The sequence below is a fragment of the Mercenaria mercenaria genome, chromosome 17 (assembly GCF_021730395.1).
Source record: "Mercenaria mercenaria strain notata chromosome 17, MADL_Memer_1, whole genome shotgun sequence".
NCBI classification, from domain to species: domain Eukaryota; kingdom Metazoa; phylum Mollusca; class Bivalvia; order Venerida; family Veneridae; genus Mercenaria; species Mercenaria mercenaria.
Genome location: NC_069377.1, coordinates 63,838,694 through 63,910,782, shown reverse-complemented (window position 1 = coordinate 63,910,782; position 72,089 = coordinate 63,838,694). Strand labels below are relative to the sequence as shown.

General features: G+C 34.7%; 4 non-coding genes across 4 annotated transcripts; 2 read left to right on the top strand and 2 right to left on the bottom strand.

Annotated features, from left to right (window-relative positions):
- The first annotated feature begins 711 nt into the window (after positions 1–711).
- Trnal-uaa (transfer RNA leucine (anticodon UAA)) lies at positions 712–794 on the top strand. The gene has a single exon. It is a non-coding gene; the product is annotated as a tRNA-Leu (tRNA).
- Positions 795–2,449: 1,655 nt separating this feature from the next.
- On the bottom strand, positions 2,450–2,532 carry Trnal-uaa (transfer RNA leucine (anticodon UAA)). The gene has a single exon. It is a non-coding gene; the product is annotated as a tRNA-Leu (tRNA).
- A 47,898-nt stretch (positions 2,533–50,430) lies between these two features.
- Positions 50,431–50,513, top strand: Trnal-uaa (transfer RNA leucine (anticodon UAA)). The gene has a single exon. It is a non-coding gene; the product is annotated as a tRNA-Leu (tRNA).
- A 2,344-nt stretch (positions 50,514–52,857) lies between these two features.
- On the bottom strand, positions 52,858–52,940 carry Trnal-uaa (transfer RNA leucine (anticodon UAA)). Its single transcript has one exon. It is a non-coding gene; the product is annotated as a tRNA-Leu (tRNA).
- Positions 52,941–72,089: the final 19,149 nt, after the last annotated feature.

Genomic DNA, 72,089 nt, shown 5'->3' with positions numbered 1-72,089 from the left:
AGTAATAGCAGACTCGGTTTGATTCTGTCCATGAGAGGTAGTGAAAAGTGCAACACTTCTAACGCCCCATAGCACCAGCTTAAGCGGAACTTCATTACCAATGAACATTGATTGTATTCCATGATCCCAAAGGACCAGAAAATATAACAACACTGAATCCAAGTACGGGGAGACTTTTACAGCACGGCATTGAAAGATTGCTGTTGTGATAGTTAATAAAATATGATTTATCTGACATATCAATAGCCAAATTTGTTATCGACTTTTTTGTGACTTTTACGATGGGTCTAATTTTCCCATTTGTTGTGTCATATGACTTTTCAAAAACATGATTTCTAAGAATAGAAATATAATGATTTTCTAAACGCTAATTTTATTTTAAATGGGTTATCACTTTATTGTCCTTTATTACGTTTATTTTAACTGTTGTTGTGATTATATTTCACATCTTGACTAAACCATCTAAAACACATTTTTTTTACTTGAAAACATTCTAATAAAATCATTTTTGTTTGAGGAAAAGTCTTATTTCATGTGGCCTTTGAACCCACGAGGATTTGCCCATTGAAAGTTAAATCCAAACAAAAGCCTTAACCACTCGACCACCGTACTTAGAATATATTGATTAAACAATCGACATGTTATATCAAGTGCCTATACACAAAACGAAACACCTGAGATCAATGTAAATGTTACTTTATACTATTACCTAGTACGGTGGCCGAGTGGTTAAGGCGTTGGACTTAAGTTCCAATGGACAAATGTCCGCGTGGGTTCGAACCCCACCCGTACTAATCATAAAGTTTTCGTTTTCGTTTTGATATGTTTCATATATGACGCGTATATGAAGAGGTAATCCTCTTAGGCTGGTCCCGCGTTTACTTTCACATTTTTTTTAGCAGTCACATTATGTTTGTAATGCTATATAATATTAATTAAAAAAACACTCGTACTTTCACATTTTTTTTCAGCAGTCACATGTTTGTAATGCTATATCAATCCAATAACTCATAGATAGCTTGTAAGATTGTTTGGCTGATCAAAAAATATACTATAAGACAAAATATTTCATACGTAAAATATGTATTTCCGTAGAAAACACACATCTGTTTGTATTACAATTAGTTTATTGCTTATATAAATAAATACAAAACTCCGAAATAACAATTACAATTACCATAAAAGCAGCCAGAACATTCTCCGGATTATAAACGTCTTTAAGATATTGCAACAACTACAATTCATTAAGCATGTTTATGCTTATTTTTTTTTCTTTAGAATATAAGATGAACCTCATTATACTAACAGAAACTGGAAAAAATAATGCACCATTTTACAGAATTAGGTACTGCATTTTAACTGACAAAACTGTTCTTTTATCAAGACCGATAATGTGACATTAGCGCTTAAGATATATATATAAGTTAAAAAAAATGAAACTCGAATAACTTTTGAAACTGATAATATTTCACATTGTTGAAAATCAGATCGGTATCGGTATAATTCAAACTGGTAAGTACTTAAGTACATGATTTCGATTATTTTGAAAAATCTGGCAAAATGCAGAACATTACAGTTCAAATTATTTATTTATGTATTTATTTGGGTTTTACGGCGCACGAACACAGTTCAAATTAAATTCAATAAAATAATTACATTTAGCATGACTTTGTTTTACAATTAAGTAATATGCATATTTATATATAAAGATAATCATCTCTTTATTTAAACAAACATTATGTCTGTATATTCATGTACTTTATTACTCTATAAAATAGTAACATAACTATGATTAGCTAGCTGTAACGTAAGAAAGATATGTTTCTTTCGCTTATCCATAGTGCCATCCCTAAAAGAAAGCATTGACCTTTTCATACGTCCCATGTGGATACATTTACTTTTAAGATACAGCAGTTTCTATGACATCTCTATAAAATGATTTATTAGTTTGTTGGTCGACATATCTGCTTCTTAATTCAGTTTAAGTAAATATATACAGGACAGTTTGCTGATTACACTTCCACCTTTGAGCTTCTTATTACCGACTGTCAACTTTTATTTCTTTGGAATAACTACTGATACTGCTTCTGGCATAGCAGATGCTGTAATTGTCAGAAAGAGGAGCTGTTTGGTGTGAATATTTTAACCGAACTGGTTTTATTTTCCCGCTAGCACATTCCAGAAGTTCTTTTGCGAACTAAAGAAATATTAAACTGTTTATTTATAGATATTTGAGTGAATCGTTGCTACTCGTAAGGAAAAACTGTCCGATTATCGATAAAGAAAAACATGACCTATATCAAACACATACAATAAAACACTTTACTGACTGATATATTCACGATAATCATAAACCTAAACTAAACTGTAACCATATTTTGAAATGTAAACTCAATGGTGACGTTTGGCTTTGTTAGCATTTGTCAATCTGGCAGATGCTGTAAAAATTTAGTACGGGTGGGGTTCGAACCCACGCGGACATTTGTCCATTGGAACTTAAGTCCAACGCCTTAACCACTCGGCCACCGTACTTGTGTACTATCATTTGATGTTTTATCGTAATTATATCAACAATGAATCTTATACTTGCATGCATAAATATAATCAAGCTGTAGATTTGCTATTTAATTAAGGGGAACAACACTGAATTGACCAATTAACTGAAGCCAACATAAAAACAGTTCTCAAAAGTGAATATTTGACCTACGTTTGTTTAAAAATCTTTATTCGATATACAACACGGATTGTAAACGCGCAATCCAATTCCCGTTGAAAATACGATTAAAATGGGTTGCTTGACGTCCGGTATGTGCTAGTGTTGCGCAAAAAAGAGAAGAAACTGAGGTAGGTGAAGTTGTTTTTGCTCAGTATGATACAATTATAAGTGTTCTCAAAAAAGTAAAATGCTTTTTGTAAAACATCATTCGAATGAAATATCTGGTTTGTAATTTATGATTCTGCCCTATCATCACATATACACATCACATTATACTCTGGTAACAGGAAAAGTTGAAAAACTATGATACCAACACAAATGCCAGTTTCAGACCTCATGTGCCTTGTTTAAGGATATCTGTTGCTTCTAATGATGAACTAATTGTAATAAGTAGTAAATATCACATTTGTTTGCTTCCAATCTTGTTTATGGAGACATAATTGATAAAAAATCGTGGGAATCATTGGGAATGGGGTTGCAAACCAGAATGGAGATGCTCGTATACATTATAGTAAAACTTTCCAGTCACGTATATGACTACAAAACCAGTTTGCGCCTACTTAGGTACTTATAACCGTATTATTTCAAAAGATATAATCGGAAAGAACGGGGTCATAATTTGAACACAATCAAAGATTATGAAATATCGGTAATGTATCATTGTGGACCTGAGAAATGCTATAGCATTTATAGTCTAGTAGAACAACAGAGTATAGACTGAACATTGCAGTAGAGTATATACAAAGTTCTATTACAGTTCTGCAGTAGGGTATACAAGGTTTTATACAAGGTTATATTGCAGTTTTCTTTCAGTTGGGGTAAACTGCTGGATGACATTTGTCATCTTTGGGGATTTTTTTTAATCAGCGTATGTTTAACCCCATGTAAAAGTACTAATTTTCAATAAAGAAATACAACAACGAACACCTTCTTTATCTTATCCTGTGTACATATTTAGAGGTTCTTGTTATTCGCTCACTTCATTTTTATTCCATTTAATCACAGAATGATTTTTCCATTCCGTAAATTCCTCGTGCTCTGAGGCAGCAACTTGTTAATTCACAAGGCAACAGAAGACGAAATCTTAGCCATAAAAATAGTTGCATCTTAGCATCGTGCACTTTAACAGTTCTAGAAATTGAATCCTAGAAATTCATCAGCTTCTTGTTATTAAATATTATCCATGCTGATTTCTGATGTCTACAATTCTTCTAAGTTGTGTATTAATGCACAATATATATGTATACACCTTTTCAGACTTTATGGTTAGCAAATAACAAGAACCCCTAAATAGAATAAATATAATGTCACAGTACAATTTAGTAACATGATATTACCGTTATGTATGTAACATTTTAAAGCACGTGCCGCATTATTAGTATCGCTTTGAAATCCTCTTCAAACTAAGTAATGATCTTTGTATCTTTTTCAGTAGCTTAACTCTACTTTTTATTAAGCATACATAACTGTCATCACGTTTTAATTAATAAACGTTCGTTTCCAAACTAAATAAGGAAAAGAAACGGTAATTAAAAATGCTTGTTTAGATCATAATATGTACACAGGATAAGATAAAGAAGGTGTTTATTGTTGTATTTCTTTATTGAAAATTAGTACTTTTACAAGGGTGTAACATATGCTGATTAAAACAATCCCCCAAAATGACAAATGTCATCCAGAAGTTTAACTTAACTGAAAGAAAACTGCAATATAACCTTGTATAAAACCAATTTAGTAATTTAGTCTTCTCTTGCATTGTGAAGTAACAAGTTGCTGCCTCAGAGCACGAGGAATGTGTGATGCCGTCAATTCTGGGATGTCAGGTGTATGTAGAACGAACGTTTCTATGCAATTGTACTATTTTTATTTTATCCACAATAGTTCTAATTAACAAAAAGGTATACATTTATAACAAAATAAGTAGTCAGCTTTTGAACACTGGTTATCCAGTTAATATAATTAGATAAGAAATTTAGTGTCACTTTCAACGTCGGTTAACCGAACTAGCAAGAAATTAAACATCAAAGAATAACACGCTTGTTCTGTGGATGTCCACTAACTAACTGTCTTTTTACCTGGAAGCTGCATTATTTCTTATCTTTTCAATTTAGGATCTTCAACCAATGAAATCACAGATTAATATCTTGACAACCAGTATATTCGAATTATGTAAATTATTCTTATACAGTCTTCTTTAGATCTTATCACATTTATGATAGTGATCGAAGGAAGTGGCAAACAATGGAACAAAGACCTTGTTAGAAATCATCTACACTTCGCACTCTTGCATTGCATAACAAATAATCAGCTTAATTGTCTACAAATATTACAGAACCTAGCAACTTAAAAGTTTACAGCAGGACAAATGTACGGAATAGAAAAATCATTGTGATGAAATGGAATAAATAGGTGAAAGGTAACTTCGATATCCTTAAAGATGAAAGCTCAAGCTAAGATTTACACATGTATTCTTAAATTACAGGAGTTCTGTTTTAGTCTGAATTGAACAATTATGGTGATTATACGTTATGAAAGCTAAGTTTTCAATCCAGTTACAAATTTAATGTTTGACAAAAACATATTTTATTTACCAACATTATCCCCATGCAATACTATATGATACAAAATATCAAATGACTGCAAATTAAAGAAAAAGACAACTGTTGCTCTATTACTGTCACAACATCGATTAATCTTTCCAGGTTTTTTTCTCTCAGTATTTTGGGAACATGACCCATACACTTGGGATTGGGAATTTTCGCAGCGTTTTGCTCAAAATTGGGAAAAATGTATGATTACAATTTTGCAATGACTGAATGAACACAACCAACAACTGAACATGATGGAAATATTGATTCAGTACCCCAAACACTAAATTTCACCAAGTGACCAGTCAACTACAATACAAGATCTCTCGTTTTCATATTTTGAACTGTGAATAATGTCATTTAACTGTGCAGCTGACTGATTTGCTTGCTTATGAACACAAATCCTCATCAAAGAATCCAGAGATGTGTGGCTCATTCTGCTACGAGATGCAGTACATAATCGGTTCATTAGACTCAAAGTCCTCTCAACACTAGCTGTGCTGCATGGTATTATCCTACCAAGACCAACTAAGAAGAACATGACTGAGTAGGCATTACGGAGTATGTCATCTTCGTCCATTCTACAGATAGAGGAGCAACTCCAATTTAAACATGTCGGCACAGTTCAACGTTTTATACTTTTTGGTATTATCATTATTTTGCTTTCCAAATGAAGAAGGCTTGTTTTAAACTGTCTAAAATCGCACTGAAATGTCCACTAGAGATAACTTATTTTCGAAATCAGACGTTTAACACATGCACATGAGATCAAAAATCTATGTCGGCGATCTAGGGTTAGATTGAATTGCATGGTACTGAAATTTAAATATCGGGACAATTAATAAACTGTTATGCTCAAATGATTAGTTAATGATATATATCTTGAACAAAACATTGCCTTTTTCAATAGGTGTCAATTATTTGTATATTGACCGCATACCTTTTGTGTCGGCAATTTGGACAACAGAATGATACGTTACAACATCTATTCACTTCAAATACTCAAGTGCGTAATGCATGTTCCGGAACGACTATTGACAGTTTGAATGTTTAATGATATTATTATCAAAATAATATTTATTTATTAACGAAATAAACATATTGTAGAAAATAAATTAAGATGATGTTCAACTGTCACCGTGTTTCATTTTGTTTTTAACAGATACGTTACGAAGTGTTTCATTCAGCATACATTTATATTGCATTTATCTAGAAATGTTATTGGACAGTGTAAAAAAAACACGTGTTTAACTTTGTATCCGAGTTTAAGTATTTAACTTTTAGTCCAGATTTCATACTTTTTCCCTTGAGAAAACATATTAAATACAGATACGTTACAAACAACAGATACGTTATACGACTGTGCTATAAATGGGTAAAAATGTTTGTATTGTTTGAATAATCATCACCTTAACTTAAAGTTGATAATGGTTTTATTATTGATATCTGAAGTTAATAAGACATCATAAATATGGAATAAAACAGATACGTTACAATTTCTATTTTTTATGTTAGATATTCAAATTAAAGTTTTTCAATACAAAACAAAAACATTTTGTGTTATATTTCTTTATTTTCAAATAGAAACATATTAAAATGTATGAAATATAAAGCAAATGTAACGCCAATTAATCAATTTAAAAATGCGACAGATACGTTTATACGAAATGGGTAGACTATTTTCACCAAAAAGACTGTAATTTTCGGATATATCTCAGAACCAACAGTTATATTGTTCATATAGTATGTTTCCCTCATTAATTCAAGTACGTTTATCTACATGGTGATATAGATCTTATTTCATAATCCAATATGAAGTGCGTTTTATGACAACTGATATTTGTGTAAATTACGTTATTTTTCCATACAATTTGATTTATTTTATCAATCATAATATATAAATAACTTCATTTCTTATTGAACTATAAAGAGTACTTAGTCTGAACATGAATATAACTGACACAAATATTGTTATGTGTTATATTAAAATATTGTTTTGAATGAAAATTCGCAGTGTAACGTATATGTCGCTGATTTACAGCTATCTTTGCAAAATCAATGAAATAACGAAAAATTGTCGATAGTTAACTAAAATATTCAATTTATGTACTCCAAAGGCATGAAACAACTAAATGAAAACAAATCTGATTATATTTGGGAACATCAGATGTGGGGACATTTTTCCTGTCCAAGTTGCTCCTCTATCTGTAGAATGGACGTCTTATAGGTCTGGGGCCGTATTCACGAAGCATCTTATAAGTTTTCTTAGATTTCACAAAGAAATTTCTTAACTTAAATATTTTGACTTAGTAAAGAAATTTTCTTTAATTTGTATTCACGAAACGTCTAAGAAAATTTCTTAGCGAAGAAAAATCTTAATATTCTTTTCTCTAAGCTTTTTACTTATCTTCGTTGCTTGGGGAACCGGAAGTAATCTTTCCTGCGTGCGCATATGACAGACTAAACAAAGATGGCGGCCGCTGAAATGTCCGTGTCAGTACCTCGCCGATAAATTTTTAGTTTTCTGTAGGTTATCATAATATACAGCATATATTATGGTAGTAATTACTTTCTTACAATATTAAACAAATTATACCGGAATGATTGATGATATTTTCAACCCAGTGAACCTGCGGAACCATAATTTCCGATCACCATGCTGGACTGGAGCCGGAAATGAGAAATTCTGAAAAGAATTGGACGATGATTGAGGTTCGACACTTCTGGTATGGATTGAAACAGTACTAGTTTATCAGTGCTTCTGTTTCATTGTTATACCATATTTGTCGGCCTCTTGCACATCAGTATCTGTTTATACTTGTCAATTACACGGGCGGGTCCCAGTTCCTCGACATGGGATTTGGAGTGATGCCAATTTATCAACTGGAAAACCGAAACAGGAAGTGTGCAGCAGAAGTATAACAACAAACATGGAAGTAAGCAAGGAATCTAAATCTTCCAGGCCCAGGAGGCCAAATTCCAGTGAGCAAGACTGTATACTTCTTGCAAATATTATAGGGGAGCCCCATGGGACTCTTGCCCCTTTGACCTACCACCAGGTAGATAAACACCGGTTTACTAATGGTAAGTAAGGTTTCTTATGAAGAGTTGGGAGCCATAGTAAAGGTAGAGGTAAGCTTTTTGTAAAGTTGCACGTATTCAACCTTTATATAATATGAGCGACGTCTACCTTTTGTTGAACTAGATATATAGTTACACATGAATACTGACCCGTGCTGATTCTTAGCAACAATCCTTATCAGGCCTGAGTGAGTGAGTGAGTGAGTGAGTTGGGTTTTACGGCGAATCGACACAAAATGGTCATATATCGCCGAGAAGAAGTCATATTGCAAACGCCAACTGTAAAGCCTAAACACTGATGTAAAAATGTAAAGCATACCTAAAAACATCCATGTAAAAGTGTAAAGAACACTATGAATAATGTAAAACATATCTAAAAGCATCCATGTAAAAATGTAAAGCATATCTAAAAGCATCCATGTAAAAATGTAAAGCATATCTAAAAACAGTAATGTAAAAATGTATGTACGTGTGTGTTAAAATATCAGCTGCAAACATAATAATATTGCAAGATGTAAATAAAAATAAGAAGTGTTGGATCTTTTGATATATTCCTATCTGCTTTAAAAACGATAAAATATTTCCGACTGAAACGTTGTCAAATAATTTTCTCAAAGATTGAACGTCATAATATGTACTGCGTTGTGTAGCAAAGTACACACAGTCGATTAAAATGTGTTTAATAGTTAGCGGTGTTTGACATGGTACACATTCGGGTTGATCTTCTTTATTCAAAAGGTAAAAGTGAGTCAAACGGGTATGACCTATTCGACAGCGAGAAAGAACAATTTCCTCCCTGCGAACTGGGTCCAGAACAAAGACGTGAGGCGCATTTGGAGTGGTATGTACAGGAAGGGTTAGTGACGTCACGGAGTTATAATTTTTGAAATACAGGTATTAAATGGTCTCCCCTGGTGCATTTACTCGGTACTTTAACTTACCTCATTTTAGATGGATCTGGAGGCCCTCCCCCTGAAAGTTTACAGGTATACAGCATTACACTTACAGCCAAAACAGGTATGAAATGGTAACCCCTTTTAGAAATGGGGATATGGGGCTCTCCCCCTGGAAAATTTTGAACTGTATAGGTATGTTATGGTGGTCTTTGGTGTATTCCTGGGTCTAAAGATTGATAGAATATTAGTCTTTTGCCAAAATATTTGGGTAATTTAGTACAGATAACTTCTCAGTCAACTGAGAAGGGAAGGCACAACAAGCCCCCCCACCCCCTACACACCTACCCTATGATGATGATACAAGAAATTAGTTTAAAAAGTAAAACTAAAAGTTTGCGTGGATGACATTTATTCGTCCTTTTAAGTAGAAAGCATTTTAGCAGTCCTATGAAACTAAGGCTGATGCATGACAAATTGATGTTTATGGGTTTAAGGTTCAGTCATCAAAACAGTCGAGTGTGATTTAACTCTTATACTCTGATATGTCTTGATAAAAAAAAAATTCCGAACAAACTCAAATTTTAACGAAGAGAGACTGTGCAAACGTACATGTACAGGGTAACAGTTGTACATCAGTGTAGATTATAACAACACTTTCTGATGATTCGGTATTTTTTAAACAGTTCCTGTCAAAAATGGCAATATACTGACGATTCATGGAAGATTGAATTTCAGTATGTGAATTTAGAGGATGACACACCTTTTGAACAACCATTTGTTTAATTGCAATGGCACTTTAAACACGCACAGAATACACCAATAATTGGATTTTTACATAAGTAACGAAGATTAATGTCACTTGAAAACTGCAAATGATTTCGGATAGTTAATATGAGGTCTGTTATAATACCATGTCATAGTTGCCAGAAGTAACTTGGTAAGTTTTATTATTTTGATCAACCCATATGACTTTGAATATATGATACTGAGTCTCAATACTTTCAGTTTGCAATGAAATATCACTTATGATTTACTATTGTAACAGACTAAAAATACCTCAGACCTGACAGGGAATCAAACCTGGTACCCTACTACATACATCCCTCCAGGAGTTTGAACCTCTGTGGGATGTTCCAAGCTATTCATTAATATCTACCCACTAGCGGATGGTTTTTGTGTTGGGGGGGGGGGGGGGGGCGCATCCGGAGCGCGCCTCCGTAAAATCGCCGGAGCATAGGTAATTTGTGTTATGATCTGGGTAAAATAATTTGGACAGACACTGCCGCAGTAGTTGGCATTGGAGCTGGTCTGGATACTACTTTTAATTTAATGAAAAGGTAACATAATCTGTTATTTTGGCTTCTTAGAACTTTTTTCAAATATTAAAGATGCTGGTAATCAATATTTCTGTGGTTGATTTATGCATAGATACAAGAAAGAAGAAACTTTCAGATCTACTTTTTAAATAATAATGAGAGCTATTATATCAAATATTATATTGTTCTCACAGACTCTTTTATTAATGTCTAGCATGTAAGGTTATTTCAAGGTATTGAACTGAAACTTAACACATGGCTCCTTTGTAATAAAGAATGCTAAAATAACTAAGTTAGATAACTTTTGGATGAATGTTATACAATTTATGTTCTTTTTTTCAATCTTTCGCTCAAGAGCAATTCTTTATAACGGATGTACAATTCATGCAATGTGCTCCTTTCATCAGGCATACAACCATAACAAAAAAGTTTTAAACGATTTGCAAGCATTCAAATGAAGCTATGAAGTTAGAAATTACAAAAAAATGTTTGCTTAAAATTTTGTTGGAAGTTTACATGAAACTTACTGTATCTTAACAAAACTTCACGTAATGCATCTTTATAATCTGGTTCACTGAGAAAAAAACATATTTACTGCATATAACTTTTGCCTTCATTAACATTATATGCATAAAAAATTAAGTGATTTTTTTTTATCAATTCACACCGCAGTAACAGCTTAATATAGGCCTGACTATAGTAAAGGAACCACCATTGGAGCCATCTGGACTAGTCGTATAATGGCTGCCAGGAATTTCAATAGCACAAGTAGAGGTAGCCTAACATTATTCTTTTTTCATCTTCTGATGAAACGGAACATGTAAAAAACGAGCGAAGGAGATTTTAGAGATGGGCTTTTTTGTGTCGTAGACGTAGGCTCATTCTTCAATTTTTCTCTATATATAAATGCAGGCAAGCAGCATGGAGTCCCGTGAAAATGAAAAAAAGAGGGGAAGAAGTGAGGTCAGCAGCGTAAGTGATTTGGATTCGAGTACATGTACTCCACCCTTTAAAAAGCAAAATAATAAGAACAAACAAAATGTTGACGAGTCAAAGGAAATAGAAGGTATAAGAACTGAATTGGTTCAAATAAATAAAAAAACTGTCAAAGGTAATGACTAAAGATGATGGAAATCTGAGACAAATGATTCAGGAAACGCTTCAACAAATGAAAGATGAGCTACTCAGGTCGGTAGAAAAGAAAATAGAAATATTAGAAGGGAAATTATTTGACAAGGAGAGTGAAAACGACAAACTGAAGGTTGAAATAAAGAGTCTTAACAAAAAGTTAGACAAGCAAAAAGAAGAAAGCGAAAAATTAAAAAGCAATATAGATAGAAATAGTGAACTAGATTCTGAATACATGAATGAAATAGAGCAATACAGTAGGTCGAATAACATTCGGATTAGTGGTCTGCAAGAGACAGAAAAAGAGAATGCACATCAGACTACACAAAAGGTAATAAACAAATTAAACACACACATTCCTGAATTAGGCTTGACAAATTATGACATTGATATAGCTCACAGACTGGGCAATAAAAAGCCAAATAAACATAGGCAAGTGATAGTCAAGTTTTTGTCACGGTTCTCCAAAAACATGGTTATGAACAACCTAAAAAGATTTAAAGGAAGCAAAATATTCATTACTGAAGATTTGACGAACATAAATCAGCAGGCCTTCATAAGCGTGAAAACGAAGATGCCGGATGATATAAACTCTGTATGGACCAGGGGTGGAAAAATCTATTACGCAAACAAAACGGGAAACGTTCATCATGTAAGATACAAGGAGTATCAGAATTGGTTTGATCTACCGTTGCCAAAGAGAGAAGACCATATCCAACAACGGGAAAGTGGTAAACCACAAGAATTGATGGCGCAATCAAAAATGACCGACATAGGAGAAATAAAATTTTGACTTGAACGCTTTTAGCGGAAGTTGAAAAAATGAAACCATGTGAACTGTTCTTCTTTCTTATTATTATTATTATTATTATTATCATTTTATTATCATCTTACTTTTGTGAACAAAGGTTTTCACATTTGGTTAAATTGTAATGTACAAATGTATGATGGGCTTTTTTTGTAATTTTGTTATTTTTGACATGTGTCGGTTCCTATATACGAAGCATTTCTTATAATTAAATTAAAAAAGCTTTTTTTACAGGTAAAACCAGCTCATCAGGTGATGTTCAATAAAAAAACAACACCATTAGTTTTTTGTTTTTAATCTTATTTGAAATAAAAAAAAGCAAGCTTTGAAAGTGATGAGTACCGGAACATATGATATAGTTAAAAGAAATAGTTCAGTAAGTAGTGCTTGACTAAACACACAGTATTATAACTTTTGTGAACTTTTTTTTTCATAACTGGTTTAATCATATTTTTGACATTTTATTTTGGTGTCAACATTTGAAACTTCCTCACATTAAAAAATCATAGTTTAGTAGCTTAGTGCTGAACTAATACATATTACAATTGTTTAAGATGATAGCCTTATACATACATATAAAAATTGAAATTTGAGATCAATACTGTTGAAGTACTTATACAGGTATAAAATGTATTTTGCAATTTGTGTTTTTTGAGTGAAAACTTGTTTTTCAGTGTTATTTTCTTTTGATGTTTCTGTGGTTTGCATTTTTCTTTTTATAAATACATAAAAGGACCAAACGATGTGTATTAAAATGTACATATTCAGTAATACCTCACGTCTTGGTTAAAAGATTGTGTGTTGCTGTAGATAAAAACATTACAAGGTACTTATGTACGGTGCTAAAAATATGCTACAAATAGCATACTGTGAACACTGAGTGTAAACATATATTATGATTTATTATAGGGCATCTAAAGTCAATAGTGCTGCGCACGGCATAAAAGAAGACTTTGACATTTCGACATGTATTAAAAATGTACATATTCAGTAATACCTCACGTCTTGGTTAAAAGATTGTGTTGCTGTAGATAAAAACATTACAAGGTCCTTATGTACGGTGCTAAAAATATGCTACAAATAGCATACTGTGAACACTGAGTGTAAACATATATTATGATTTATTATAGGGTATCTAAAGTCAATAGTGCTGCGCACGGCATAAAAGAAGACTTTGCCATTTCGACATGTTACTTTCTAGTTTTATACACTGCTAAAAATTTCATAATCTGTAGTTTTTAGTTGAAAGTAGCATAATAAAACTGTGAAAACATAGATGTTATAAAGAATATTTTTGGACATTTGAAGTCAAAATTCTAGCGTATTGTTTTTGAAAAAAAAAGAGAAAAATATTTACCTGAAAGGCTTCAAAAATAACCAACACTATAGCGAAATTTTGCTGCTATTAATTTTAGGGTAGTATGTCTAAACAAAAAAAAATCAAATAGTAAAAGAGTAATGCCATGCATGTAAATGTGCATGATCCTTTCTTTTCATCAAAGCTAAATTGAGACATGATGATTCAGGTTTTTTCTTTTTTTCCTTTTTAATTTTTTTCGATTTTTCTATGAGACATAACATTATGTATATGCACATGGTATAAAACCTGTATGAATCGATGTATTACAGATGAATATACCGATACAGGTATAATATGCACTAACTGAGAAAGACGGGATTATATTTTATAATTTATGTATTATAAACATAGATTTTATTAGATAGGAAAGCTGTGAAATCATTTCGGCATGTAAATATCAATTTTTTTATATTTCTTTTTATAGTCTGCAGGATGGAATGAAGTGTGATCTTTAAAAAGCGTGATGTTGTTTATCAATTTAGTACATAACAAATAAAACAGCTATTTTTCGGAAATATTTGAATGTTCTGTACTTTGAAATATTCGGTATGATAAGAGATTATTCGTGCCGGCTGCTGTTTTTCGTTTTGTATACATTATTTTGGTTTAAAACATCTTAGTAAAATACATCATTCTGCTGTCATTTTTTAAACTGATCCGTTGGTAATTTGTCACACAAAAACGCATAGCCATATCTGTCAACGAACAAAAAAGCTTTTAGTTAGAGTTCCACTCCACGGGGTTATAAAACAGGTGGTACAAATTGACTGAAGCAAAATATATTGATACACGATTATAATAGATGTGGGACCAACAATAGCAAAATAGAAATTCTCTTTTTATGAAATTGAAATTATACAAATGTAAATCTGGACGAATTTGTCGTTTTTGACTATTAGAATGATGCCACCAAACCCAAATGATTTCACAGTATTACACAATTTTTTATAAAAAGTATTACATGTATTATAAGTGTTACAACGTACATGCATAGATCTACATTTATACATAATTATAGGAAGTGTTGGAAGATACAATTTAATTTTTTGAAATGATAGTGTGGAATGTAAATGATAAGTTTTGGTGTAGCAGTTTATGTTTTTTCTTTCATATATAAGTCTTAAATGTCTTATATAAATGCTGACTGTATTTTTGAGGATATAGTAATTTAAAGAAAAAAGCTAAATTACATGATAATTGAGATAGTGAAGCCCAACTAAAATTTCTTTTACTTTAAACATACTTAGAATGAAAGACAACAGTGAAGATTTTGTCGTCTCCAGTTTCACAATTACAGAATGTCTAATCTATGGAATTATGTAATATATCATGGATAGTATATCAATATGCTCTCTCAATGTTAGAGGTATAGGCAACTTTAAAAAAAGGAGACACGTTTTTCAGTGGTTAATAGAGAAAAAGTGTGCAATATGTTTGTTACAAGAAACCCATTCTACACCTGATTTGGCAAATGTATGGAAAACAGAATGGAATGGGAAAGCATTCTTTAGTGGAAATAAGAGCAATAGGGCAGGAGTAGCAATTCTTGTAAACTCTGAACTGACAAACGTCAATATGGCCTTTAAAGAATTAATTACAGGAAGATTAGTTTCTATTGAATTTTCAATGAATGAAAAAGATTTTACTGTATTAAATATCTATGGACCCAATGAAAATAATTCTTCTATATTTTGTTGTTTGGAAACAGAAGTATTAAAAAAGTATGACACAAATATCATTGTAGGTGGAGATTTTAACACAGTAATAAATATAAAACTAGACAAAAAAATGGAACGGATGATACACACTCAGTATGCAGGAAAAAAATTAATGAAATCATAGAAGCCGGAAACCTTGTAGACATTTGGAGATACAAAAACCCTGAACTTTTACAATACACTTGGCACTCGAATACTAAACCAAGTATTTTCAGTAGGCTAGATTATTTTTTAATATCGGATTGCTTAACGGATTTCACCCAAAAATGTAGAATAAAACCAGGGTATAAAACTGATCATTCAATTATTGAACTGAACATAGATCTTATTAATGCAAAAAGGGGACCAGGGTACTTTAAAATGAATAATAGTTTATTGATTGAAGAAGAGTATAAACAGCAAATTATATTGTGTATAAATTAAACAGTAGAAATAAACAAAGAAGCCAATCCAAATACGTTGTGGGAGGTCATCAAAGGTGCCATAAGAAATACTACGATTAAATATGCTTCTCAAAGAAAAAAAGAAATGTTTCAAAAAAGAGGAAAAGTTAATAAATGAAATAGAAAAACTAGAAATTAAGATAACATTGTCCGACTATGAGCAAGATGCACAAAATTTGCTGGATATAAAAAAGCAAGAATTAGATAGAATATATGATTTAAAAATGAATGGAATATTAATTAGATGTAAAGCAGAAAGCATAGAGGGTAATGAAAAAAATAGTAAGTACTTTGCAAATCTAGAAAAAAGAAATGCTGAAAAGAAAAGTATATTTAAATTAAGAGTAAATGAAAATGAGATCACAAATCAAGATGAAATCCTAAAGGAAGAAAAAAATTCTATGAAAAATTATACTCTAAAAAGATTGAAAGAGAATCAGAATATGATTTCTTCGACCAAAATATGAACAAATTGGGAAATGATCAAAAGAATTTATGTGAAGGGCTGTTAACAGAATATGAGTGTCTGCAATCATTAAATGAAATGAAAAATCAAAAAAGTCCTGGCTCAGACGGCATTACCTGTGAGTTCTATAAAACTTTCTGGGAAAACATTAAAGACTATTATATAAAATCTATAAATTTTTCATACAGTACAAAAAACTTAACTACTCTTCAGAAACAGGGGATAACCTCACTTCTCCCAAAAACTGGAAAAGATCAAATGATACTATCAAATTGGCGTCCCATCAGTTTGCTAAATGTAGACTATAAAATAGCAACAAAAGTCATATCAAATCGCCTGAAAAAAGTTATTAACTCTGTAATAAGTCAGTCACAATCAGGTTTTTTGAAAAACAGATATATAGGAGAAAATGTTCGATTATTATTTGAAACGATAGAATATTTAAACACACGCAATGAACCTGGTATTTTAATGTTTGCAGATTTCGAAAAAGCATTTGATAGTTTGAACCATGATTTTGTTTTTCGTTGTCTAAAACACTTAAACTTTGGGGACTCATTTATTGATTGGGTAAGGCTCTTTTACAATGATATATGCAGTGTAGTAATTAACAATGGCCATTTATCTGAAAATTTCCCAATACAACGTGGTTTGCGGCAAGGATGCCCCCTGTCCTCTCTGCTCTTCATAATATGTATTGAATTTTTATCAAATTATATTGAAAAAGATGAACATATAAAAGGAATAAAGATAAATGAAAAGCAACTAAAACAAACATTATTCGCTGATGACGCAACTTTTTTAAATAATGGAGAACCAGGATCTTTCGAAAAACTAGTTCATGTAATTTCGGATTTTGAAAACACGTCTGGATTGAAACTAAACAATCAAAAAACAACAATTCTGAGGGTAGGTTCTTTAGCTAATACAAACATTAGACTGTGTCAGGAGAAAAGTTTTTCCTGGACATCAGAGTCAGCTAGTACACTTGGTATGACATTTACAAACAATGCAGAAGTGAACCTTAATATTAATCTAGAGCCGAAGCTCAACAGCTTTAAAAACTGTCTTAAACAGTGGGAACACAGGAAACTAACACTCCTTGGAAAAGTTACAGTAATTAAGACTTTTGCATTGCCAAAACTTATTTACCCTTTTACAGTTCTCCAAAATCCAAAAATAGAAACAAAGAAATTATAAAAGCCATGTATAATTTTATATGGGATAGAAAACCAGAAAAAATAAAAAGGGAAATATTGCAACTGGACTATGACAAAGGAGGGATCAAAATGGTTGATTTAAACAGTTTTCTTAATGCCATCAAATCTTGTTGGGTGAGAAGATTTAATGAAAATCAAACAAGCAAATTATGGGAAGTTTTTTATAAAAAATATCTGGAAAAAGTAGGAGGAAAACTAGTTTTTGAAAGTAATATAAATGAAAATGACATACAGCAAATTGGTAAAACACATGATTTCCTATCAGATATCATTATTGCATGGCATAGAGTAATGGGAACAAAATGGTCAAAAGGAATTAGCAAACAAGTTTATGGAACAATTCAAAGATAAAAAATGGAAACAAATCTTTATTTTTCAAAAACTGGTATGATAAAGGTATCAAATATGTGAAAGATTTATTTGATTACAGAACCAATAACTTTTATTCTTTTGAAAACTTTAAATATATATATGATGTAGAAAATAAAGATTTTTTAAAGTATCATCAACTTATAAACAGTATTCCTTCACATTTCAAAGAACAACTTAAAACCGAAGATATGAACCCTCCTAGGGAAAACCTTATAGAAAAACTTTGTACATCAAAAACGCCAAATAAATTCCTGTATGAGAGGCAGATTAAAGATAAACCAAAACCGAGAATAAAGTCTGAAGAAAAGTGGGAAAACTTTTTGAACAGAAGCAATATTGAGTGGAAAAAAGTATATACTCAACCTTTCAAAGCTACAATAGATACAAAAATCAGAAATTTTCAATATAAATACATTAAGAAAATCTTGCCAACAAATACAAGATTATTTAAAATGGATATATCCCCTACAAACCTTTGTGATTTTTGTAATATGCAGCCTGAAAACTTAGAGCATTTATTCTGGGAATGTTGCCATGTACAAGTTTTGTGGAACAATTTAACTCAATTTCTTAAACAAAAGAATGTTGAAGTAAAGTTTGATATAGAAAGTGTAAGTTTTGGTTTTTTGCAAAATAATGTGAAAAATAGTGTATTAAACTTTATCATTTATTTGGTGAAGTATTATATATTTCAAATGAAAAATAGAAAAAAAGTTCCATATTTTGAGTCATTTATGCATTATTTGAAAATAAGAATCAATATAGAAAGAGAAATAGCCTTCATGTGTGGTAAAATGAACTATCATGAAAGAAAATGGTCCATGTTTATGGTAACAGCAGATGAAAAATCATATTTAAAGGCAAAAAAAAAAAAAAAAAAAAAAATTGGACAACAAAACAAAACAAAACAATAAAAAAAATTCCCTTTTTTTTTATTTATTTCAAGTTTTTTTGTTTTTTTTTTGTTATTATAAATTATTATTATTACAGAAAATTATCTTTTTTTTTTCTGTTGCAAACTAAAAAAAAAAAATCATCACATATAGAAAACGATATTTTTGAGAACTTAAAAAAAGAAATTTGTTATTATTCTTCTGTAGTATTTAGCTAGATATGTATTAATATGTATCATGTGATGATTATATTAAAAATAAATTATAAAAAAAAAAGGAATTTGAATACTAATTTTTCACATGGCATGGCCAGGGAGGTCTAAATTAAAGCTGGTTTCTGTTTAAATTTCATTGTGGGTGTATTTTTGACATTTTGGTAGAAAAAAAAATTGGAGAGGAGGTTGCATTTTGTGAAGTGAAACTCATTTTTAGTATGAGTGGTATACCCAGGTCAGATCAGTGTGATTTTGTTGTGACTTTACAGTAATCAAATGTGACCAGAGAAATCTCTCTTAAAAAATTCATGCCCCCTACTTTCGTCTTTAGTTTATGTCAGTTTTATCATAACTCTTTAAAATGAAGTAAGGATTTGTTCTCTAAAATGGGTCTAGCTAAGTTTGGTACTCATCAAAATTCCCTATTTATGCTATTGTGACCTGTAATGGATTAAAGCTTCAAACTTTTCTGCTAAATCATTAAACATACCGAAAGAACAAAATTATGTAACTTTTGTGTTTAGATTTAATATTTATATGTCTGAATTGATAGACAGATCTAAATGTTACAGTGATGTCTTAAACTAAACTTTCAGTGTATGGTTAATTTGGTCAACATGGAATGCATGCATTTATGTACATTTGGTGTAAAATATCACAGTATTTACCGGTATTATGTTTAACTACCTGTTTATTCTTGGCATTTTTTTTATTATATTTCAATGCCTGTCTATGTTTTCAGTCAGACAGTACGGACAACTCAACCATTACCCATTACATGCACAGACAAGTCAGACAATAGGTACTGAGGGATTTTCATTAAACAAATTCTTTTTCATGTTTGACATTGTGGAAGTAAGATAACATATTTACTAGTCTGTATTTAACTTTTGCCTTCATTAACATTTTAGTTAAGTTAATTTTTTTAATTCACACATTAGTAAAAGCTTAATATAATGGAACAAAGCATCAACTTTACTGCTAAATTATGTAACTTTTGTGTTTAATCTTTGTATGTCTGAACTGATAGACCGATCTAAATGTTACGGTAATGTCTTAAACTAAACTTTCAGTGTATGGTTAATTTGGTCAACATGGAATGCATGCATTTGTTTACATTTGGTGTAAAACATCACAGTATTTATTATGTTTAACTACCTGTTTATTCTTGACATGTTTTATTATATTTTGATAGAAAGCACTATGTTCAATGCCTCTCTTCAGGCAAACAGTATGGACCACTCAACCATTACCTATTACATGTACAGACAAGTCAGACAACAGGTACATGTTATCTTAGTTACTGATAGACTTGCATTAAAAAAAATCTTTTTTTATGTTTGACGTTCTTAAAGCTAAATCCATCACATAAATCTGTTAATACCGGTATACTGGTCATTGTTGAATGATCAAAACTAATGTACCAATATTGTCTGGGACAACTTTTAAACAGTTGCCTGAAGGCTTTTAGCTGTACTGTATGAAGTATTGACAGCTGTCCTACATGAAACTGCGTCGTGGTCCTTCCGCTCTCGCAATTTGGTTAAAGTTTTGATGCCTTCTCTCTACTAATTTAATGTTTTGATAACTTTCTTTTTCTCTTATTATGCCACTACCCAACCCATTCAAAGAATGCAGGATATATTGTTTTGCAGATGTTGATTGGTATGTAGACCAATCTGTTTCCGGATAATAACTCAAGAATGCTTGGCCTAGGATCATGGAAGTTGGTAGGGAGGTTGGTCATAATCGACAGGATCTGTAGGTCAAGGTCACAGTGACCGGGAACAGTTAAATGGTTTCCGGATGATAACTCAAAATACTTGAGACTAAGATTATGAAAACTGACAGGGAGATTGGTCATGACCAGTAAATAATATATTTAGTTCCTTCGCATCTGAACTCTTAACAATGATTTATTCAGCAACAAATCACTAAATGGGATACATTTTCTATGACAGACAAAGAATATGCTGGGTATAGTAGAATTTAAATATTCGGTCTGTGAAACACAATTTGCATAGGAGGACATTTCTTGTACACTATGGATAGAGAAGTGAATGTTTGAAAAATCTATAATGAAGCACAACATCAGTGTAAAATAAATTTGTAAATATATATCGATTCTTAATGTAGTCAATGCTGGCTCAGCTGCTCGATGGTGGCAATCAAAGCTGAGTACGTTTGTGTTGTTTCATTGTTTAGATTTATCAATTGATTTTAAAAGAATAATTGCTTTCATTAAGAATGTGTTATGAATTAAGACATGATGAAAATAATGAATATACAACAAGTCACAGTTAATTCACAGCATTATAGATTAATTGCTTTCTATACATGCCTTTCTGGAAGAGGTGCACCTGCACCTGTCATTCTGAAATTCAGAGACTGAAAGTAAAGAAACTGAAGCTACAGATAAAACTAATGGAAGTTCAACTTAAACAGCATGAAGAGGAATAAGAAATATGGCTGCATCCTCTCGGACATTTATTAATTAAATTTGCTTATGGTCAACGTCAAATCTCTATTACTTTAGTATATTATCATTTTTTTTCTCACAATTGTCTTTAAATTGACAACATCTTTACTTATAAACTCTGTTCAAAACATGTTTAAACGCATTGTCGCACACCGCTCCAAACATCAGATATTCACAAGAAGTTATTTCCCTTTAAAATAGAATTCCATTTGTAAAGAAATAAAAACAACCAATTTTCAAAATTTCTAGAAAAGATGATCAATCTTATTATTCGAAATTCCAGTACTTGTACATTGTTGCAAATGCATCAAAACGAAGATGTTCAACATTTCTTTGAAAATTGTTAGGTTTTAATTAAAGGCTCTGAACTGTCCAGAAGTGAGGCCCCTTATTGTGGTCCCTTTTCGGGAATTCCAGCATTTATCATTAAATTAACACTGGAATTTTAGAATAATGTACTTAATTAATAAGCTGTGCAATTTTCATGTAAAACAACTTTTTCTTTCTATGATTTTATGATGTTCCAATTTCAAGACGTCAACTACTCATCGCATCCTTAACTGTATAAACTGGATCGATGGATAAATGGATTTTAATACTAACTACATCTCATGTATTTTATTTTATGCATATATAATTTCTCCTTTGCTTTCTGTTTAATATTTGTTACTATGATCACAATACTGTTCATTGTAGTCGGTCATTCTCGTCGTAAGAGGGCCCCATGGAAGATTAGCTTTGCTAAATGGGTTACCCTCTATAAATAAAGAATATACTTACTTACTTAGCCCGCCCGCTTAACTCAGTAGGTAAGAGCGTTTGTCTACGGATCACGGGGTCGTGAGTTCAATCCTAGGGCGGGGCGTATGTTCTCCGTGACTATTTGATAAACGACATTGTGTCTGCAGTCATTAGTCCTCCACCTCTGATTCATGTGGGGAAGTTGGCAGTTACTTGCGGAGAACAGGTTTGTACTGGTACAGAATCCAGGAACGGAACACTGATTAGGTTAACTGCCCACCGTTACATGACTGAAATACTGTTGAAAAACGGCGTTAAACCCAAAACAAACAAACAAAACTTACTTACATCACTCATTAAAGTCCGTTCATCTGGTGGAGGGCAAAACAATGTTTTTATGGGATGGGAATTTTAAATTTTAACAACTTTTTCACATTAAAACAGTTTTTAAATACTTACAATTTTCATATTTTAGTATTCAAATATCTTTTTAAATGAATAACTGTTTTAAATGACATTTAATTTCAATAGCGGCAGTGTGATGTTCAAACACTTTTAGAAAAACAGTAGTTACGCGTTCATAATTTAACCCATTTTAATTAAAGATTGCTTGTTTTATAAGCTTTACATTCATCAAAAATATTTATATATAAATTTATTTTAAGAATTAAAGTTTAGGCCGTTAGAAAACATCGCTTTCTACAAAATAACATGGACTTTTGGCGATCAATGTTTTATCATTTCTAAAAATAGAATATCAATACGATTTCATTTGTTCTATCAACTGAAAAAATCAGTAAAGTATTATATTTGGTATGTATTCACACAATACTTTGTTTACTGGTAAGTATTGATAACTTATATTTTTCAGCATAGATGCCTCTGGCACCACAGGTCATATTTGTCATTTAGTTAATGATGGTGATAAATCAAAGGCTAATTCAGTCACGAAGCTAGAAGTGTTTAAAAACAAACCAAGATTATGCCTATTTGCCCAAAAAGACATCTTTCCAGGCAAAGAAATTTTATATGATTATGGAGACCAGGAGAACCTATGGTGGAGGAAGAAATTAATAATTACAGATTCCTAATAGTTTCCATCTCTAGACTATATAAGATTAAAAGCAAAACATGGCAGCTGCTGTCAGATGTCAGTGTTGTGTCAGCATCAACATAGATTTATATTTGTTAGATTTTATATTAAATCTTTTTGTCTTTAAATGCACTGGCCAATAGTGAATGAGACTTGTCCGAACTTTTCTTAATGTCAATTCGAAAACACCTAGGACAAGACCAGTTATTTGTTAACTCTACATTTTGTTTTGTATTGCCTCTTGGATATTCCCTCATTTTGCTTATTCAGTTTGAAGCAAAGTACAGGTCCATGAAACTTTATAAGTCTTTGTTAGCTTGTATTTGCTGAGGCGTAAAAATATTGATTGTTCCTGCTTTCCCGACCTACCATATTTTTTTTGCCCGACAGTACATATTTTATGGCCTTGGAGAAATGATTTATTCATCCTTTTAACAGGAAGTAGCTGAAATCCATAAATGGGTAACATGGGTGACTCCATGATTTTTTGGTATCATTTGAAAAAGGTACGTCTGCTGAAAAAGAATTAGTAACTAAAATGACCAAAGAAATATGCACCAATCACTAGTCTGCGAAATGATAGACTTTACACAGTAAATACTGGATATTCTATTGAGGTATCACTGATAATTTTAAATAAGAAAATAAGTTTTATAACATTTTTTGACATGTAATTTCTATATATTCATTTTCAGTGGACAATACACTTTCAAATGATACCAAATTTGTATAGGTTTACCAGGCATCAATATTTTATATATTTTCATATCACTGTTATATAGACCTAGCTCATATGTGGATCGGATTCCTTAAACATGGTTAGTGATATTAGAAATCAACTAATGTTCTAAAGTAATCGAAGGTCTTTGACGGTGATAACTTTCCATTACATTTCATTTAAAATGGTCAATGTCAGTATATAAAAGACGATATTTAGTTACGATATCGAAGACGAAACCCCCTTACTTGTATTCATTTTGACGCAAAAATAATTTGTGAAAAGTCCCACTAAATACAAAAATTTCCTAAAAAATAATTTACCTACCTACCCTGTTTTTTTACCATGAAACCAGAAACGAACAATATTTTTTTATTCGCCTGATGCTTTTATGTCTCCACTGATTAATATTTTAAAAATCACTTATCACAGAACTTTCAAACTAGAGGGGATTAGTAGGTTTAAGGAATAATTAATCCTTTATGTGTTAGGTCACTTGGTCCAAGGTCAAATCTTCATTGGCCTAAACTTTGAAAACTTTTTCAACTAAATAATTATAGAACCACATAAACCAGAACCTTCAAAAAGATTATTTGTGTATATGTTTGAAGGTCAATGTCACATGGACCTGTACATTAATTGGGTTTCTAGACAATATTTTGAGAAATAAAAACAGACTCTGAACCAACACCTTTGATTTATTTATGAGGCTTATGGTATAGATAATCCCTTTTTCCACTTTATTTGGTCAGTATGACAAGTTTAAAACCATATGACAAAGAACTTAAGTCAAATAATGACTTGGCTGACAAAGTAGTTGAGTCGTTTGTTTTAATTTCCACATTTACTCCATTGTTAGCTTTATTAACAGGAATTTATAATTATTATCCACTCATTTCGAGCTCTGTTTGTGTTGTTTCTTATAGAAGTTGGAAGAGTCTGACGCTTACTGTTATAGTAATTGTACTGCAGTTTGTTGGAATATCGTGTTTTAGCTTGTTGATGACGTTCTTTGTTTCGTTTCTTTTTTTCTGAATTTTGAAATTTGATTTTTCGTTTTTTAGCTTGACTGTTCGTGGTTCGAATTATTCTTGTCACCCAGGCGTCGGTGTCACATTTTGGTTAAAGTTTTGCGTGCAAGTGCATATACCCATATAGAGAAAAGATATCATTTTGGAATAGGATATCGACAATCGGACTTAGTAGTCTGACCTATATATGAACAAAGAATTGTCTTGGAAATATCTTGTTGATTAGTGCTTCGATGAAAATTCTACATGCTTATTGACCTAAACATCGCCCAACAGAATAAAAAAAACTGTACATGAAAACTTAATGTTATTTTCTTGCTTGCTTACCTGTCCACAAAGGTGAACATCATATATTACATTATCTTATTTAAATACAGAGGAAAACCATGGTTAAAGTAGGTCAAAATAGGCCATGTGCTCCAGTTGTAACGAAGCATGTACTGTAATGATTCTAAGCTAATTGTTGATCGATATTCGATTTTCAATGTCAGAACAAGATTAGATATTATTGGTACCAAACAAACCAATTACAAATGTAACTAGAAGATGTATTTGTAGAAAAGCGCGTGTCTCACCCAATGCATAGTCATATGACAAGAAGTCAATAGGGGACAGGAGCGAAAGTCAAAGAGACACTGATGCTTGGCTGCAATAGGGATAATCTACTTGGCATGTCCAATCATCCCACAAAGCTCCGACATTTAGGCATAGTGGTTCTTAAGTTAAAATCAGTAGGGGTCATCTCTTCTGCATGTCCAAACATCCTAATAAATTTCAACATTCTGGATCAAGTGGTTCTTAAGTTATTGATTGAAAGTGTTTTCTATATTCAGCCCCTTGTGACCTTTGATGGAGTAACCCCAATGAAGTTTGAATATTCTTGGTCAAATGGTTGTCAAGTTATTGACCGGAAATGGATTTCCATGTTCTGTCCGCTGTGCCATTGACCTTTAATAGAGTGACCCCAAAATCAATAGGGGTCATCTACTCTGCATGTCTAATCATTCTTTGAAGTTTCAACATTCTGGGTTAAGCGGTTCTTATGTTATTGATCAGAAATGGTTTTCCATGTTCAGGCCCCTGTGACATTGACCTTTAACAGAGTGAGTCCACTGGCCCCAAAATCAAAAGGGGTCATCTACTCTCATGTCTAATCATACTATTAGGTTTCAACATTCTGAGTAAAGTGGTTCTCAAGTTATTGATTGGAAAGTTTTCTATGTTCAGCCCCTGTGACTTTGACCTTTAACAGAGAGACCCCAAAACAATAGGGGTCATCTGCAATGAGCAGTAATCTACATCATTTCTGTTCACAATGTCATTGTAAAATTACTTAAATTCCACTTTTATGAAGTTACTGCTTGTTTGTTTATCTATCCGAAATTGGTTATGTAAACACCGGTTAAAATTCGGACAACTTCCGGTTTCGTTTTCGTACAGGGGTACCTCCAAAATAGTGACGTGCGCAATAATGCGCAGCCCCGTTTTGAAATAATCTCGGTTTTGGCGGTTTTATAAAAGATTCAAATTCATAAAAATCTGGTGACTTTGACTGAGGGAAACTTATTTCATGGCAAAATACCTATTTTTTCCACCAACAGTTAATTCATGTGAGCGTGCAAATGGGAAAAATTTGGGTTAAATGGCAACATTTTGCAACCAAAAGGTGCGCGGATACTCTGACGCCTTGATCACGTGATAGATCTCCAACAGTCTCGCACAGTACCGCGAGAATAGTTGATTTTCCAGATACACTCCACAAACAATATGGCTTCCGAAAACCCGGAAGTCAATCCAAAGTGCGGTAAACTTTGCTCTACTAGACAAAAGTAGTACTATGCAAAGTCAAAATACGACTTCAGAAGTATAAATAAATATTTCGTTTATCGATAGGTATAAAGAAAATGTGATTTACTTACCATTTAGGGAAGATTATAGCATTTAAATCCAGCCACTATTTACATTGCGGTAGAAGGCAGATACAAAATGGCCGCTTCGGTTGCGGTACAGAGGAATCAGGTGGAAGATGATACCGAAACGTGCCCCTTGGTTCAGTGACGAAAACAACGAAAAAGAAAGTGCTGGGACGTTCCTATGGCACATACCTAACGTTATAAACTGTAATTACGGCCATCGAGGCGATGAGTAACGACAGACCGTTGACATATGTAACTTCCGGTACATTAATTTAGATGAACCGGAAATACTTACACCGTCACACTTACTTTTCGGCAGAGGAATCACCAAACGTCATCAGACGACAGGCAGAAATGACCAGACGATAATGGTCCACGATGATGTTTCCCGTTTGCTATGGAAACTTGCCATGGTAGAAGAACTAGTTCCTGAAAAAGATGGACTTATTCGAAGTGCTAAAATTTGGACTTTAAAATGGACTTACAAATCGCGCAATTGTGAAATTGTAGCCTCTACTTGAAGTGTAATAATTTTCATAGTGACTGAACATTTAAAGGAAAATTGATAAATGAATCAGAGACTGTGTTTCATGTAAAGATGTGTTTACTAAAAGGTAACATATTTAACATTCTTTTTTCAAATGCTGGGCACGTTTTCTTTTTAAAAGACAAAATGCTGGAATTCTTGGAGAAATCAAACACCATGAATGGATTGCTTCATAGTGTTTTAAGTGACCTAAAGGTTCCATTTTTCCTTGCAGGGTGTAAGGCTCTTGACCTCATATCGAAATTCATTACCACACCATTATGGCGCGTTATTGAGTCTAAAGACATATCAATATCTGTTACGAATGAAAAATACTTTATGCTGCTTCAGTATTTGAGCAATGCACTCATAAAGCTTAAGGGTTTTATTAAAGGGGAAATTATACTGTTTCAAGATGTTGCCATTAACAAGGACATAATTTATGATGCGCTTGTTGCACCATCACAATATGACACACATGTCATTCTCTTATTGTCGGTGATTTTACCAGCTTTGTCCAAACTAATACAGAAACAGTATGGCGATCACCTTCCTGGGGAGAGGCAGGAGTTCATCAACCAATCTGAAACGGCTAGTGTTGACAAACATAACAAGTTTCCAGAACGTGTTTTCTCGTATGTCGACCACATACTTGCATCTAAGCCGAACATTAAAACCCTTGCTCTTGAATAACACATTGCATTTTGTTTAAACAAAACGAGCGAGTGGTTAAGAAATCAAGAAAATATAACTAAAATAATCACTGAATGCAGATCCGAAGTGAAAACAGAAAAGTTATGATTTAAAGACAGAGAACATGTAATATTACCTAAGCGAAGAGAAAAACAAGAAGAATTTCAAAGAAAACAACAACAGGAAAGGCGACGCATTGAAAAATTAGAACAAGAGACAACATATATGCTTTTTATGGCCTATGGCAAAGTGTTCATGAAGTAGAATTAGAATTAGAAAAAATGTTTTTCAAAGAAATGTGATCGTCTAAATGGTTATTCATTTAGTAAACAAGTTAATGGAAAACGAGTCCCGCTTAATTTTGAAGAACTTAAGAATGCCTATGATACTCCCCAACCAGACCAAGTCCATATGCTTGTAGGTAAAAACATTGAGCACAAATGGCTTGAAAATGAGCAACCAATATGGTATAATGGCAGAGTAATATCGCAGGTAATTCTGTGAAGTATATTCTCATTCAAATAAGCACAGTTCTTAAAAGTTCCATGAGAAAAAATATATAGTCTTAGACTAAGCATTTATCTGTCTTATGTTTATCATTTCAGGTACCAGGATTTCCAGAGTGGTTTAATGTTGTTTATGAGAATGAGGCCGTTTACAGTTCCAAACTAGGCGAAGACTATAGTGTTGAGGACCTGATCATAAAAGCATAATATAAAGGTTCGTCTTAGTGTTTGCAGTTAGGTTAGTTTAGTGGTAGAAGGAAGATTCAGAATGTCATGAATAAAATTAAATTGAAATACATGATTCGAAGGTAAAAGTTGCCAACTTCCTACTAATCACACAGAAAGTAAGTAACCTTCACATACCATTACATGCAGATATATCTTTATATCTGCATTGATATTGAGATTGCCCTTTGTCCGTCAATTTTTGAATGAAGTCCTTTCACCATAATATTCATAATAGTCAATAAATAAATAAATAAAAAGTAAGTAAATAAATAAAATTATTACATGCAGATACATTTTTTATACCTACATTTATATTGGGATTGCACTTTGTCCGTCATATTTTTGAGTGATGTCCTTTACCCGTTATATTTCTTAATAGTCAATAGATAAATAATAAATAAATAAATAAATAAAATCATTACATGCAGATTTATCTTTATATCTACATTTATTTTGGGATTGTCTTTTGTCCGTTATATTTTTGAGTGTCGCCCTTTACCCACTATATTCATAACAGTCAGTAGGTAATAAATAAATAAGTAAATAAACCAATGAATCATCAATCAATACATACATAGAATGTTCAGTTTGATTTGAGTTTTACGGCGCACCAACGCAGTATAGGTTATATGGAGCCAAACAGGATTACAAATTTTGGTTTCACATCTTATTTACATCGAAATAAAAACATGAGGTATAGAATCACCAAAACCAAGTGATAAGACCCTGTAAGTCGCCTCTTACGATCATGCAAGGGTAAGGCAGTGGTTTCAAGTCTTTTCATACACAGATTGTCCCAGAACCACATGGGGCAGAATGTTCAGGGATAACTCCTTCAGCATCTTTAGTATGGAAAAGATATAGGCTATATTTTCGGCAGAAATTAAACCAATTCCTTAAAGATTCAAAGGGCCATAACTCTTACTAGTATAGTCTGATTGTCAATTTTCTTGTCATTATTAAATGATCTCATCAAGACTTTAACGATGATGTATCACACTCCCATGTTTTATCAAAAACTATTCAGAAAGTCTTGGTCATGGTCAAATTTCCGAAACTGGCAGAAAAAAGGGAGTTATCTAAATTTTCAAAGGGGCGTAACTTTTGCTAGCCTTGTCCAATTTTCCATTTTTTTCCATTTTTGTACTAGTCATCATACCCTTTAAAATGATATATCACTAATGTGTATATGGAACAAAAAAAAATTGGTCTGTGGTCGCTAGGCTGAGTGTCGTTGAATTCTTCTCTGTGATGGACTTGAACAAATCTTGTAGTCTGGATGCTGACTTATGGTGCGCACCCAACCTCACTCTTACCCCAACCATGTTCCAAAGACACGGGACAGTGTAAATAAAGTAATCTCCTCTAGGTGAATCTCTAAAATAGAGAAAAGGGGAAACTTCACAGGTCGCTCAACACGAACAAAAACGAAAATGTTGCAGGCTCGGTTTTATTGAGCCTGTTCATGGACGGTAGTGGAAATGCATGCTACCGTCCACGCCCTCTAGCCCTGGGTTTAGCAGAACTCAACATTTACACATGCTAAAAGTATAAAAGGCAATTTAGAGACATCCGCACAAGTATTCAAACGGCGGTGAACATGGAACCTTCAATGATACACGTGTTGAGGCGTGTAATTCCATGAAGAGCGGCGTTTGGTCCCCAGATAAAGTAAAGGGTTCTCGAATGAGAACGCTTTGTCCTAATATCATGACAACTGATAGGAATAAAATCTGGAAAGTAGATCCCTCGGAAGCACCGAGAACAAAGCAAACAGTGAAAATTGCAGACTCGGTTTTATTGAGTCTGTTCATGAGCAGTAATGGAAAATGCAACACTGCCCACGCCCCCTAGCACCGGCTTAAGCAGAATTCAATCCTCAAATCTAAATGAGTTGAAATCGATGATCCCGAAGGACCAGAAAATATAACAATAAAATCTGGAAAGTAGATCCCTCGGAAGCACCTAGAACAATGCAAACAGTGAAAATTGCAGACTCGGTTTGATTGAGTCTGTTCATGAGCAGTAATGGAAAATGCAACACTGCCCACACCCCCTAGCACCGGCTTAAGCAGTATTCAATCTTCAAATCTAAATGAGTTGAAATCAATGATCCCGAAGGACCAGAAAATATAACACTGAGATGAAGTCGGGGCGACTTTTTACGGCCGCCACACAGCACTTAACACCCGCTGTTGTGAAGTAAATAAAATCTGGAAAGTAGATCCCTCGGAAGCACCGAGAACAAAGCAAACAGTGAAAATTGCAGACTCGGTTTTATCGAGTCTGTTCATGAGCAGTAATAGAAAATGCAACACTGCCCACGTCCCCTAGCAAGCACCGGCTTAAGCAGAGTTCAATCCTCAAATCTAAATGGGTTGAAATCGATGATCCCGAAGGACCAAAAAATATGACAACACTGAGATGAAGTCGGGATTACAACCAGCAGAGCTCTACTGATTTTTAGGTTAGTATGTCACAGTGACCCGTAACACAGAAAATGACATGTGCCATGGTATAAGTAAAAAGAAACAGTACTTGACCGTTCAACTTTAATCAAACTGCATACAAATGCAAAGCAATTAATGCAGAAGATGTAATTCACATAGAACTAAAAAGGAATGGGTGTCTACAAATTATTACAAACCATTTGAAAACTACATTATTACATATGGGTGGTTTTCAAAATAATGAAGAAAAAAAGTGACAAGTGGGTTCAAACATCTCAGCTATTCTATCATAAAATTTCAATGAAATAGCATTTGGCAAGTGTTGAAAAATACCAATCAAGAAATACATTAACCTTTCGGAAGTTCGGTGAATTGCCAGTCAGATGGGTGTTAAATGCTGTAGTGTTTTATGACAAAGAAAAATGTATAACATTTTTTTTTAACAAACATGATATGTATATGGTTTGAAACTTCGAAAACTAATAATTTGGATATTTCTTGACATTATTTATATAGTTTATGACGTCACAATAGTGCCAGTACTATGTGACGTCACTTTAGTGCACGCTATCTTAGACAAGGTTTTTCCTATGAAAAACAGTAATATCTATCCCCGGCGCGTGCTCGGACAAGTGTACACTCCCCGCTAGTAGGCAAGTGTGTGTGTTCGGGTTTAACGTCTTTTTCAACAATGTTTTCATCATATAAACGACGGTTTCTACTTGTAGCAGTGAGCACAATGCCCAACTTTATAGTGCTGCCTCACTGGAATATCACGCCGTAGACACGTGGCATGATACCCCACCCAGTCACATTATACTGACACCGGGCTGACCAGTCCTAGCACTATCCTCTTAATGCTGAGCGCCAAGCGAGGAAGCTTCTAGTACCATATTTAACGTCTTTGGTATGACGCGGCCAGGGATCGAACCCACGGCCTCCCGCACTCGAAGCGGACGCTCTACCACTAGGCTAACGAGGCAAAAAAGTTGTCTACATAGTGGGACTTTTTTTTGGAGGTTTGTTTGTTTGTGTTGGGTTTAACGCCGATTTTTCAACAGTATTTCAGTCATGTAACGGCGGGCAGTTAACCTAACCGGTGTTCCTGGATTCTGTACCAGTACAAACCTGTTCTTCTCAAGTAACTGCCAACTTCCCCACATGAATCAGAGGTGTAGGACGAATGATTTCAGTCACAGTGTCGTTTATCAAATCGTCACGGAGAACATACGCCCGAGAATCGGATGAGAAAAGGAATTGAAACAATGAAATAACATAAAATAATGCAAAATGAATGGAAAAATAGCTGAGAAAGAGATCGACAGGAATGATAGGTTTTGTCCCCTTAATGCCTTAAAATTCTGACAGTGATTGTGTCTGACGGAAGTGGGGGAAAACTCTCCTGTGATAAGCAGTTTTTAAATCGCACCTGGACTGAACTGTTTTGATTTCTGTCTTCTGGTCCGTTTCGTCGGGCCCTTAACGTTGTTTCTCTCGATGCTCTGTCTTCTACAGAGTCTATATGAACTGAGGAGGGTCTATATAAAGTCAACTAGAATGTGTCTGTAGGACACAGGGTGAGCCCCCCCCCCCCCCCACTGGTACATTTGTCATAAATGAGGGCCAATAATTTAAATGTTTGCAGTCTTATTTTTTTTATATCCTCAACAATCATTTTATGAAAAGGATTCATTATTCTAGGCCCTTTACTTTCGAGCTATTAGCATCACAAACAAAAAATCCACCATTTTTGTTATTTCACGGGCCATATCTCTGTAATAAGAGCTAAGATTCTCAAGAGGAATGCCAAGTGTGCAAGTTCACATCACGATAAAGACTCCAGCAAGGTTTCCTGAATTTACATCTGAGCTAGGCACATAATTAGGTGACAAAGTGCATTTTTTTTACTATTTCAGGGGCCATAACTTTAAAAATAAGGGGTGGAGCCAGCCAAAAAATTAGAGGTGTGCAAGTTTATATCATGATAAAGACTTATATAAGTTTTCAACTATTTATATTAAATACTTTTTGCGCTAGGTGCATCACAAGGTGAAAATGTGTACTTTTGACTATTTCAGGGGCCATAACTCTAAAAATAGTGGGCGGACCCAAATGAAAATTAGAAGGTGCGCAAGTTCATATCACGATTAAGACGATTAAGATTCATGTAATTTTTTCATGAATTTATATCAAATACTTTTTTAGCTAGGCATGTCACAAGGTGAAAATGTGCATTTTTGACTATTTCAGGGGCCATAGCTATGAAAATAGGGGGCCGACCCAAATGAAAAATAGGAGGTGCGCAAGTTCATATCATGATTAAGACTCATGCAAGGTTTCGTGAATCTATATCAAACACTTTTTGAGCGAGGCGTGTCACAGGGTGAAAATGCGCATTTTTTACTATTTCAGGAGCTATAACTCTGAAAATAGGGGGCAAAGCCAGATAAAAAATAGGAGGTGCGCAAGTTCATATCATAATCAAGACTCATGCAAGGTTTCATGTATCTATATCAAATACTTCTGAGCTAGGCGTGTCACAAGATGAAAATGTGCATTTTTGACTATTTCAGGGGCTATAACTCTAAAAATAGGGTGCGGAGCCAGATGAAAAATAAGAGGTGCGCAAGTTCATATCATGATTAAGACTCATGCAAGGTTTCATTTATTTATTTTGAATACTTTTTGAGCTAGGCGTGTCACAAGATGAAAATGTGCATTTTTGACTATTTCAGGGGCCATAACTCTGAAAATAGGGGGCCGAGCCAGACGAAAAATAGGAGGTGCGCAAGTTCATATCATGCTTAAGACCCGTGCAAGTTTTTCGTGAATCTGTATCAAACACTTTTTGAGCTAGGCATGTCACAAGGTGAAAATGTGCATTTTTGACTATTTCAGGGGCCATAACTCTGAAAAAAGGGGGCCGACCCAAATGAAAAATAGGAGGTGCGCAAGTTCATATCATGATTAAGACTCATGCAAGGTTTCATGAATCTATATCAAACACTTTTGAGCTAGGCGTGTCACAAGGTGAAAATGCGCATTTTTTACTATTTCAGGAGCTATAACTCTGAAAATAGGGGACAAAGCCAGATGAAAAATAGGAGGTGCGCAAGTTCATATCATAATCAAGACTCATGCAAGGTTTCATGTATCTATATCAAATACTTTTTGAGCTAGGCGTGTCACAAGATGAAAATGTGCATTTTTGACTATTTCAGGGGCTAGAACTCTAAAAATAGGGTGCGGAGCCAGATGAAAAATAAGAGGTGCGCAAGTTCATATCATGATTAAGACTCATGCAAGGTTTCATCTATTTATATCGAATACTTTTTGAGCTAGGCGTGTCACAAGGTGAAAATGTGCATTTTTGACTATTTAAGGGGACATAACTCTGAAAATAGGGGGCGGAGTCAGACGAAAAATAGGAGGTGCGCAAGTTCATATCATGATAAACACTCAGGCAAGGTTTCATCAATTTGTATCAAATACTTCTTGAGCTAGGCGCGTCACGAACTTCGGATGGACGGACACACGGATCTTCATATGCTCCCACCACTCATGGGGAGGGGGGCTCAAAAAGGACCAACCAAATATTAAAATACTTTTTTACAAAAAATATTTAGTGAGTGAGTGAGTTGGGTTTTACGGCGAATCGACACAAAAATGGTCATACATTGCCGAGAAGAAGTCATATTGCAAACGCCAACCGTAAAGCATAAACATTGATGTAAAAATGTAAAGCATACCTAAAACATCCATGTAAAAATGTAAAGAACACTATGAATAATGTAAAACATATCTAAAAACATCCATGTAAAAATGTAAAGCATATCTAAAATCAGTTATAAGTATGTAAAATGTATGTACGTGTGTGTTAACATCAGCTGCAAACATAATAATATTGCAGGATGTAAATAAAAATAAGAAATGTTAGATATTTTGATATATTCCTATCTGCTTTAAAAACGATAAAATATTTCCGACTGAAACGTTGTCAAATAACTATTTCAAAGATTGAACGTCATAATATGCACTGCGTTGTGTAGCAAAGTCCACACAGTCGATTAAAATATGTTTAATAGTTAGCGGTGTTTGACATGGTACACATTCGGGTTGATCTTTATTCAAAAGATAAGAATGAGTCAAGCGGGTATGATCTGTTCGACAGCGAGAAAGGACAACTTGCGAACAGATCTGTTACCTTGGTGCCATTCCCTTAAGAGTAGGTTTGATATCATGAAGTTTATTGAATGAAGCATTATTCCATGACGATTGCCATTTAGATAAAATGTATTTGTTTATATTGGGCCTAAAATCGGTATGTGGTAATTTCAAATTAGATTGTGATAATGAAAGGGATTTCCTTGCTGCAATATCAGCATCCTCATTTGCATGAATACCAACATGACTGGGAATCCAACAAAATATGATAGACTTTTTTAAAGATAGTTCATGAACCCTGAGAAGAATATTTTGAATGAATGGATTTTCATATCTCGGTTATGAATTGACTGTAAAACATAAAGCGAGTCGGCAAAGATAATAAATTTTTCTTCACCATTTTTTTATATAAAATTTAGAGCTAAATCAATTAGTTTGGCCTCGGCTGAAAATATTGTTGCATTTTTTGGCAAACGTAAATTTGATTGATGAAGGAGGCTGACAGCAGCACAGCCAACCTTTGATTCATCTTTTAAACCGTCTGTGTAAATTTTAAAATAGTCCTTGTAAGTTGATTTGATTTCATGATATTTGGACTTGAATAGTTCAGGGTTTGTTTCAGACTTTCTAAAGGCAGTTTTCAAATCGAGAAGAACTGTGGGGGGTATGAAGGGTCCATGGTGGGTGTATCTGGAATTGAATTTTCTTAATACCATCGAATTTCAATGTCAGTTCTTCATAGAAGATTTTATCCCAAAATTCAAACGGTTTGATTTGTTTGGTTTTTTCCTCATATGAATCGGAGTACTTTGGTTTAAAAATAATTTCATGAGCAGGATTGGATTTGTTGGCAGCCACTCTTAAAGCATATTGCAATGAAAGTTTTTATCGGCGTGTGTAAAGCGAGGGTTCGTTTGCTTCAGCATATAAACTTTCAACTGGTGATGTTCGGAATGCACCAAGAGCAATAAGAAGACCTTGATTATGGATGGTAATCTAACATTTGTAAATAAGATTTTCTTGCTGAACCTTAAACAATTAAGCCGTAATCTAGCTTAGATCTAATTAAAGCCCTATAAAGTCTTAATAAAACCGTGCGATCGGCTCCCCAATTAGTATTTGAAATAACCTTTCAAAGATTCAATGACTTAAGACATTTGGCTTTCAAGTATTTTATATGCGACACTAAGGAAGACTTTTTATCAAAGATAACACCAAGAAATTTTGCTTCATCAACAACGGGTATTTTTGTACAACTTAGAAAAAGCTCAGGGTTACAATGATGTTTCCGTAATTGACAACAGTGGACACATTGAGTTTTCGATTGGAAAAATTTAAACCAATTTTCCATGGCCCAAGTTTGAACTTTATTCAAACCACTGTTTTTAATTGGCGTTCAATCGTACGCATATTCTTTGAACGATACCATATCAAAAAGTCGTAAAACATATAATGACAGTCTGTCCCGTAAAAAACATTCCACAAAAATTATTAATTTGATGCTAAAAAGTGTGAACCTTGTGGAACTCCCTGTCTTGCTCAAAAGAGCAGAAAGGTACTCCAACACGTCCCGACACGTACTTTAAAACTTCGATCAGAGAAAAAATTGTGATATAAATGTTGGCAGACGATCTTTTAAACCCATGTCGTTAAGATCATTTATAATACCATATTTCTATGTAGTGTCATAAGCTTTTTCTAAATTGAAAAAGGCAGACATTAGATGCTCTTTTTTAATAAATGCATCACGAATAAAATTTTCCAGTCGAACAAGATGATCAGTTGTGCTGCGTTGTTTGCGAAAGCCGCTTTGAAAGTTTGTAATTAATCCTTGCGATTCGAGGTACCAAACTAGTCTAGAATTGAATGAATGAATGAATGAATGAATGAATGAATGAATGAATGAGTTGGGTTTTACGGCGAATCGACACAAAAAGGTCATATATCGCCGAGAAAATGTTAAATGGATTACGTTAATTGCAAAGCATAAATAAAACCATTGAAGTAAAAGCGTAAATACATAAATAGTGTAAAAAATCAAATGCAAACATTAAAAAGTATAAAAGCGGTGATTAATAATCAAAAAGGTTCCCAGATTTTATGATATATTCCCCTATTTCTTTCAAAAACTGCAAAATTTTTTTTCGCTGAAATTTGCTCGTACAGCTCCTTTTTAGAGATTCAACTTTGTAGTATGAGTTGCGCTGTGGATCGAAGTCTATACAGTCGATTAAATTATGTTTAATAGTAAGGGGGTGTTTGACATGGTATACATTCAGTTGATCTTCATTGTTCAGCAAATCGAATGAGTCAACCGAGTATGACCTATCCGAAACGAGAAAGAACAACTTCCTCCCTGCGAACAGATCTATTTCCTTGGTGCCATTCACCTAAAGTAGGTTTAATTTCACGAAGTTTATTGAACGAAGCATTGTTCCACGAGACTCCCCATTTAGTTAAAATGTATTTGTTGATATTTGACCTAAAATCAGTATATGGTAATTTCAATTTAGATTGATTTAATGAAAGTGATTTCTTTGCTGCAGTATCAGCATCTTCATTTCCATAGATAACCAACATGACTAGGAATCCAACAGAATTGATGGATTTTTTTAAAGATAGTTCATGAACCCTGAGAAGAATGTTTTGAATGAGAGGATTTTCTGTATTACGGTTGTGAAATTGATTGTAATACAGAAAGTGAGTCGGAAAAGATGATAAACTTTTCTTCATTATATTCTGAAATAAATTAAGGCCAAAATCAATTGCTTTTGCTTCTGCTGAAAAAATTGTAGGTTATTTGGTAAACGTAAATTTTGATTGATGCAGATGGCTAAGGGCGGCACATCCAACCTTTGAATCATCTTTTGAACCATCTGTATAAATAGGAAAATGATCTTTGAAGCCGATTTGTTTTTCGTTATATTTGGACTTGAATATTTCAGGGTTTGTTTCAGCCTTTTCAATGGGGTTTTTTTCATATCAAAAAGAACTGTTGGAGAATTAAAAATCCATGGTGGTGTATTCAGAACTAAATTATCTTTTACATCATGAAATTCAAAATCTGTTTCCTTCATAGAATTATCAATCCCGAAATCCAAAAGGTTTAATTTGTTTTGGTTTTCTTGTCATACGAATCGTGGTTTTTGGGGTTTTAAAATATGTTTTATGAGCAGGGTTGGATTGTTGGCAGCTACCCTCAAGCATATTGCAATGACAGTTTTTCACGCCCTCGTATAAAGGGAGGGTTCTTTTTGCTTCAACATACAAGCTTTCAACAGGCGATGTTCTAAATGCGCCAAGAGCAATACGAAGACCTTGATTAATGAATAGTATCCAGCATCTGTAAATACGATTTTCTGGCTAAACCCAAATAAACAAACACAACCGTAATCTAGCTTGGATCGAATCAAAGCTCTATACAGTTTAACAAAACCTTGCGATCTGCTCCCCAATCAGTATTTTGAAATTACCTTTAAAAGATTCAACGATTTCAAACATTTGGGTTTCAGGGATTTTATGTGTGGTATAAAAGAAAGCTTTTTTATCAAAAATAACACCAAGAAATTTTGCTTCGTCAACAACGGGTATTTTTGTACCATTTAGAAAAAGCTCAGGGTCACAATGTTGTTTCCGTAATTGAAAAAGTGGACACACTGAGTTTTTGATTGGGAAAATTTAAAACCATTTTCCATGGCCCAAATTTGAACTTTGTTCAAAAACCCGCTGTAATTGGCGTTTAATCGTACGCATTTTTTTTTTGAACGATAACATATTAGAAAGTCATCAACATATAATGAACAATCTATCCCTGGTGACAAACATTTCACAATATTATTAATTTTGATGCTAAAAAGTGTGACAGATAAAATAGAACCTTTTGGAACCCTGTTCTTGCTCAAAAGAGTCAGAAAGGGTAGAAACCAACACGTACTTTAAAATTGCGATCTGATAAAAATTGCGATATAAATGTTGGAAGACGACCTTTTAAACCTAAGTCGTTAAGATCATTCATAATACCATATTTCCAGTAGTGTCATAGGCTTTTTCTAAAACGAAAAAAACAGACACTAAATGCTCTTTTTAACAAATGCATCACGAATAAAATTTTCCAGTCGAACAAGATGATCAGTTGTGCTGCGCTGCTTGCGAAAACCGCTTTGAAAGTTGTAATTAGGCCTTGAGATTCAAGATAACAAACTAGTCTAGAGTTGATCATACGTTCTAGCGTTTTACATAAACAACTGGTAAGTGCAATCGGGCTAAATTACTGGGGTTAGTGCTATCTTCCCCGGGTTTTGGGATTGGAATAACTATAGCTTCTCTCCAGGAATCTGGGAAAAAAGCCCGTTTTCCATGTAATATTATAAATTTCAAGTAGGAGGTCTAATGATTCTTGTGGTAAATGTTTTAAAAGTTGATAATGAATTTGGTCCGGACCAGCTGCGGTATCGTGACATTTATCTAAAGCGTCAAGCAATTCTGTGATGAAAAAGATTTATTATAACTTCATCATTATTTGAATCAAAATTTAAAGGTTTGGGTTCTTTAGTCGATTTTATGTTTGAAAACCTTTTATCATAATTGTTTGATGAAGAGTTTTTTTAAAAAGTTTTACCAAGTGTATTGGCAATGTCCTCCCTTTCTAGATGCAATAGACTGGTCTGTCTTTGTAAGATGGGAAACATTTGAAGATTTTCCTTTTCCACTTATTTTGCGAATCATTTCCCAGACTTTTTTAACCGATGACCTAGAATTAAGTTTTTGAAACGTATGAATGCCATGATTTTTTCTTTGCTTGTTTTATAGTTCTGAGCTTTTGCTCTCAGAATCCTAACTGATTGTAAGTTTTCTTTCGTCGGCCGTATATGAACTTTTTTAATGGCCGCTCTACGTTTTCGAACAGCAGTCTTACAATCATCATTATACCAAGGCTTATTTTTATGTTTACCATTTCTTGAAGTTTTAGGAATGGACTTGTCAGCAATATCGGACAGAAGAACTGAAAAACCCATCAATAGGATCATAAAAATTAGTAAAAATTCTCCAAAGTCAAAACATTTTTACATAGCGTTTCAAATTGCTTCCAATCAGCTTTATTAAATTTGAAATATGAAGGGTGGTCTGATGGCAGATTAGAAGTATTTGAAATATAATTGGAAAATGGTCACTACCATGCAAATCATCCAGTACTTTCCATTTAAAAACAAGAAAGATGTTCGTTGACAAATTGTCAAATCAAGCGAAGAAAAGTTACCTGTTGCAGGATGAAGATACGTTTTGGATTGATCATTTAATAAACAGAAGGGCATTTCTTTCAATAAAAGTTTCAATAATTTACCTCTAGTGTTGCTGTCAGAACAGCCCCAGAATTCATGATGACCATTAAAATCCCCATAAGCAAAAATGGTTGTGGTAATTGTTTTATAAGATCATCAAGTTCTTCAAGATTATTTATATTTGGAGGTATGTAAATCGAACAGATAGTAATCGGTCGATGTAATGTTACGTTTATTGCAACTGAAATTTGGGTACTTGTATTAGAACAATTTGTCTGGCGGACATGCATTATTAATAATAAAGATGTACCACCAGACGCCCTATCAGTGTTAGTGTTTATGAAGTTATACACTGAATAATTTTTTTAAAGCTATTTTGTCCGTTTCCTTTAAAAATGTTTTCACTAAGGCACATAAGTGAAGGATTATATTTGATAAGAGAAGGAGAATTTCATTATAATTTGCTTTAAGTCCCCCGGCAATTCCACTGGGTAAATTTTACTTTTCCATTTACAATGGCAAATAAAAATTAAACGACTGGAAAATTAAATTATTAGTGTTGCATTGACTCAGGAGGGAACCTTTTTATTTTCCCCTCCTTTTGGTGGTTAAACTGGGCGGGCAGATAATGGCGGATCGTCATCATCTTCCCCTGTTAACCGGTTCATATCATGAGGGAAAACCGGGTTTTGGGTTTGTATGGGATCATTTGATCCCTTTCCAAACCCTCATTCTCAAGTCAATTTTTGTTTGGGTGTTTGACTCACCCCACGTTGATTAGTGTTTGATGAAACGTTTTTTTCGTTTACACGGCGTACCTGAAAAACTTAGGAACTTTTGTATAGCTGGTGGCAGTTTTGGTTTAGCAGCTGCCCTTTGAAGTTGAGATGCCTCTGAAGGTTTTGCTGGTACTTTTTGGCTTTTCATTTGGTACAGAAGTTTGAGTTGGATTTTGTTGACAGTCACTGAATCTGTTTGAGTACAGCATCAATGCACTGTGTTGATTTGCTAGAGACAGATTTAGTTATTGAAAGAATAAGTTTGTACGAGTGTTGGAGATGTAAATTTGGCAAATTTGGCAATTTGTCTTGCTTCTGGAAATCCAATGCCCTGTGTGAATTTGACATGAAGAACCTCCTTTCGATTTTCCATGTCTTGCAATCACGAGACTTTGGCGAATGTGGCTCGTTGCAATTCACACAACGCAATGGACGACTACAATGTCGTGGTCATGAAGAAAAGTCCATCCTGTCCCATTTTGGGCAAATGTAAAACGCCTTTGCAGTTTTTCTCATTGTGCCAAACTTAAAGCAATAATAGCATTGAAGAGGATTAGGAATATAGTTGTAAACTTTTGTGATGAGGTATCCAACTTTTACAATGAAGGAAGAAACGGAAATCCAAATGTAAGAATAATAGTAATTTGTGTGAATTTCTTTTCCTATTCGCTTGATTTTTATACGTCTAGCAGCAGTGACATGTTGATCTAAAAGGGGCCCTTGCACAATCTCCGTCTCCCGAAACCCCTGCAAGGTCAGGACAACGAATGACCCCCCTTGAGTGTTAAAAAGTCCCGGTGTGCAATGCATTTACATGGCCGGTTGTAAAATGAAGTTAGGGAAAGTAAATTTCGTGAATGTGAGGCTTTCTCAACTTCAACAAGCAGATCACCAGTTCGCAGTTTTTTGACTGATTTCGGTAGAATTGACCATACGTTCCAGAGTTTTACATGAACAACTACTAAGGGCTATCGGTCTATAATTACTAGGGTTCGTGCTATCTTTTCCGGGTTTTTGTATGGCAATAACAATTATAGCTTCTCTCCAGGAGTCTGGAAAAATACCAGTTTTCCATGTAATATTGTAGATTTCAAGGAGAAGGTATAATGATTCTTATGGTAAGTGTTTTAAAAGTTGGTAATGTATTTGGTTTGGACCAGCTGCAGTATCATGACATTTGTCTAGAGAATCAAGGAACTCAGTAATCGAAAAAGGTTTATTATAATCTTCCTCATTATTTGAATCAAATTTCAGATGTTTGTTTTCTTTAGTTAATATAATGTTTTAGAATTTTTGGTCATAATTATTTGATGAGTTTTTTTTAAAAAGCTTTACCAAGAGTATTAGCAATGCCCTCTTTGGTAGCTCTTTGGTAGATGCAGTAGACTGGTCAGAATGTTTAAGAAGGGAAACATTTGAAGGTTTTCCTTTTCCACTTATTTTACGAATCATTTCCCACACTTTTTTAACTGATGACCTAGAATTAAGTTTAGAAACGTATGAAGGGCCAGGCTTTTTCTTTTGCTTTTTATAGTTCTGCGAGCTTTTGCTCTAAGAACCTTAACTGATTGCAGATTGTCTTTTGTCGGTCGAATATTAATTTTTTTAAGGGCCCGGGTTTTCTACGTTTTCGAAAAGCGGTCTTACAATCATCATTATACCATGGTTAATTTTTTGATTTACCATTTCTTGAAGTTTTTGGAATTGACTTGTCTGCAATATCTGATAAAATAACAGAAAACCGATCAATAGGATAAAATAAATGGCGAAATTCTCCAAAGACAAATCAGTTTTGCATAAAGCCTGATATTGCTGCCAGTCAGCTTTATTAAATTTAAATTAAGAGGAATCATCTCACGTTTGCTGAACAATACTTGATAAGATAATCAGGAAATGATCACTCCCATGTAAGTCATCTAACATCCTCCATTCGAAGTCAAGAAAAAAGCTTGGTTGACAAATTGACAAATCAAGAGAAGAGTAGTGTCCTGTAGCAGGATGTAGGTATGTTTTGGATTTATCATTCAGTAAGCAGAGAGAATTTCTTTCAATAAAGGTTTCAATAATTTGACCTCTAGTCTTGCTATCAGAACAGCCCCAAAACTCGTGGTGACCATTAAAATCTCCCAACAGAATAAACGGTTGCGGTAGTTGATTGATTAGGTTGTCAAGGTCTTCAAGATTAAGTTAAAATTTAGGAGGTACATATATTGAACAAAATGTTATAGGTCGATCCATAGGTACATGTAATGCAACTAACTGAATAGTAGTATTCAAAACAATTTCTCTATGCGGACGTGCACTATTTATTAAAATTGATGCGCCACCAGAAGCCTTTTCTGAACTTTTAATGATAAAGTTATACGGTGAATAATTTTTAAAGGATATGTTGTCACTTTCTTTCAAAAAGGTTTCACATAAACACATCAAAGAGGGATTATATTTCGATAGAAGGAGAATTTCATTATAATTAGCTTTAAGTCCTCGACAGTTCCACTGGAATATTTCATTCGACATAAATATGTTCTATCTGGAAACATGGTATTCACACTATTCAGTCTTCTCAGGAGAAGAGATTTTAGTTTTTTATTCTCCGTCAAAGGTTTAGGAGGTATTGCAGGAGGCTTAGACGAACGTCCATCCTCCTCATCCTCTATATCTACATCTACTGCTAGATGTTCAAATCGGTTGTAGTGGTTAATGGGATAATTAGACCCCTACCCCACTCCACCGGTATGTAGTTTAATTCTTTGTCTAGGTGTTTTATTCACCTTTGCCGATGATGAAAAACTTGTTGAATTGTTAGATACATTGCTTGTTCGTTGTTGTTGTGGCTTGTAATTAGGAATGTTTTGTATTGCAGCTGGAGCTTTACCTTGAGGATTTTTCTGTACATTTTATTGTTATTTACTGGGTTCCGAAGTTGGGGCTGGATTTTGAGAAACGGTCACTGAATCTGTTTGAGTAAAAGCATCAATACACTGTGTTGTTTTGTTAGCGACAGATTTAGTGATTGATGAATAAGTTTGTACGAGTGATTATTTTATTATTATTATACCAGATTTATATAGCGCCCTTTCCATGATCAATTTCACGTTCAGAGGCGCTTTACATAGTTCAAATGCAGCCATACAGGGCGCATAATTCATCCTCTACTAGTACAGACACAGAGCGATCTGACCAGAGGGACAGAGTGAGACAAAGCCCCCACGATAGAGAGATCAAAATCAATTACAGGCTTGTCCGGCTAATTTAGCCCAGCTCGTTTCAAATAGACAGCCTGGTTTTTTTAAAACGTCCCCAGTGTATAGCACTGATACACGCAAGGATTGCCTGGGTTCCTGACCAGTACACCTCTAGTTGGGTGGGAAACACTGAAAAGCGTTTCTGAAAATTCCCGAGTAGCTGCCGGGGATCGAACCCCCGACCTCAGGATTGGAAGGCAAGTGTGCAAACCACTGAGCTATCCGTCCACCCATAATGGAGTGATGGAGATGTAAATCTAGCATTGGCACTTTGCCTGGCTTCTGGATATCCAATGCCTTGTGTGAACTTGACATGGAGGACCTCATCGAGTTGCCATGTCTTGCAATTACGAGACCTGGCTGAATATGGCTCGCCGCAATTCACACAACGCACTGCATAACTGCACTTGTCCTCGTCATGAGAATGGCCATCTCGACAGCACTTTGGGAAAATGTGATCACTTTTGCCGTTTCTCTCGTTGTGTCAGAACTTAAAGCAGCAGTAGCATTGAAGTGGATTAGGGATATAGGTTGTAACTTTTGTCATGAGGTATCCAACTTTTTTGACTGAAGGAAGGAAAGATATACCGAGAGTAAGAATGATAGTGTTTGTGGGTTTAAATTTCTTTTCCTAATCGTTTATTTTTGATTCGTCTAGCAGCCGTGACATGTTGATCAGTAAGGCCGTGCACAATTTCCGACTCCGAAACCCCAGCAAGATCAGGACAGCGGATGACCCCCATAAGGAATTCAGAGTGCGGTGTGCAATGCACTTACATGGCAGGTTGAAGAAGGATGTTAATTTAAGTAAATTTTTAGCATGTGCTGCTTTTTCTACTTCAACGAGCAGATCCCCTGTGCGTAACTTTTAAACGGACTTCGGAACACCAGCTACACTTTGAAGTGCTTTTTCAATTACGAATAGAGAAAGACTTGTCATTTTAAGTTTCATCAGTTGACTGAATTAATAGAAATCTTGGAAATGCCATGTTGGATGTGTATGGTCAGTGAGAGGGATTCTCACATTCCGTGCCATCTGAGTCTGTCTCGGTATGCGGTCGTTTGTTTTTATTTTTATTTTCCATGTTGAATTTGTTTAGATTCGTCACTCGCAGCCCCCACCCGCCGCGGAGTCCAACTAGGGAACATGTAAGCAGAGCGGATATCCAGCTCAAACCTGTCAGGAATACTGTAGTGATATATTCGGCCAGGTATTTTACAATCTTGTTTATATCACCAGCTGTATTGCAAAAATGCAATAAGGGGATTCAAGGGATTGCTACTTTACCCAACCAATTGACCCTAAGCCACCGCCTTCTAGGAAACAGAAATTGTAATACATATTGCCATGACGCGTTCAATACTTTTGTGTGAACGTACTATGAATGTTGCTGAACGCAGTAAAATGTGACGATAGAAGGAAAGTACATTTGATTTTGTTTGACGTAAATTTACCAAAAAAAAAGATAATTGTGCATTGTCAAAAGAGAAAAAAACATGCAATTTGATATGACGAATAAGAAGATGTAAGGTAAGGGTAATTAAAGTGAAATTTCCTAGGGCTTGGCATGACCAGCCGATTGATTGTATCGGGCCAATACGACCGCCAAAAATGACTAGACCGAATTAGAGGCCAAAAGTGTGTGCTGGCACCCACGCCCCGAAAAGGGGATGCACCCCATGTAAACAAACATGCATCACCTCCCGGGTGCTATGGGGCACTTTAACATCCAGGACCCTCCTCTCCGGCTTACGGGCCGCCACCCACGGCAAACGGGCGGCCCCAAAATTTCGGGGGGGAGGGGGATCGTACTCCTTTGCATGGAGATACAACCGGCATTTTCTATCCCCGCGCCGGCAAGGGGCTGAAAAAATATTCATAATATCCGGAAAAAAATTAAACTTTAATTTGTGGGGTACCGATTTTTTTTATTTCCAAATAGGCCCTTTTCTATTTAAGTTTAAGTAATTTTATCCTTCTTTGTTTATATAGGCAAATTTATCGATTTTCCGATAGATCGATGTTACTAAAAGTTCGTAATGATTGAGTACATACGTAAAAAATAATTCTCATTTAGCATTTGAAAACTAGCATGGTGCATCGGCCTTTCATACAAAAGATATGAGTCAAGTTGTTTACATTTATAAACCCTACAACCTGCCATTCTGTCTGGAAGCTGAAATTATATATAAAATAACTTTGTATAGACTACATTAAAGTTTTCTCGCATATTATCTGAAACTAAAATACGCAGTTCGAACTTCAAACACCATTAGGGAGAAGATGTGTAAGTGTAAAGGGCAGCTCAGTTGCTGAAGCATAAAAACCGTATTCCAAGACTCACGGTTTAATCCTGATTGGGCTGGACATTTTCCTCATTACGGCATGCGCATGGCAATTTTCTAGTTTGGGTTTCAGTACTGAAACAGACTATCAGTGATATATAATTTTTAGATCCACCAATATTACACATCAACAGGTGTCTTTATCACATATTGAGAAAGTTTTGAATTATTTAGACATGAGGGTTTAGTGTATTTGTAATGACTGGTACTGTTCCTTTTTTCACATATATTTCATTAAATATTAATGTTTATAATGCATGTACCATAAAAATAATTCTTACCAATGGCAACTTTAGTGTTCACATCAAATACTGGTACACTACGGGCGTGTGAATGATGGGCTTTGTTCGTGGTTACTTGATTCAGTTGGCCACATTCACATGTCACATGTAGAATTGACCTAAAGCGCCGCCGATTTTCCGAGTGTGTGCTGGCTTGTCTGTTTACAATCCTCACATTTCAACTGAGAAGCCAAATGTCTGAGCTCCACAATTCGTCTTCCTTCATGCCATTTTGTGGTGGGTTTACCGGGATTTAATTCAATTTTATCAGAAACGGTCACATTTGAACCTGAAGTAGTAACATGATTATCGATACGCTTTTCCGAAAGTATTTGTGACTGCGAATCGACTGAAGAAATACATGCTTGAGATTCGTGGTTGTGGATTTCTTGGACAGAAACTAACCACGACTATTTCTGCCATAAAAATACCATTGCACCAAAACTTAAAATGGTAAAATTTGAAAGACAAATTTGTCAACGCAAGAACAATGTGTGCATATCCGATAACTAGGCACTACCTGCGGCGAATCGTGTAAATTGTTTACCGTGGTTATCGCTCGCTGTGTGATTTTTTTAAATGCACACAAAATATTGTGAAGAACTCCTTTAATGGGAAAATATACCGCGATAAGCCCGAAGATGGAAAAATCATTTGATTTTAATGATAACAGTCAATACCCATTTGCAAGAACTGATGCCAATGATGAAACTGGCACCTCCTGAGAGACGTAAACATAGTGTGACTCAAGTATCAGTCCACAACAGCTGCGCGAGGAACATGGGGTTAACTGGGGTTGAGCTATTTTAGGTAGGGGAAACAGTCTGTATTCGGCTGTAAAACAGCACAAAAAATCACTGCATTTGATCAATAGACAACCGGAACTACAAAACAGCTCTTAAAAACATACAAGAAAGTTTCCTAAATATATCTCCTTTTAAAGAAATAATCTTAAGACTTTTGAAATGAATTACAAACTTTGCAAGTACGCATCATGGACACTATCATTTCATAATGCGCTGACAACATGAGGTTACGCGGGCTTAATTTTTGCAAAACAAATATTTGGGTCACAAGTTGAGACTGAAGGCGTCATCCACAAAGGCGCATAGTACCAAGTGGGGGTAGATGCATTAGGGGAATCGCTCTTATGTGAGAGGTTTAAAATGTATGTAAATGGTGGTGTCCGGATTAGGTCAACTCGTCCCTTAGTCTGGCCTCTAGAGCAATCTTGGGGCTTAATTTTGAACACCTTAGTATATTTATCTAGTGAGTGGTATTACTCAGTGGTATTACAATTACTGAATTGGAAAAAAGATTAGTTATTTAATCAAAGTACACACAATTTGAAAAGATTTGCCTTTATTCCTAAACGCCAACCAAGAGCAAAGGTCATCACTCTTAGTAGAGATGAAACCTAAAAAATTGAAATTCAAATTGTATCTGATATTACTTTCTGTTGAAAACTTAATACCAGCCCGCCCGCTTAGCTCAGTAGGGAGAGCGTTGGTCTACGGATCGCGGGGTCGCGAGTTCGATCCCCGGGTGGGGCGTATGTTCTCCGTGACGATTTGATAAGAGATATTGTGTCTGAAATCATTCGTTCTCCACCTCTGATAATTCATGTGGGGAAGTTGGCAGTAACTTGCGGAGAACAGGTTTGTAGCTACTTTGTACTGGTACAGAATCCAGGAACACTGATTAGGTTAACTGCCCGTCGTTACATGACTGAAATACTATTGAAAAACGGCGTTAAACCAAAAACAAACAAACAAAAACTTTATACCGGAGTTGTACCTCAATTATATATGGTTTTACTTTCATACTTCAATTTTCATGCTGAAAGGCAATATTTAATCCGAAAAAGTCGGTCCTACTTGGAGAAGTGAAGCCAGTGACAGATAACTCTTCTAGGACTATTTAGTTATCTGAAGGTATGCATATATTCGCTGTCAAAAGTTCCCGTAGCACGGTGCTATGTTAAAATATTGCTAGTGGGAGATAAGCGATATGAACTTCTTAGGTACCATCTCTACTCTTAGGTCTACAAGAAATATTGGAAAGAACAAATTCTGCGGAATATATCTAACATTACTTTTTGGGTGTTACTACTCTTAGTAGATGGCGAGAGAATTTTTTGATAATCTGCCGACCTGAAGGTTTGACAGTTAGAATATATCGATTAAATGGGTTTGTTTTTGTGTGTGTTGATCGTGTGCGCGTTTGGGGAGGCTGCGTTGTTTGATATTCATTCTTCCTTGTATTTAAACCAGAATGCCAAATGAAGTAGGCTAGGGTTTTCCCGTCGAATAGGCAGCGCTCATTTTATTATGAAATGGAAAAAGAAAGGTGGGAAGGGGAGCGTTTGTCCTCCTTAGTCAAATTTAGCAGTGGGTGGGGGAGATTTTTATTTTAACAAACATAGGTTTGGCTAATAATTTACCTGATTTTACTGCCACAGTATTTCTCTTTGTTATGTTTATATTGAAAGACTTTCAACACATCTTGACTAGCATTTTAAAAATACAAAATGTTGCCAGATTCTAATAAAACGTCTTGTTGCTGGTTATTATGAGAAACCTATTTTGTCCATTGTTAGTTAATTCCAACGCATTAACCACTCATCCACCGTACCTCTAACATAAGGTTATACCATTAATTCATTAAACAATCGACATTCTATATCAAGTGTCTATAGCTGAGATCAATGCAAATGTAACTTTCTGATAATACGAAGTACGGTGGCCGAGTGGTTAAGGCGTTGGACTTAAGTTCCAATGGACAAGTGTCCGCGTGGGTTCGAACCCCACCCGTACTATACCTTTTTTTAGCTCATCTGTCACAAAGTGCTCAGCGTGCTTTTGTGATCACCCACCGTCTTTTACCCGTCAGTCTGTCTGTCATCACTTTCCTTTAGATGATATTTCCTCTGAAGCTAGTCTTCAGAATTTCACCAAACTTGGTCAATAGCATCCTGTCATGCTCCTCTATCAAGATTTTTCAGATGTTTCAGTTTGGTCCCTTTCAGGGTTGCTAGAGCTAAAAATAGAAAAACCTTTAAATAACTTCTTCCCATGAACCTAATGGATCTTCATCAAACTTTGTCTGTAGCATCATAATAAGATTCTCTCTCAATGTTGTTCAAATGGGGCACTTGGCGCCCTCCTGGGGTCACTAGAGGTAAAAATAGAAATACATTTGCACAACTTCTACTAATAAACCTCTTCATTTGGAGCATTATTATAAGGTCCTCTAACAAGTTTGTTCAAAAGTGGGAGCTCATTCTTTTTAAAGTGCCTCTAGAACTAAACATATAAATTCCTTTAAACGGCTTTTCGCAAACCATTTGATGGATCTTCATCAAATTTGGTGTAATCTGTATTAAATCGCAAGGTTGCATCCCAAACTAGTTCAAGATGGAGCGCTTGGCCCCGTTCAGGGGCGCCACTAAAAGCTAAAAGTAAAAAAAAAACTTAAAACTACTTTTTATGATCCGCTTTGTGGAAAAGATCGAACTGTGATTGTCAAGTACCCGATACGGATTATATATGAATGTATAAACACGAGCCGTTTCATCTTTTGGGACTTACAGGAACACAGTAAGCGATTGTTTATTTATTGTATTTATGTTCTAGTAACCTTTGACACTGATTTCAAGGTCAAGCCGAATATGTGACACATACATGTATGTTGTTGAACTGGAAAAAGATAGGTCCAAAATTGTAACGAAAAGCTATATTACATAACTTCTTCGTTATTTCTGTGCATACAATTCGGTTGCTTAAACGTTAGAATATCAGAAAATTACTGGAAATAAAACATATCTTTGAAAAAGTCCCGATCTTTCATCATTTGTTTGATTGGCGCATGTTTACAAATTTAAGGTTAGTAGGCCGTGATCTCCATGAAGCCGTGTAAAGAGATAATTTTGATGACACATTGGTTTTATTTTGTAATTGTGAGTGATCGTTAAGTGATCAGAAAGATCGGACAGTGGGATGTTATAAAAAGTGATGCTTTATTTAGATTAGAGAGTGAATCGCACTATACAATAAGGAATTCTAAGGTAAAATACTCCTTTTATTTCGTTCACTGAAGAAAACATGGCGGACATATTTTTGTAAAAAATCGGTGCACGTGTGATTTGTGTAACACAGCTTAACGACGTTTTCTTAGAAAACTAACGCTCAGCTCATTTACACTGACATATCCTTGATTGATGAATATATATAGTGTATACACATGAGAGACTTACGGTACCAAATACCTACCCCGAAAAAGGTCTATGCATTTCCTTCCAGTACACTGTTGGGACATGCTTTCGAGTGTCATTGATACTTTATAATTTACTCGGAGATACATTTTTTTTCAATATTATTAGTTTCTCTTTGATCTCCGCTCATTTCTCGTGTTGTTACGACAATCTCAGTTTTTCATAGGAATTTTTCATAGTTCAAAATAACATAGTCCTTAAACATAACTTATTTAATAATAACTACTCTAGAAGTCTCTGAACGACGATTAGATATAACATCATATATGTTTCCTTCATTAATCCATAGCGTCATTCCTACAAGAAAGCATTAACCTTTTCATACGCCCCATGCGGATACATTTACTGATAAGATACAGCAGTTTCTTAGACCTTTCTATAACACGATTTATTAGTGTGTTGATCGACATTTCTCCCTGTTAATTCAGTTTAAGTAAATATATACAGGACAGTTTGCTGATTACACTTCCACCTTTGAGCTTCTTATTACCGACTGTCAACTTTTATTTCTTTGGAATAACTACTGATACTGCTTCTGGCAGAGCAGATACTGTAATTGTAAGAAACAGGAGATGTTTAGCGGGAATATTTTAACCAAACTGGTTTTATTTTCCTGCTAGCACTTTCCAGAAGTTCTCCTGCGTACCAAAGTTTATTTACAGCTCTTTCAGTAAATTATAGTTACTGTCAAGGAAAAATGTAATACTTCAGACGTATGCTTTTATTGACAAAAAAGAAAAACAAGGTCTATTTCAATAACATACCATGAAGCACTTATTGACTGAAAAATTTACTATAATCATGTGTAAATCATATTTTGAACAGTAATCGCAATGGTGACGTTTGCCTATTTTAGCATGTATAAATCTGGCAGATGCTGAAAAAATATTAGTACGGGTGGGGTTCGAACCCACGCGGACATTTGTCCATTGGAACTTAAGTCCAACGCCTTAACCACTCGGCCACCGTACTTCTATGTTTTTCAAACTGATCTTGTAATTATATCTATAAAGAATGTTACAAATGCATGCAAAAATATAATCATGCTCATGATATGGATCGGAGACAAAATTTTGTGCTTGAATCTTTGACCTGCAACCACCCTCTACCAGGAGGTAGAACGCAAATAGTGTCTTTCTGTGGTTTAAGTTTGAAAATTTTGTCTATCGGGATTTTATTGACAAATCATCACCCTAGGGCGGATATTTTGCCAAGTAAGTGAGTTTTTCTTCTACTTTGGAAGCTTTGCATGCGTGCATTCTGTGACCACGCTATTTATCTCCTCTCGACAATTTACCCCCGCCGTGAAAAGTTATTGAACACTTTGTACGCGTTGAAGGCATTCCGTTTTTGATATTTATTCTACCATTTTTTAGATATGCAAGTGGCTTAAATTAGTTGTGTAGCCGTTCGGTAGTACTAGAGGGTCATGGAAGATGATCGGGTAGTGTTTGTACTTACTATTTACGCCATGTTTTCGAATAAATATAGTTATTACATAGTTATAGGTACAGTAGCTGTATGATACCAAGGTAGATGAGATCATGATTCGAACCCCTACCACTAAACATACCCATTCTATGAGTCTGTGTCCTAGCTTCGCTTTAAAATATGGAGTAATATATAGATGTGCAACCCGTGGATATCTTTGCGCAGAGTAAATAAATAGTAGCCATAGAAGGTAAAATAGTCACAGTCGTATCTAACCTGTTTTAAAGACGTATCCGGTAGTAACCAGTTAAATTGTTTTTTAAAATGCTGATAATTTAGCAGAACACAGTAAATGGTGCAAAATGTTTAAATAACTTTTTATACGTAATATATAAATACAATATAACATCGAAATATTACAATAAAGAAAGTGTTAACATTTGTTTCTCCCTGTGAGACAAAATAGAAAAAGTGGAAACTTCACAGGTCGCTCAACACGACAAAAACGAAAATTTGATTGAGCCTGTTATGGACGGTAGTGGAAATGCATGCTTAAGTCTAAATGTCAGGCAGGACCAGCAATACTTTTAGTTATTGAAAGAAATAGAAATTGAACTTGGGACATTTTAACGCCATTGTTTACTTATTTTGAAAATGCTTTAGCATTCCAGCAACATATTACACATGCATTGTACTGTAGTTGGAAAATCATCATAACGGGAAAGCACTGCTATTTATGAGTTCGTTTGAGATGTCTCCTTAGAGAAAAGAACGACTGACGTTTCCCCACATGCTCCACATATGAATTCAGGCAATGTGCTCGGTTAGTGTGGTCGGGTAAGGATTCATCTTTAATGTTTTTCAAGTGTATGTCTCATTGTCCGCCTGCCTGATGTTTTTGAAGATAAGATATAGAGTTATTTTGTTTTCCGTATTTAGCACCATTGAACTTCACTCCGACGTCATGGACACAAGATTTATGCTGGCTTATGTCCATGTGCAACAAACACGTTTTCGCATTGTCTTAATTTCTTTGTGAACTGCCCTCTCACTGCGTATTTTATTTTACTTGCTGGCCACGTATTTTATTTTACTTGCTGGCCAATGCTATCTACAGAAGTTACATAGGAACGACTTATTTCCAGCAGTGCTCAGTATGTTCATGTTATGTTGTTAGTCCAGAGGTTTGTGCATTTTTGTTTTTGTTAAGACATAGCAGGCAACCGGGAGCATCTGCATCAAGAACAAAACATTCAGTCAATGAGAGAGTAACGACTAGCTTGCAGATGCACTGGTTGGTGCGTAGATAACCTGCCGTTTCGTAATTCAATACATTAAATATTTTCTTACCAACATCAAGCACATCGTCGCCTAGTAACATTGGAACTCTACAAATACTGGCGACCTAAAGACTTACCCTAAGCCCTCTTTACACAAGGGAAACAATCTTTTTTTCTAAAGTGAAATTGTTGCGTGAACACCGTTTGTCAGTCATATTTTAATTGACTGTGTAGACTTCGATCCACAGCGCAATTTGTACTATAATGTTGAATCGTTGAAAGAGTTGTTTGAGCAAATTCCTGCCGACAACTTTACAATTTTTGAAACAAATAGGCTTCTATCATAAAATCTAAACCTTAATTAATTTTATTCACACATTTTGCACTTTTTATGTTTGCAAATGATTCTTACACTATATATGTATACACATTTTTACTTTAATAGTTTTATATATGCTTTACAATTAACGTAATCCATTTAACTTTTTCTCGGCGATATATGACCTTTTTGTGTCGATTCGCCGTAAAACCCAACTCACTCATTCATTCATTCATCCATTATTCATTCATAATCATGTCCATGTTATACCAGTGCAATAGGAAAGTAAGCTATTTATGTTACCTGCTATACATGATAACAAAGTCAGAGATCATTCTCTCTCCAGCAAAAGCTTTCTCAAGATATTTTACCTTGTGAAATTCTGTGGGTTTTAACATTTAAAAACAAATCGTCTGTTTGTTGTCAAATTTCACCACAAAAATGTCACACTTTCCCCTAGAGCATTAAATGATTTGATCCTTACATATTTTCTTTCAAAGTGCTGATCTGTGCCATAATTGCTTCTAATTATGCATGATTGTTTTCGTTCCTAGAGGTAAAATATGCATGCTTTGCATAAATACTATGTACATGGCCGCCTAAGCCTACAATACAGTTGTAGCAGAGTTGTTACCATTTTTTCCAGACATTTTACCCAGGATCATTTGTCTCAGCTCAAATACCTCTTTTTTTCCAATAAATGATATCTGAAATATTTTGTTTCAGACTGTGTACTTTGATGCAGTTAGCTACACATATATCTAAAATAGACAGTGCCTACTTGAAGTTTGTATTTTTAGTTACAGTGCCTAGACGACCTTGTTAAATTTGGTAAGCTTTTAATGTGCAAACAACTAAATTGACTTTTGTTTACAAAAAGCAAGGATAAATATCCAACAGGGAATGTCGTGAACAAAACAAACAAATAAAAGAACAAAGTGGCAAAACCAACACTGGGGAGCTTAAACCGGTTTATGGTGCGCACCTTATCACACTATCCCTCACTATGTTTGAGTGTCACGGGACAGTAAATAAAAGTACTCCCTGCAAGTTTAATTCCTAACACTTTATGCTAAATATAATTTATTTTTATTATGCAGTTTAACCTACATTAAAGGCCACATTTGCATAATTACCATCCTGTATATAAAGGACAGCAACGGTTAGCACTGCATAATAGTATGATAGAATCACTTGCTGATCAAGACCACCTGTCAACAAAGGCAAGTAGTCTTTGTCGACAGGTGGTCTTTATTCACAAGTAATTCTACCGTCTTCTTTCTGGCAGTGGTCTTTATTCTCGGTTCAACTTGTACCTTAACTTAGTGACCAATCTGCCCATACTGGCATCTTCCACCGACATCTGCTTTTCTCCCTTCTTCATGAAAGTTGGCATGGCAGCTCGTATTCCCATATCTTCGAGAATGGACACAGAGTCACGAAAACCTCTGTCAATGACAATTACATCATCTTCTTTCAAGAATGACTTTCTATCTTCTACATTTTTCTTTAACATGTAATTCAATATTGCTGCGTCGTTGTTTTTAGCAATGTAAGGACCCATGATTGTCACAAAGTGTCCTGTTGTAGTTACTACAACCAATTGTTTGACCAGGGGTCTGGACTTGTGTATGCTATATGACTGGCGCTGGAAATAAAAGTTATTACTTTTTTGTATATTAATGTACGTGCCATCTAATACAAGTATCATGCTATTGTCATCGACACCAAACATCCTTAGCTCAAATCTCTACAGCCTTTGCGGAAAATTAGAAAAAGTGCAGAGAAAGAGTGGAATATATGCGAAAAAGCATCAATTACGCATTTTCTCCATTTCCACGCGTAGATTTTGCGGAAATGTGGAAAACAAGCGGACTTTCAATACTTTAATATTTTTCTGATGTGGATATTTGTACTTAATCTTTCTTATGTGCGGACTTTTAAACTTAATTGATTTAGAGATGCGGAAAGTACAACTTAGAATATTTTAAAGCATTAAAATTTTATTGTTAAAAAGTATTTTCTAAGACTGGTTTATCAATACAATTTGCAATACACATATAAACTAAACAATAGATAACAATGTTGCCATATACCAATAAACGCAACAAATATATATCATATTGTATCGCAAATTGAAAAATTAATCACAAATACAGATAAATGCAGGGAGATAAAATGCCAATCTTTGTGAATTACAATCACATTATTTTTATTAAAATACAAGTGATCAAAATATAAGACAATGTTAGACTTCTTCTGACTGGTTTCACCATTAAGATTGTTATTAACTATCGAAGTGTACACTTGGAGAAACAATCTACGTCAAGAAACGTCTACAGGCAGCCATGTTCTATGGCAATCTGACTAAAGTACATCTCCTATATTTCGCTACGCATAGGATCTGAAAACGACCTATTCATTGCCTCGTTCTGACGGCTCTTTCGCTAGCCAATCAGAGCCTAGCTTACAACATCTTGCAAATCTACATGTAGCATTGACTTTTGATATTTACAATTCTTATGTAGTAATGTATCAGATAGCCGGTTAGCTCAGTCGGTAGGCCACTTGCTTTGTAAGCGAGGGGTCCTGGGTTCGAGTCCTGGAATAATCGCATATTTTTCTTATCCTTTGACAATCGAACAAGTCGTCTGATTGGATAACATAAAAATAGCAATAATGGAAATCCAAAATATACAGAAGACGAATGTGAATGGGTCGTTCTCAGATCTTCGTTTAGAAGATCAAGTACTTTAGTCAGATTGGTTCTTTGGCGAACTGGAATAGACTGAACAATCTTGGTAGAGGGTCACACAAGGACCATTTGTGTGAAATTATATTAAATCGGGTCAGCAGTTTCATACAAAAAGATTTTTAAAGTTTCCACTACATACATATAGGGGAAAGTGACGGCCATGTTTTTGACGAATGGAAATGATTTCAACGATCTCGTTTGAGAGTCAGACTGTTCCTATGAATTATTTAAAAATTGGGTTCTGTATGGAATTCAATTCTTTGAATTATCTTTAAAGCAGACCATCCTAGGAACATCCCTGTGAAGTTTCATCAAAATTGGCCTGATGGTTAGGAGATGTTGTCTAAAAGAAAGTGTTGACAGACAACAACTGGCCAGACAGTAAGCAATCACAATTGCTTTCCTAGAGCCTTTTTGCTCGGGTGACCTAAAAAATAAAGCACATGACCGCATCTTTTTTATTTACTGAATATTTTAACTATATTCTGAAATTTGGAAAAATCAGAGTTTAATCAAATTTTACATTGTAGAAAAAATCAACCTGAACGTGCAGAACTACCTTAAATGGATTTTCAGGAATATATAAAACGTCATATCACATCAACTTCTGGTTCTAAAATCAAAATTACTAGTCAGATAGTCTGCCACTTCAGATAAGTAAATTTTGTATCCAGTCAGTGAGAAATTAAAATAAATGGGAGAATAATGCAATTTATAATTCCATTTAGGACAATGAATATTAAAAGGGTCAATTTCATTGATTGAATATTTTCTGATAAAATTGTGACTGACCATTACAACTGTTCTTATTTTCTAATAGCTTAGCGACAGTGACTGATCAATGAACTTCGCTCATGTTTATTCCTCTTGCTTTAATGGTACAAATTGTAAACAATTTCTTCAGATTATAATATTTATACTTTTAAAGTCAGTTTGAATGACTATATACACAAACAAGAGCTGTCACAGGAAACAGCGCGCTAGACTATTTCGATGTTGGATAATGAAAATGAGCACACATGGGTTTTATTTCATTTGTTTATCAAAACTCCCTGTTACAAAGTAATTCATGCCATGTTTGTCGCTTTCATTTAAAAACCTTTTGTTCCGACATCCTTATGTACTGAATAATGTTAATGTTGTGTTTTCTGGATACAAAGATCCACAGTTATAACAATAGTAATGATATTTCATAAAGTCGCTAGAAAAGCCACACTCGTCCTTTATTACTGGTGGATTTGATGGTAAATGGATTTTTACTAGTTGCAACAGCTGTTTAAATGCTGTGTTTAACAAATTGTTTTTGCAGCATATGCACAAACACTTATAACATGTTCCTGGTGTGTAACTGAAGAAATTTATGTACCATTTGAGTTAGGCAAGCAATAAAGAGGTGCTGATTTTGAAACAATTTCATGTTGTTCTTCATGACTACTAGAATCTGAGTCACTAGATTCACTGGCATCACTCTCACATAGAATCATATCTTCATCCGTAGTCAGTCCGAAACGGATTTGCATAGGCAATTATGATAGAGGGTCACCTAGAGATCATTTCTACAAATTATTTTTGAAATCCGGCTAAATTTCTGACGAAGATTTTCGAAGTTTTTCCTTTCGGTTGCCATGGCAACCAGAGTTCTGCATGGAATTAAATTCGTTGGGCACTTTTGAAAGTGGGCCACCCAAGGATCATTCCTGTGAAGTTTGGTGTAAATCTGCACGGTGGTTCTAAAATAACAACCATGTCCGAAATTCAAAAGCTTTCCAATGATGTAAATTCCCTTGTATGCCTCTAGGTTTTCTGTGTATAAGGTATGTGTGTTTTATGAGACTATAAGATTCTTTCACTGGTAATAGGTGCAGATGGGTATTTCCGGCCTCGAGGGTAACTGTTTAGGCGGTAACGAGGTTCCTACCGAGTTACCGCCTAAACAGTTAGCCGAGAGCCGGATATTCCCATCTGCACCTATAACCAGTGACAGAATCTTTTTCTTGCATACCGATATCAAGATATAATAATAAAAATAAAATCAGTTGAACGGCTTTCTTTTTAGAACTATTTCTTGTAGCAGCGTATTTAAACAAATCGCGGGAAATCAACGTCCGTAAACAGGAAAGACGTCATGACGTTTCAAAGACAAATAACAATGTTTAGTCCCGGTTTTGTTTTATCAGTTCCAGCGTAACGTTGTGAATTTTTGATAAAATAACGTGTTTTGAATCGAGAAATATACTATCAGGAACAAAGAGGAACTGTCAAGGTATTGGATTTTCATTCCGTTTTTCGAAATAAAATATAAATAACTACATAAATCTTCTACATATATGTAGTTCGTAATACGTCATTTAAAGCACGAGAGTCATCTTACACCCCGGGGTGTAAGATCGATTTTTCCAGCACCGGTAAAAATACCGGAAATCCCCGTCTGGTATGCAAGAAATTAGTTTCTTGACCACACCTAGTAATATTCCATGCATATAATCAATGCCTACATTAACGGGGATGCTGCAATTTGGTAAAAATGAAAAAACACTTTGTCCAAAAAATCCAAGAACTGATGATTTTGTAGCAACAGCTGACTCTGCATTCATGGCTATTCTTTGAACTGTTCTAAGAGCTTTTGGTATAATCCAGGGGTATGCCCAACAACTTCCTTTTCCACTTTTAACAGACTCTCCTCTTTGTTCACAAAACAAACAGCCAAAAACACCATTATGATGGGTCATATTAAACAAATATGCTCTTGCTTGTAGATCCATAGCCAATATTCGGTCATATTCCCAATTGAAAAAAAAGTGTCTTTATTTCTCAATTTTCCTGCAAAAATTCCCAATCGAAACTTCCAAAAAATAAAATGAATATCGATCTTTTTTCGTGAATATCAGGTACGTAAAACGAAGGCAAAAGCCGTAGTCTAAACAATTATACATGCGCGATGTTATGTAGACGCTTGATTGCAACTCCATGCGGGAATTACTTCCCTTCCACTACAGTATATATAGGTAAGGGAGATCATGGCGTACGATAATGCAAAGCGTCTGGCGATCATGACATTGTCGGAAAGCGAAAGTGAAGTTTAATTCGTTGTAATGTTTCACAATTCGAAATATTACGTAAAGAAATTAAAGACAACGGACAAAAACATTGAAAAAAATGACACCCTGTTTAAACAGGCTGCTCTTTCTGAACAAAGCACGAGTAAAGCTACTGTTATTAAGCAGAAGTCAGAGTCATTGGACACCAGCAAGACTGAGTGTCTCTGGCCTGACACCGTGTCCTGTGAAAAACAACTCACTGAATAAAAATGTCAGTGACAATGTCACACATATAAGAATATAATATACATTCTCCCTGACTTTCGCGCCTTTCCTTTTGCTGTTCATACGGAATAATCGTCAAAAGTTTCAATGGAAAAGAATTGGGGGAATGTAAATATATAAGAATACATACAGGAGACTGTTTGGAGTACTGCTTAAATGTTTCCATCATGTTCATTTGTTTGTTTACTTGTGTTCATTCAGTTATTACAAAATTTTAATTTTACAATGTAACATTTTCCCCAATTTTGAACAAAACACTGCGAAAATTCCCAGTCCCAAGGGTATTGGTCATGTTCCCAAAATACTGGAAAAAAATGCTGGCACATCTGTGGAAGCTTGAGCAGTCACTGGAGTGTTTAATGACTCCAGTGTGGATGAAGGTATTGGACAATAGCTTGTGTTTGTGTCAAAAGTATTAAGTAATAAGTGAGATAAAGATGAATTATCAAAACATTAAATAAGTAAAATTCTAAGCAAAAAGGTGACATAATTCATGAAATATTGATGCAAGAGTGATGCACCTTGTGTCATATGATGTGGGTGATGATGTGTAACAACTGAATCAAATCAATTTAGTAATAACTGAAACAGAGTGAAAGTGCATCAAAACTTTAACATGAAATTCTAAGTAAAAAGGCGGATAATTCATGAAAAATTGGTGCACTAGTTATAGCCCTTGTGTCATATGATGTGGAACAACTATTTTAAGTTTGAATAAAATCCATTTTGTAATAACAGAGACAGTGAAAGTACACCAAAACCAACCTGAAATTCTAAGTAAAAAGGGGCACTATTCATGGAAAATTGGTTCTAGAGTTATGTACTTTGTGTCATATGATGTGGGTGATGATGTGAAACAACTAATTTAAATCTGAATCAAATCCATTTGGTAATAACGGAGACAGTGAAAGTGCACCAAAACTTTAACCTGAAATTCTAAATCAAAAGGGGCGGAGGGAAAGGGGCGTTAATTCATGAAACATATGTACAAGAGTTATGGCCCTTGGGCCATTTGATTTGGGTGATTATGAGGAATACCTAATTAAAGTTTGAAACAAATCCATCAACTAATTACAAAGATAAAGAAAAGATAAAGAAAAAGTTCTTCAAACTTTAACCATAATACTGACGCGGAAGGACGCTGACACCAGGTCGAGAAGGAAAGCACTCCATACTTTGTATAATCGAGCTAAAAACAAGTGAATGAAAAAGTAATTCATTCAAACATATCTAATTATTGTTTATTCACAATTACACCAAAATGAGTTTGGAAATACTTCTAAATACTGCTTGAAGACTGCCATAGCCACTAAACATTTTAAACATCGACCCAGAATTTCATTTTTCCCTGACTGAACTAAAATTTCATTTTTCACTGACAATTCACTGACATTGACAAAAAAAAACAACTTTCCCCCCTAACTTTTTAAGGTAGGTGGCAACCCTGCCTACTGGAAGTTTCCTAATTTTCTCTACTGCAGAATAACATAATGAACTGATATCTGACAATGACAACGACAACGACAATTTATTTAATTGATAATGGCCACCGGCCCATATCAACACAAATACAGCTTATATAATGATATGAATACAACACTGACCATTATCAAGATTTTTCTGACAATTCACTGACCTTGAAAGAAAATTCCCCTGACTTTTTAAGGTAGATGGCAACACTTCCTACTGGAAGTTACCTAATTTTCTCTACTGCAGAATAGCATAATGAACTGATATCTGACAATGACAATTTATTTAATTGATAATGACCACCGGCCCATGTCAACACAAATATAGCTAATATAATGATATGAATACAACACTGGTACCCAACAACGGTTATAATGTAGTTTTACAAATAAACCACTTCTATCAATTCTAACAACAGACAAGATTGGTATAAATCGGAATATAGTAAAGGACATATATGATATCATTGCAGTGTCAACTTGGCATGAATCTGTACCAAAAGTACACAAGGTTGCCCGCAAAATGTCTACATATAACAAGCAAATTCGATGAATTGGTATCCCCCGCCGAAAGGGTCTGTGGTGAGGAACGGCAAAAAATACATCTGGCAAAAAGTTAAGAATGTTACAAAGAAGCAAATAAGTTCATTAGTCAAAATCAAATAAACAGAAAATGAATGCTTTTTTTTTGGGGGGGGGGGGGGGGGGGGGGGGGTGAGGGTAGAAAAGTTTACATGTTGATTATAGATATTGATGGAAAATTAAAAATGAAAAAAAAAGAAAAAATGGGGGGGGGGGGGGTGATGCATGATCGGGGTGGTGAGCATGACTGGGTGGAGGAGTGAGGTGAGAGAATGGTACAACTTTGCATGTTGATAAATATTCATGGAAGGTTTGAAAAAAAAAAGAAATGAAAAAATTGGGGGAAGGAGGGGGATTGTTGGGAGGGGGAGGGTGTGTGACCAAAGCAAAGTGGCGACCAGGTGTGGGTACACAACTCCACATGTTTATAATAAATGTTTATGGAAAAGAATGAAAGAAGTTTAATGAAATTCTTCCAATTGGTTGGTTTATGTACAAATCTGTGGATTTTTAAACAATTAAAGGGCAATAACTATGGAAAATTGATCAATAAAAAAAGAAAATGACGGGCATCATCAAAGTATGTTGGTTCATATTTATTTCAAGTTTCGTGAAATTCTACAAACTTGTTACTGAGAAATGGCTGCAGACGTGTATTTTTTATTAAATCAAGGGCAATAACTCTAAGGGAAATTGACCAATCCAAAAATCTTGACGGGCATCATTGCAGTATGTTGGCTCATGTTTATTTGAAGTTTGATGAAATTCTACCAGGTAGTTACTGAGAAATGGCTGCGGACGGACGCCATTTTAATCGCCACCCCGCCCTCCCTCCCCCACCTAACAATTCAATATGCAGTATCAACTGGGCTTGAACCTATAATGAATGTATATATATTTAAAAAGATTTGATTTGATTTGATTTGGGTTTTACGGCGCACCAACACAGTATAGGTTATATGGCGCTAAACAGGACTACAAATTTTGGTTTCACATCTCATTTTTATCGATATAAAAACATGAGGTATGGAATCAAAATTTGTATACCTGTTGGAATCACAGAGTTACAGCAAAACCAACTGTTAAGACCCTATTAGTCGCCTCTTACGATCATGCAAGGGTAAGACAGTGGTTCCAATTCTTTTCAGAACCACATGGGGCATATTTAAAAAGAACTTACAACTGAACCCAACTGTTTTGAGACATACCGCATGTTTAGTGTTCAACCCGTTTACAGTTGGACACTACGCTTCCCTCTTTGATTGCGTCTGACGGAAGAGGGGGAGGACTCTATGATGAACAGTTTTTAAATCCTACCAGGACTGAACTGTTTTGATATTTGTCTTCTGGCCTGTTTCGTCGGGCCCTTAAGGGTGTTTCTCTTGTTGCTCTGTCTTCTGAAAAGGCATTGAGTACATACGTTTTTGGTTCTTAAGGTTTGCTTTTTATATATTTATACACGAGCATTTTTGTGTTTTACATGCCATGCCTTTTTGTTTCCATTACGTGTGTTAGAGATTCACCTGGAGGGGATTACTTTTATTTACACTGTCCCATGTCTTTGGAACATGGTGGGGGTAAGAGTGAGGTTGGGTGCGCACCATAAACCGGTTTAAGCTCCCCAGTGGTGTTTTTGCCACTGACTGTTCCAAGCGGTGCCCCACTGTGTTCCTTTGTTTGTTCGTTTTGTCCTTGTGTGTTGACTTTGTGTGCGCGCGTGTGTGTATGCTTATTGTTCGTCTTGTCCTTATGTGTTGGCTTTGAGTGTGTGTGTGTGTGTGTGTGTGTGTGTGTGTGTGTTGTTCGTTTTGTCCTGATGTGTAAGCTTTGAGTGTGTGTGTGGTGCACGCGTTTGCGTGCTGGGGGGTTCGTTTTGAGGAGGCTGCGCTTTTGGTGCGTGGCACTCCCTGTTTGATATTTTTCTTTGTTTTACATTTGAGTTGCGCACTAAACAGTGCCTATCGTCTAAAGGTTTACACATTTAACATGTTTCCTTTCTTTAAATGCCAGGTATGCATATTTTGCTAGATTAAGAATGGTAGTATATGATGTTGAACTCATTAAAACATTGAATTTATGTAAATTGGATCTGTATAAACTTTCTAGGAATATAATTTTCTTTTAGAGCTAAACGATATGGACAGACCATTCTTGCATGCCGGATAGGATTTTTCCATGCTTTTCTTGTACTAGAAAAACTAATCTTACACCCAGGGGATTTTAAAATTACTTGGCATAATGATATGTGTCATGTACAAGATCCAGACCCCTTGCTCTTAGGTCAAGGTGAAACTTAAAGGTTAACTCAATCTGACTAAAGTACATCTCCAATTATGCTACGCTTAGGATCTGAAGACGTGCTACTGATAGCCTCGTTCTGACTTCACTTCCGCTAGCCAATCAGAGCCTTGCTGTCAACATTTTGTAAGTTAAAGTAGAAGTTTAAAATCAATATTTAGCCTGGGTTTTTCATATTTACAATTCTTATGACGACCACATTGCGACTACACCCTCGTGTTTTGAGAGAAATAATAAGTCACGGTACGTACTTGGTCACGTAAGGTGTCAGACAGCCGGTTAGCTCAGTCGGTAGAGCACTCGCCCTTTCTGCGAAGGGCCCGGGTTCGAGCACAGTTTTCTCAACCTTTGACATTCGACGCTAGTTTGATAGTTCAGGCAAATGCTTGTTGAAACGAGTCGTCTGATCTGTTCAAATAAAAATAGATTTGCGAAAATAAAATTAGAATTTTTGGAAATCCAAACATACAAAAAGATGAATGTGAATGGGTCATCCTCAGATCTTCTTTAGAAGACCAAATACTTTAGTCAGATTGAAGGTTAACATGGTAGGTTTCTTGTCCGGTCCATACCTCTGCCATTGTTGAAGGGATTTTGAAATTACTTGGCATAAAAGTTCCCTATAATGAGATGAGGTGTCGTCTTCAAGACCCAGACCCCTAGCTCCAAGGTCACACTGAGAAAACAAAGGTGATTCTTGTCTACTACATATCTCTACCGTTTATCATGGGATTTGAAAATAATCTGACACAAATGTTAACCATATATTTAGAATGTATGTCACGCTTATGATCCAGGCTTCTTAGGTCTTAGAAATGATATGTAATTTTTGTGCAAACAACTGTAGCATTCTTGGCCACGCTTCTGTGGCATTTGTCAGCACTAGTGACAGCTCTTGTTTTTAATTAACTTTATTTCACTATAAATTATGAGAAAATGCAAAGTGGCATGCATTTTGACATAAGTTTACTTTATAAGACCCCTTTCCAAAAATACAGAATCTTGGTTTGTATATGTTATATTAACAATTGGTTTCCACTTTCTTAAGCTTTACCTTAACTACTAAAGCTCACTGTATAGGGCAAACTATATAATTCTGACTTTTTTAATAGAAAAACTTGCTGTGCTTTTATTATTATTATTACATTATAAAGTACTTCAATGACTGATTTTATTTGAAGAGATTTCAACAAGTAAACTGTCCACCACCTGCTTGTAATCCAGCAGCTGTAAGTTGTGTAACAAATCCGTCCAGTGCTACTTTTGCTTCGGTCGAAACCCAACCCAGCTTTAATGATTGAAATACTGTTGAAAAACGGCGTTAAACCGAAAACAAACAAAAAGAATGTAAGTTTGCATTATAATCCACTCAGTTTTAGTTTATATACATTTTTAATTTATTACTTATCTTTCAGAATATTATAAATACCAAACTTGTACCAGTTTTAAGTATAGGTTAGTGTTTATTAGTAAGCATTTATCAAATTAAATTGCTTAAAATGCTTACTAATAAACACTTACTTGTTGTGTTTGAATTTATTTTTTGTTTACATATTTAAGCTCCACCTACAGTATGTGACTTACCGGATTAATAAACAACTGGAAGTAAATGCTGATTTACCAAAATAAATTTTCTGATAATTTGAAAAATACTGCAAAGTTATTGGACAAGAAATAATTTCAAACACTAATGAATAAAAAGATACAACTTGTATTAAACAAATCTGATATGTGGTAACTCTCTGAACAGAGGTGCATAAAATTGCAGATCTTTTTCCTATTGTTAGCTAATGTACCCCTTTATCGGATTTTATTCAGCTGAAATGAGTCTCCAGCAGAGCAGCAAACCAGAAGTGAACTCAACAGGTGGTGAACTTAGAATGCCTGCACAACGGTAATACTCATACTTATCAAATTATTAAGAATTTTAAAGGCACTGACCTCCAGACTTTGGCTAAAAAAGGATTTGTCTTTCAAATTGAAGTTTGGCCATATTATGAACATAAGAGTCTTAACTATTTTAAAAATGCCAAACAGGTATAAAAGATGACCGCAATCGGGCATCGAACTCAGACTGCCGTGGCAATGAAGTTTCCTGCTGTCATTACCAATACCATAATCATTATTAATTTTAATGCTGTAACCACTTAATGTAATTCAATTAGTGTCAGTTTCCATATTTAGTAGCTGTTTGCTAGTCACTTCCCCACAGGGAGGAAGTTGTTCTTTCTCGCTGTCGAATAGGTCATACCCGTTTGACTCACTCTTACCTTTTGAATAAAGAAGATCAACCCGAATGTGTACCATGTCAAACACCGCTAACTATTAAACACATCTTAATCGACTGTGTGGACTTTGCTACACAACGCAGTACATATTATGACGTTCAATCTTTGAGAGAATTATTTGACAACGTTTCAGTCGGAAATATTTTATCGTTTTTAAAGCAGATAGATAGGAATATATCAAAAGATCTAACACTTCTTGTTTTTAATTACATCTTGCAATATTTTTATGTTTGCAGCTGATATTTTAACACACACGTACATACATTTTTACATTACTGTTTTTAGATATGTTTTACATTTTTACATGGATGCTTTTAGATATGTTTTACATTATTCAGTGTTCTTTACATTTTTACATGGATGTTTTTAGGTATGCTTTACATTTTTACATCAATGTTTAGGCTTTACAGTCACGCCATGTACCCGGATAATCTTAACTCTGTTCAGCGACCCTAACTCAGTGCCAACATGGCGGATGTAAAGCCGATACAACTTTGTTTTCTGTGTAATTACGATGTATAAAGGAATGTTTCTGTTGTTATATCTATCTCCATTGATCAAGTGTATATCTATTTCATAATGTATCATGTTAAATATATCAACCTTTGTGTATTCAGGTGGAAAAACGACGAACAAGGCAACTTTTTCAGTGAAAACTTTTACAAAAAATCTTTAAAAATACTTCTATGCTTTTGATGCCTCGACTATTTTGTTGTTTGAAAGCAAAGATATACTGCTTTATAGGCCCCTTTACACTATGTTGTTAACCCACTACATGTTGACACAATACATGTTCAAATGTACTGACAGCGAGAAAAGGGATAAAAACCTAACTTTGATTTGATAAAAACCGAACTCAGTTTACATGAGGAATGGATAAAAACCTAACGTACACGAAATTGTGTGACGGATAAACACCTAACTGACTAGTATTCTATAGAAATGAATGAGTTGACATGTACATGGTCTGATTATTGTAAACATTACTTTATAAGCGGTATTGTCTTCAAACTTTGTCATTAATTTTAAGATGTTATATGTATGCCCACTACAGTCAAATATTTTTTCATAATTTTAATATTATGCAAATAGCAATGTTTGGAAAAATCTGGATAAACCCTAAAAAATAACTCAGTATAAAAGTCAAAATTATTATATTTACATAAGAAATTATTTAATACCACTGATATTCGAAGTTCTGTAGTCCCCAACCCTCTCTCCCTCACACACACACACACACACACACACACACACACACACACACACACACACACACACACACTGTTTCAGAAGAATTGTTTGTTTCAAATCTTGTATATCGTATAGTGTAAGAGATTTTTAGAGAGTGTGTGTGTGTGGTGGGGTGGGGTGGGGGAGTGATGCATGGACTGACGGGACAGGGGTGTGGGTATCCTTTCATTTTTCACTTGTCCGCGGACACTTAAAATCCACTTGTCCATAGTCAAATTTCACTTGCTCTGATTTGTAATATTAAACCTTCATGAAAGCGCAAACAGACTTGAGATCGAGTTCTTTATTTAGGACAATGAAAAGAAAAGCATATCACAGTAACTGTGGTAAAATATAAGCTGTTGAAATATTTGCCTTTTAACTTTTATAAAAGTCTGAAATCGCGTAAGCAGTGTTCGGGATCTTTTGAGGTCATGTCCGAAACACTGCCCACGCAATGGTGCAAAGCCAGATGAATTCAGAGAAAGACTCTTAAAACGTTCCGACTTGTTTTAGTCATACTTGCGATCTCTGTGTGCTTTTGATTTTAATTTGGCAGACTACTAGGTCAAATATTTCCTTTGACAGTGACTTATTGTCTCAGCAGTTGGAATTCTACTTACATTACTTGTCATAATACTTTTTTTAAGTTGTTTAAGTTTCTGATGTCTTTAAATGCCCTTTTAGTTCTCTGTGTGCAACCCTTGTTTTCCTTTTTTTTAAGTTTTAGTTACAGAATGCTATATGCTGATGATGCAAATATTTTTCTTCAGCTACTTTAAGTAGTTCTTATGTTCCCTTTAGCATGTATATGGTTTCTTCTTTTATGTTTTTTTTTAAATGCATGTTGTAAAATTTGACTCTTCTTATTTTTGTGTAGTGTCAGCTAATTTTTTTATGTTGCTTTAAATGTGCTAAATCTGTATGTGGTAAATTACTTTTTCGTTTCATTTGCTAGTACATATGTGCTATTTTGTTTTAATGCGCTGTAACATGTATGTGATAATTTGTGATTTGTTTCTTATCTACTTAGAGCCAGATGCTTTATTTGCTTTAATGTACTTTAACATATTTGCATTTTATTACAGCTGTTTTACTTATGTTGAGCTTATTTACATGTGTTTGTCGGAAAATAGCTTTAAGCTAGTGTTCTATGTTTATACTTTTCCGACGTTAAATGTATCTTCTTGTATCTAAATCTTCTCTGATATTTTATCATAGTCACCGAGTTACAGTGTGCGCGAGACCTAGTCAAAGAACCCATTATCTTTATCACCTCCATACACTTGAAGCAACACACAATCTAAATGATATTTTATGTTTTCTTATTTTATACCTGAAAAAGTATGCTTTCCGCGGACACACAGAATGAAAAATGCACTTGTCCGCCGGCAAAAAATCAGGAGTCGGATAAGTTGGACATAGGAATCCCACATCCCTGCAGGGGTGGGTAGATCAAAGAACTTCGAGCATCAGCAGTCCATAAAAAGCACAGACGAACAGCAGTTTTCGTTTGGTTAGGTGTTTATCCATTCTAAGTTCGTATTTATCCAGCACTGTTTCCTATACCAGTTAGGAATTATCCGCAAATTTAAACCCACCTCATAATCAAATCAATTTTTAAGCTATAAAAATCGATTTCAAACTTTGATACTGTTAAACATTGTCAAAGAGATATTTATGGAACTAATACATTTAATAAGTAAGGTCTTACTGCAATTTCTTGTACTTTAAAACAGTTAGAAACATAAAACATGTTCATTTTGAAGACTTTTTTGAGTACTTTTTAATGAATTCCAGTCACATAATGTGACATTTCGATTGAACTATTTAGTAAACAAAACATGTTATCAATACAGGATATTATGACTATCAAAAGTTTTACGCTAACATTGCATACTCACATAAAAACACGAAAAAAAGACAAGGAAATTAACTACATACATCGTCTTTCTGTCAGCCATGTTGGCACTGAGTTAGGGTCGCTGAACAGAGTTAGGATTATCCGGGTACATGGCGTGCAGTTGGCGTTTGCAATATGACTTCTCGGCGATATATGACCATTTTGTGTCGATTCGCCGTAAAACCCAACTCACTCACTCACAGTTGTTGTAAAGAATGTTTTCATGTGACCCGTTCCTTTAAATGTTTGATTTGGACAGTTATGTGAAACAATTTTATGATTTCAGGAACAACTAAAAAGCAAGTGTAGGCGCTTTGTAAAAAAGGGGGAGGCTGGCGTTGGCAATGCTGCCAAAACATTATGTAGGGCAATGTTCAGCGAGGAAGATCGGAAAGGGGCAAAGGTGAAAATCCTCGACCAAACTAGGCTAAAAAAACTTTACGATATGATTGATTAGCAGTTATACAATTTGTTTGTCTCCTTTTTAAGCGCACATTTATTTTTGTATGCCCGGGACTTATTATGGGGAACGCCCTTGGTTCGGCTTCAACAAACTTTCAGAGCATTTTATCTAAATGCATGCATTGGTTTTTTATGTAACTTATGTAAGAATTGTTCATAATCACGAGGCGAAGTATTATCTACAAGAACCAGATCCTACGGTCAAGGTCACAGAAGTCAAAGGTCAGATATAAGAATGAAATTTTCTTGAATTGTCTTCTAGTGGGTTGATGAATGCTTCTACCAATTGTCACCAAACTTAATATGCAGGTCACCCATGACATTTACTTTAGGTCAAGGTCAGTGTGACATCTTTTATTAGTATTGATATGAAAGGTGAATGCTTCCACATGCTGTCAACAAACTTTATACATAAGTCACCCATTGCACCCATTTTGACGCTCTTTTTATACACCTGTTATGGAAAGGATATTGTTGATAGTTCATATAATGACATTGGGAGGAAGTAATGTACAAGAAACTCTTGATTTGTTATAAATGAACATAGGGAAAAACCAAGACCACTTTTCTGTGGTGCAATGTAGATGATAAACGAGAATAACTGGGAACACCCATGGCGGGTGGGCGGCTTCTGGAGCATATCTTCTTCATGCATGGAAGGGTTTGGATGTAATTTGACACAATTGTTCACCATTATGAGACGGAGAGCCATGCGGAAGAACCAGGTCCTAAGGTCAAGGTCACAAAGGTCAAATTCAAAAATGACTGAGCATATCTTCTT